General features: G+C 44.1%; 3 protein-coding genes and 1 pseudogene across 9 annotated transcripts in view; all 4 read left to right on the plus strand.

The window, feature by feature from the left end:
* Positions 1 to 15150: 15150 nt before the first annotated feature.
* Positions 15151 to 39865, plus strand: LOC147985372 (uncharacterized). The gene is made up of 3 exons (XM_087544055.1): positions 15151 to 15337; positions 25386 to 25774; positions 38644 to 39865. The coding sequence occupies exons 1-3, from the start codon at positions 15151 to 15153 to the stop codon at positions 39808 to 39810; spliced, it is 1743 nt and encodes a 580-aa protein (XP_087400181.1). The 3' UTR covers positions 39811 to 39865.
* Positions 32563 to 38044, plus strand: LOC125527492 (RNA-binding protein Y14B). Of its 7 annotated transcripts, none has more exons than XM_087544060.1 (10): positions 32564 to 33037; positions 33303 to 33426; positions 33545 to 33681; positions 34257 to 34399; positions 34656 to 34887; positions 34977 to 35072; positions 35378 to 35429; positions 35897 to 36067; positions 36155 to 36810; positions 36921 to 38044. In XM_087544060.1, the coding sequence occupies exons 2-5, from the start codon at positions 33402 to 33404 to the stop codon at positions 34660 to 34662; spliced, it is 312 nt and encodes a 103-aa protein (XP_087400186.1). In that variant the 5' UTR covers positions 32564 to 33037; positions 33303 to 33401; the 3' UTR covers positions 34663 to 34887; positions 34977 to 35072; positions 35378 to 35429; positions 35897 to 36067; positions 36155 to 36810; positions 36921 to 38044. The 7 variants fall into 7 exon arrangements, with proteins under 7 accessions (XP_087400182.1, XP_087400186.1, XP_087400183.1 ...); XM_087544057.1 differs by having other exon boundaries at positions 34676 to 34887; XM_087544059.1 differs by having other exon boundaries at positions 34697 to 34887.
* Positions 39866 to 67070: 27205 nt separating the features above from the next.
* On the plus strand, positions 67071 to 68969 carry LOC147985373 (uncharacterized; annotated as a pseudogene).
* An 18-nt stretch (positions 68970 to 68987) lies between these two features.
* LOC125537851 (S-adenosyl-L-methionine-dependent methyltransferases superfamily protein) overlaps positions 68988 to 72089 on the plus strand; it is a 3879-nt gene continuing 777 nt past the window's right edge. The window contains exons 1-2 of the mRNA XM_048701169.2: positions 68988 to 69576; positions 70746 to 70990. Of these exons, the coding sequence (XP_048557126.1) occupies positions 69092 to 69576; positions 70746 to 70990 (730 nt within the window). The 5' untranslated portion in view covers positions 68988 to 69091. The remainder of the gene's footprint in view (positions 69577 to 70745; positions 70991 to 72089) is intronic.

A 72089-nucleotide genomic window follows, 5' to 3' on the forward strand; every position in this document is an offset into this window, starting at 1 on the left:
GTGCTCTCCCTGAGTATGCACCGTTGCGAAAGTTCTTCGTGCTGAGACACCACGTGATGATCGGGTGTGATAGGCTCTACGTTCAAATACAACGGGTGCAAAACAGTTGCACACGCAGAATACTCAGGTTATACTTGACGAGCCAAGCATATACAGATATGGCCTCGGAACACAGAGACCGAAAGGTCGAGCGTGAATCATATAGTAGATATGATCAACATAGCGATGTTCACCAATGAAACTGCTCCATCTCATGTGATGATCGAACATGGTTTAGTTGATTTGGATCACGTAATCACTTAGAGGATTAGAGGGATGTCTTTCTAAGTGGGAGTTCTTTAGTAATATGATTAATTGAACCTAAATTTATCATGAACTTAGTATGTGATAGTATCTTGCTTGTTTCTGTTTGATTGTAGATAGATGGCCCGTGTTGTTGTTCCGTTGAATTTTAATGCGTTCCTTGAGAAAGCAAAGTTGAAAGATGATGGTAGCAATTACACGGACTGGGTCCGTAACTTGAGGATTATCCTCATTGCTGCACAGAAGAATTATGTCCTGGAAGCACCGTTGGGTGCCAGGCCTGCTGCTGGAGCAACACCAGATGTTATGAACGTCTGGCAGAGCAAAGCTGATGACTACTCGATAGTTCAATGTGCCATGCTTTACGGCTTAGAATCGGGACTTCAACGACGTTTTGAACGTCATGGAGCATATGAGATGTTCCAGGAGTTGAAGTTAATATTTCAAGCAAATGCCCGGATTGAGAGATATGAAGTCTCCAATAAGTTCTATAGCTGCAAGATGGAGGAGAACAGTTCTGTTAGTGAGCATATACTCAAAATGTCTGGGTATAATAATCACTTGATTCAATTGGGAGTTAATCTTCCAGATGATTGCGTCATTGACAGAATTCTCCAATCACTACCACCAAGCTACAAGAGCTTCGTGATGAACTATAATATGCAAGGGATGAATAAGACTATTCCCGAGCTCTTCGCAATGCTGAAAGCTGCGGAGGTAGAAATCAAGAAGGAGCATCAAGTGTTGATGGTCAACAAGACCACTAGTTTCAAGAAAAAGGGCAAAGGGAAGAAGAAGGGGAACTTCAAAAAGAACAGCAAGCAAGTTGCTACTCAAGAGAAGAAACCCAAACCTGGACCTAAGCCTGAAACAGAGTGCTTCTACTGCAAGCAGACTGGTCACTGGAAGCGGAACTGCCCCCAAGTATTTGGCGGATAAGAAGGATGGCAAGGTGAACAAAGGTATATGTGATATAAATGTTATTGATGCGTACCTTACTAATGCTCGCAGTAGCACCTGGGTATTTGATACTGGTTCTGTTGCTAATATTTGCAACTCGAAACAGGGACTATGGATTAAGCGAAGATTGGCTAAGGACAAGGTGACGATGCGCGTGGGAAATGGTTCCAAAGTCGATGTGATCGCAGTCGGCACGCTACCTCTACATCTACCTTCGGGATTAGTATTAGACCTAAATAATTGTTATTTGGTGCCAGCGTTAAGCATGAACATTATATCTGGATCTTGTTTGATGCGAGACGGTTATTCATTTAAATCAGAGAATAATGGTTGTTCTATTTATATGAGTAATATCTTTTATGGTCATGCACCCTTAAAGAGTGGTCTATTCTTATTAAATCTCGATAGTAGTGACACACATATTCATAGTGTTGAAGCCAAAAGATGCAGAGTTGATAATGATAGTGCAACTTATTTGTGGCACTGCCGTTTGGGTCATATCGGTGTAAAGCGCATGAAGAAACTCCATACTGATGGGATTTTGGAACCACTTGATTATGAATCACTTGGTACTTGCGAACCGTGCCTTATGGGTAAGATGATAAAAACACCGTTCTCCGGTACTATGGAGAGAGCAACAGATTTGTTGGAAATCATACATACAAATGTATGTGGTCCGATGAATGTTGAGGCTCGTGGCGGATATCGTTATTTTCTCACCTTAACAGATGACTTAAGCAGATATGGGTATATCTAATGTTTGAAAAGTTCAAAGAATTTCAGAGTGAAGTTGAAAATCATCGTAACAAGAAAATAAAATTCCTACGATCTGATCGTGGAGGAGAATATTTGAGTTACGAGTTTGGTGTACATTTGAAACAATGTGGAATAGTTTCGCAACTCACGCCACCCGGAACACCACAGCGTAATGGTGTGTCCAAACGTCGTAATCGTACTTTACTAGATATGCTGCGATCTATGACGTCTCTTACTGATTTACCGCTATCGTTTTGGGGATATGCTCTAGAGACGGCCGCATTCACGTTAAATAGGGCACCATCAAAATCCGTTGAGACGACGCCTTATGAACTGTGGTTTGGCAAGAAACCAAAGTTGTCGTTTCTGAAAGTTTGGGGCTGCGATGCTTATGTGAAAAAGCTTCAGCCTGATAAGCTCGAACCTAAATCGGAGAAATGTGTCTTCATAGGATATCCAAAGGAAACTATTGGATACACCTTCTATCACAGATCCGAAGGCAAGACTTTTGTTGCTAAATTCAGAAACTTTTTGGAGAAGGAGTTTCTCTCGAAAGAAGTGAGTGGGAGGAAAGTAGAACTTGACGAGGTAACTGTACCTGCTCCCTTATTGGAAAGTAGTACATCACAGAAACCTGTTTCTGTGACACCTACACCAATTAGTGAGGAAGCTAATGATAATGATCATGAAACTTCAGAACAAGATACTACTGAACCTCGTAGATCAACCAGAGTAAGATCCGCGCCAGAGTGGTACGGTAATCCTGTTCTGGAAGTCATGCTACTAGATCATGATGAACCTACGAACTTTAAAGAAGCGATGGTGAGCCGAGATTCCGCAAAATGGCTTGAAGCCATGAAATCTGAGATGGGATCCATGTATGAGAACAAAGTATGGACTTTGGTTGACTTGCCCACTGATCGGCAAGCAATTGAGAATAAATGGATCTTCAAGAACAAGACTGACGCTAACGGTAATATTACTGTCTACAAAGCTCGACTTGTCGCAAAAGGTTTTCGGCAAGTTCAAGGGATTGACTACGATGAGACCTTCTCACCCGTAGCGATGCTTAAGTCTGTCCGAATCATGTTAGCAATTGCCGCATTTTATGATTATGAAATTTGGCAAATGGATGTCAAAACTGCATTCCTGAATGGATTTCTGCAAGAAGAGTTGTATATGATGCAGCCGGAAGGTTTTGTCGATCCAAAAGGAGCTAACAAAGTGTGCAAGCTCCAGCGATCCATTTATGGACTGGTGCAAGCCTCTCGGAGTTGGAATAAACACTTTGATAGTGTGATCAAAGCATTTGGTTTTATACAGACTTTTGGAGAAGCCTGTATTTACAATAAAGTGAGTGGGAGCTCTGTAGCATTTCTGATATTATATGTAGATGACATTATTACTAATCGGAAATGATATAGAATTTCTGGATAGCATAAAAGGATACTTGAATAAAAGTTTTTCAATGAAAGACCTCGGTGAAGCTGCCTACATATTGGGCATCAAGATCTATAAAGACAGATCGAGACGCTTAATTGGACTTTCACAAAGCACATACCTTGACAAAGTTTTGAAAAAGTTCAAAATGGATCAAGCAAAGAAAGGATTCTTGCCTGTGTTACAAGGTGTGAAATTGAGTAAGACTCAAAGTCCGACCAATGCAGAAGATAGAGAGAAAATGAAAGATGTTCCCTATGCTTCAGCCATAGGCTCTATCATGTATGCAATGCTGTGTACCAGACCTGATGTGTGTCTTGCTATAAGTCTAGCAGGGAGGTACCAAAGTAATCCAGGAGTGGATCACTGGACAGCGGTCAAGAACATCCTGAAATACCTGAAAAGGACTAAGGATATGTTTCTCATATATGGAGGTGACAAAGAGCTCATCGTAAATGGTTACGTTGATGCAAGCTTTGACACTGATCCGGACGATTCTAAATCGCAAACCGGATACGTGTTTACATTAAACGGTGGAGCTGTTAGTTGGTGCAGTTCTAAACAAAGCGTTGTGGCGGGATCTACATGTGAAGCGGAGTACATAGCTGCTTCGGAAGCAGCAAACGAAGGAGTCTGGATGAAGGAGTTCATATCCGATCTAGATGTCATACCTAGTGCATCGGGTCCAATGAAAATCTTTTGTGACAATACTGGTGCAATTGCCTTGGCAAAGGAATCCAGATTTCACAAGAGAACCAAGCACATCAAGAGACGCTTCAATTCCATCCAGGATCTAGTCCAGATGGGAGACATAGAGATTTGCAAGATACATACGGATCTGAATGTAGCAGACCCGTTGACTAAGCCTCTACCACGAGCAAAACATGATCAGCACCAAAGCTCCATGGGTGTTAGAATCATTACTGTGTAATCTAGATTATTGACTCTAGTGCAAGTGGGAGACTGAAGGAAATATGCCCTAGAGGCAATAATAATGTTATTATTTTATTTCCTTATATCATGATAAATGTTTATTATTCATGCTAGAATTGTATTATCCGGAAACATAATACTTGTGTGAATACATAGACAAACCAAATGTCACTAGTATGCCTCTACTTGACTAGCTCGTTAATTGAAGATGGTTATGTTTCCTAACCATAGACATGTGTTGTCATTTGATTAATGGGATCACATCATTAGGAGAATGATGTGATTGACATGACCCATTCCATTAGCTTAGCACCCGATCGTATAGTATGTTGCTATTGCTTTCTTCATGACTTATACATGTTCCTATGACTATGAGATTATGCAACTCCCGTTTACCGGAGGAACACTCTGTGTGCTACCAAACGTCATAACGTAACTGGGTGATTATAAAGGAGCTCTACAGGTGTCTCCAAAGGTGAATGTTGGGTTGGCGTATTTTGAGATTAGGATTTGTCACTCCGATTGTCGGAGAGTTATCTCTGGGCCCTCTCGGTAATGCACATCACATAAGCCTTGCAAGCATTACAACTAATGAGTTAGTTGCAAGATGATGTATTACGAAACGAGTAAAGAGACTTGCCGGTAACGATATTGAACTAGGTATTGAGATACCGACGATCGAATCTCGGGCAAGTAACATACCGATGACAAAGGGAACAACGTATGTTGTTATGCGGTCTGACCGATAAAGATCTTTGTAGAATATGTAGGAGCCAATATGAGCATCCAGGTTCCGCTATTGGTTATTGATCAGAGACGTGTCTCGGTCATGTCTACATTGTTCTCGAACCCGTAGGGTCCGCACGCTTAAGGTTTCGATGACAGTTATATTATGAGTTTATGAGTTTTGATGTACCGAAGTTAGTTCGGAGTCCCGGATGTGATCACGGACATGACGAGGAGTCTCGAAATGGTCGAGACATAAAGATTGATATATTGGACGGCTATATTCGGACACCGGAAATGTTCCGGGTGATTTCGGAGAAAACCGAAGAGCCGGAGGGTTACCGGAACCCCCCCCCCCCCCACGGGAGAAGTAATGGGCCATATGGGCCTTAGTGGAGATCACAAGCACAAGATGATGATGGCCATATCATATCACTTATATTGATTGCATGTGATGTTTATCTTTTATGCATCTTATCTTGCTTTGATTGACGGTAGCATTTTAAGATGATCTCTCACTAATTATCAAGAAGTGTTCTCCCTGAGTATGAACCGTTGTGAAAGTTCTTCGTGCTGAGACACCACGTGATGATCGGGTGTGATAGGCTCTACGTTTAAATACAATGGGTGCAAAACAGTTGCACACGCAGAATACTCAGGTTATACTTGACGAGCCAAGCATATACAGATATGGCCTCGGAACACAAAGACCGAAAGGTCGAGCGTGAATCATATAGTAGATATGATCAACATAGCGATGTTCACCAATGAAACTGCTCCATCTCATGTGATGATCGGACATGGTTTAGTTGATTTGGATCACGTAATCACTTAGAGGATTAGAGGGATGTCTGTCTAAGTGGGAGTTCTTTAGTAATATGATTAATTGAACCTAAATTTATCATGAACTTAGTACGTGATAGTATCTTGCTTGTTTATGTTTGATTGTAGATAGATGGCCCGTGTTGTTGTTCCGTTAAATTTTAATGCGTTCCTTGAGAAAGCAAAGTTGAAAGATGATGGTAGCAATTACACGGACTGGGTCCGTAACTTGAGGATTATCCTCATTGCTGCACAGAAGAATTACGTCCTAGAAGCACCGCTGGGTGCCAGGCCTGCTGCTGGAGCAACACCAGATGTTATGAACGTCTGGCAGAGCAAAGCTGATGACTACTCGATAGTTCAATGTGCCATGCTTTACGGCTTAGAATCGGGACTTCAAGGACGTTTTGAACGTCATGGAGCATATGAGATGTTCCAGGAGTTGAAGTTAATATTTCAAGCAAATGCCCGGATTGAGAGATGTGAAGTCTCCAATAAGTTCTATAGCTGCAAGATGGAGGAGAACAGTTCTGTCAGTGAGCATATACTCAAAATGTCTGGGTATAATAATCACTTGATTCAATTGGGAGTTAATCTTCCAGATGATTGCGTCATTGACAGAATTCTCCAATCACTACCACCAAGCTACAAGAGCTTCGTGATGAACTATAATATGCAAGGGATGAATAAGACTATTCCCGAGCTCTTCGCAATGCTGAAAGCTGCGGAGGTAGAAATCAAGAAGGAGCATCAAGTGTTGATGGTCAACAAGACCACTAGTTTCAAGAAAAAGGGCAAAGGGAAGAAGAAGGGGAACTTCAAAAAGAACAGCAAGCAAGTTGCTACTCAAGAGAAGAAACCCAAACCTGGACCTAAGCCTAAAACAGAGTGCTTCTACTGCAAGCAGACTGGTCACTGGAAGCGGAACTGCCCCCAAGTATTTGGCGGATAAGAAGGATGGCAAGGTGAACAAAGGTATATGTGATATAAATGTTATTGATGCGTACCTTACTAATGCTCGCAGTAGCACCTGGGTATTTGATACTGGTTCTGTTGCTAATATTTGCAACTCGAAACAGGGACTATGGATTAAGCGAAGATTGGCTAAGGACAAGGTGACGATGCGCGTGGGAAATGGTTCCAAAGTCGATGTGATCGCAGTCGGCACGCTACCTCTACATCTACCTTCGGGATTAGTATTAGACCTAAATAATTGTTATTTGGTGCCAGCGTTAAGCATGAACATTATATCTGGATCTTGTTTGATGCGAGACGGTTATTCATTTAAATCAGAGAATAATGGTTGTTCTATTTATATGAGTAATATCTTTTATGGTCATGCACCCTTAAAGAGTGGTCTATTCTTATTAAATCTCGATAGTAGTGACACACATATTCATAGTGTTGAAGCCAAAAGATGCAGAGTTGATAATGATAGTGCAACTTATTTGTGGCACTGCCGTTTGGGTCATATCGGTGTAAAGCGCATGAAGAAACTCCATACTGATGGGATTTTGGAACCACTTGATTATGAATCACTTGGTACTTGCGAACCGTGCCTTATGGGTAAGATGATAAAAACACCGTTCTCCGGTACTATGGAGAGAGCAACAGATTTGTTGGAAATCATACATACAAATGTATGTGGTCCGATGAATGTTGAGGCTCGTGGCGGATATCGTTATTTTCTCACCTTAACAGATGACTTAAGCAGATATGGGTATATCTAATGTTTGAAAAGTTCAAAGAATTTCAGAGTGAAGTTGAAAATCATCGTAACAAGAAAATAAAATTCCTACGATCTGATCGTGGAGGAGAATATTTGAGTTACGAGTTTGGTGTACATTTGAAACAATGTGGAATAGTTTCGCAACTCACGCCACCCGGAACACCACAGCGTAATGGTGTGTCCGAACGTCGTAATCGTACTTTACTAGATATGCTGCGATCTATGACGTCTCTTACTGATTTACCGCTATCGTTTTGGGGATATGCTCTAGAGACGGCCGCATTCACGTTAAATAGGGCACCATCAAAATCCGTTGAGACGACGCCTTATGAACTGTGGTTTGGCAAGAAACCAAAGTTGTCATTTCTGAAAGTTTGGGGCTGCGATGCTTATGTGAAAAAGCTTCAGCCTGATAAGCTCGAACCTAAATCGGAGAAATGTGTCTTCATAGGATATCCAAAGGAAACTATTGGATACACCTTCTATCATAGATCCGAAGGCAAGACTTTTGTTGCTAAATTCGGAAACTTTTTGGAGAAGGAGTTTCTCTCGAAAGAAGTGAGTGGGAGGAAAGTAGAACTTGACGAGGTAACTGTACCTGCTCCCTTATTGGAAAGTAGTACATCACAGAAACCTGTTTCTGCTCCAGCGATCCATTTATGGACTGGTGCAAGCCTCTCGGAGTTGGAATAAACACTTTGATAGTGTGATCAAAGCATTTGGTTTTATACAGACTTTTGGAGAAGCCTGTATTTACATGAAAGTGAGTGGGAGCTCTGTAGCATTTCTGATATTATATGTAGATGACATTATTACTAATCGGAAATGATATAGAATTTCTGGATAGCATAAAAGGATACTTGAATAAAAGTTTTTCAATGAAAGACCTCGGTGAAGCTGCCTACATATTGGGCATCAAGATCTATAAAGACAGATCGAGACGCTTAATTGGACTTTCACAAAGCACATACCTTGACAAAGTTTTGAAAAAGTTCAAAATGGATCAAGCAAAGAAAGGATTCTTGCCTGTGTTACAAGGTGTGAAATTGAGTAAGACTCAAAGTCCGACCAATGAAGAAGATAGAGAGAAAATGAAAGATGTTCCCTATGCTTCAGCCATAGGCTCTATCATGTATGCAATGCTGTGTACCAGACCTGATGTGTGTCTTGCTATAAGTCTAGCAGGGAGGTACCAAAGTAATCCAGGAGTGGATCACTGGACAGCGGTCAAGAACATCCTGAAATACCTGAAAAGGACTAAGGATATGTTTCTCATATATGGAGGTGACAAAGAGCTCATCGTAAATGGTTACGTTGATGCAAGCTTTGACACTGATCCGGACGATTCTAAATCGCAAACCGGATACGTGTTTACATTAAACGGTGGAGCTGTTAGTTGGTGCAGTTCTAAACAAAGCGTTGTGGCGGGATCTACATGTGAAGCGGAGTACATAGCTGCTTCGGAAGCAGCAAACGAAGGAGTCTGGATGAAGGAGTTCATATCCGATCTAGATGTCATACCTAGTGCATCGGGTCCAATGAAAATCTTTTGTGACAATACTGGTGCAATTGCCTTGGCAAAGGAATCCAGATTTCACAAGAGAACCAAGCACATCAAGAGACGCTTCAATTCCATCCAGGATCTAGTCCAGATGGGAGACATAGAGATTTGCAAGATACATACGGATCTGAATGTAGCAGACCCGTTGACTAAGCCTCTTCCACGAGCAAAACATGATCAGCACCAAAGCTCCATGGGTGTTAGAATCATTACTGTGTAATCTAGATTATTGACTCTAGTGCAAGTGGGAGACTGAAGGAAATATGCCCTAGAGGCAATAATAATGTTATTATTTTATTTCCTTATATCATGATAAATGTTTATTATTCATGCTAGAATTGTATTATCCGGAAACATAATACTTGTGTGAATACATAGACAAACCAAATGTCACTAGTATGCCTCTACTTGACTAGCTCGTTAATTGAAGATGGTTATGTTTCCTAACCATAGACATGTGTTGTCATTTGATTAATGGGATCACATCATTAGGAGAATGATGTGATTGACATGACCCATTCCATTAGCTTAGCACCCAATCGTATAGTATGTTGCTATTGCTTTCTTCATGACTTATACATGTTCCTATGACTATGAGATTATGCAACTCCCGTTTACCAGAGGAACACTCTGTGTGCTACCAAACGTCATAACGTAACTGGGTGATTATAAAGGAGCTCTACAGGTGTCTCCAAAGGTGAATGTTGGGTTGGCGTATTTTGAGATTAGGATTTGTCACTCCGATTGTCGGAGAGTTATCTCTGGGCCCTCTCGGTAATGCACATCACATAAGCCTTGCAAGCATTACAACTAATGAGTTAGTTGCAAGATGATGTATTACGAAACGAGTAAAGAGACTTGCCGGTAACGATATTGAACTAGGTATTGAGATACCGACGATCGAATCTCGGGCAAGTAACATACCGATGACAAAGGGAACAACGTATGTTGTTATGCGGTCTGACCGATAAAGATCTTTGTAGAATATGTAGGAGCCAATATGAGCATCCAGGTTCCGCTATTGGTTATTGATCAGAGACGTGTCTCGGTCATGTCTACATTGTTCTCGAACCCGTAGGGTCCGCACGCTTAAGGTTTCGATGACAGTTATATTATGAGTTTATGAGTTTTGATGTACCGAAGTTAGTTCGGAGTCCCGGATGTGATCACGGACATGACGAGGAGTCTCGAAATGGTTGAGACATAAAGATTGATATATTGGACGGCTATATTCGGACACCGGAAGTGTTCCGGGTGATTTCGAAGAAAACCGGAGAGCCAGAGGGTTACCGGAACCCCCCCGGGAGAAGTAATGGGCCATATGGGCCTTAGTGGAGAGAGAGAGGGGCAGCCAAAGGTGGGCCGCACGCCTCCTCCCCCTGGTCCGAATTGGACTAGGAGAGAGGGGGCGGCGCCCCCTTTCCTTCTCCCTCCCCACTTCTTTCCCCCTCCTAGTAGGAGTCCTACTCCTACTAGGAGGAGGACTCCTCCTTGGCGCGCCATAGGGGCCGGCCGCCCTCCTCCCCTTGATCCTTTATATACGGGGGCAGGGGGCACCCCTAGATACACAAGTTGATCCACGTGATCATATTCTTAGCCGTGTGCGGTGCCCCCTTCCACCATAATCCTCGATAATATTGTAGCGGTGCTTAGGCGAAGCCCTGCGACGGTAGTACATCAAGATCGTCACCACCCCGTCGTGCTGACGAAACTCTTCCCCGACACTTTGCTGGATCGGAGTCCGGGGATCGTCATCGAGCTGAACGTGTGCTAGAACTCGGAGGTGCCGTAGTTTCGGTGCTTGATCGGTCGGGCCGTGAAGACGTACGACTACATCAACCGCGTTGTGCTAACGCTTCCGCTGTCGGTCTACAAGGGTACGTAGATCACACTCTTCCCTCGTTGCTATGCATCACCATGATCTTGCGTGTGCGTAGGAAATTTTTTGAAATTACTACGTTCCCCAACAAAGCCTACCAAGTACTTATCATAAACTCTCATCTCTTGCATTTACATTATTCGCCATTTGCTTCTCCTTTTCCTCTCCCCACCTTCTAAAAAGTTTCCAGAAAAACTCAAAAATATTTTCCTTTTTATTTGCCCTTTTTTGTTTGTCTTTTTGTTTGCTTCTTGTTTAATTGTGTGCTAGATTGCTTGCTTTGTCACGATGTCTCAAGAAAATATTAAGTTGTGTGACTTTTCCAACACTAATAATAATGATTTTATTAGTACTCCAATTGCTCCCGCCACTAGTGTGGAGTCTTGTGAATTAATGTTGCTTTGTTGAATATTGTTATGAAAGAACAATTTTCTGGTAGTCCTAATGAAGATGTTGCATCCCATCTAAATACTTTCGTTGAATTGTGTGATATGCAAAAGAAAAAAATGTGGATAATGATATTATTAAATTGAAGCTATTTTCGTTCTCACTATGAGATCATGCTAAAACTTGGTTTTCTTCCTTGCCTAAAAATAGTATTGATTAATGGAATGAAAATAGTATTGGTTAATGGAATAAGTGTAAGGGTCGCTCAATCACTCTTACGAGGGAGCAAGCATGTGGTTTGTTAGAGGAGGAGATCAACGTTTGTAGCAACATGACCGATGCGATGAAGGGGGTGGCATCTGGCATCAAGGAGAGCAAGCATGTAAATGTCATGGACCAGGGTGGCTTCAGCCAGGAGGCTTTGACGGTGGCTCTTAGCCTCCTGCTGGATACATGGTACATGGTGTTAGGTTCGTTGGGATGGATGTGTAGAATAGGGTCATTTGGGTGGACAAGCACTAGTTTTAGTGTTAAGGTCCGATGGTGGTGACGACGTGCATGGTGATCGATGATTGATGATTTACATTTTGTTGCAACTGGGACTTTAAAATACTTCATAGCCTATACATTTTGATAAGATGGTATATACTAACCCCTTCAACTGATGTTGAATTTACAGTGGTGTGATTACACCCTCTTTTGAATGTGGTGGTAGGATGACACCATAATAGCTAGAACAAACTTGTGTTGCCTTTTGGGTATATGCCCATGCATGCCTATGTTGCTTTTTGTTTCCTATGTGTGTGTTACTTTGCCTACTTACCGCTTTTCTATCTTGATGGGTGAAGTGGTATGTGGTTTATTTAGAGGGTTACATGAGTCTACGATCACGATATACATGCCAATGGTTTAGGTAGGCAGGAGACATAGGATGATTACTCTAAGTTTGTGCTCAATGAGAAGAGGCATCTTGAAGTGGCAAGGGTGCATATCAAATTGGATTGTGTGGGGGTGAAAACCTTGATCACAATCATCGAATTCGTCGTCATTGTGGTATTGCTTTCATTTTATGATCGTATGTAATGTACAATGAGCACTGGGTTAGGGCGGTGATAGCCACAACACAGATGTACAAGACTTTTTTTCTTCAAAAAATAGGATTACCCCGCCCCTGCATCGAGCGATGCACACAACAACCTTCATTAATAGAGTCTAACAAAATAGATACATGGATCAACCCAAAGCCACCTTCATGGCGACCTCAATCGCTATACCTACACGTCTCTGGAGTGCCCTGGCGCATCCACTCACACCATCTAATCCAGTGGCCACCCCAGGCTGCCACGAGCCAAGATCATCAACCGATGTAGCAGACCCTCAGCACACACCGCATGCGCACACTGAAGCATCCTCCACCGCCATCTTCCACCATCCCATATTCAAGAGAGATCAATGCATATGCCTTGCCAGGATCAACTGCCATCGATGCCAGGCAGCGCCACCATCCTACGCACGTCCATCAACACATGACCACTGCCGAGATCCCGTTGCCCATGCCGCTGAGACCCGTCGTTGTCGACGTGTCAAATGCCATGCCGCTCCACCGCTGTAGTCGTCTACTGGCCCTCTAGCCGATGAACCCCTCCAAGAATGATGCCCCCAATGGAGGAAAGACACGTGACCGCCGCCATCATCCGATCGACTGATCAAGGGTTTCCCTTGGAGGTAGCGGAAGGAGGTGGGAGCTTCACCTCGATGATGCCTTCAAGAAGAAAACGACGCCTGGGGCATCACTATCACTGGCTCCAGCCACCGGCCGAAGACAAAGTTTTCACCCGGATCTTGTCCCGCGAGAATCCATCCGACATCTTGTGCATCGGCCGAAGACAAGGAGTATAAGATTATTACATCGAACCGAACATGTGCAACTAAACGTCATGTAGCGCATGAGTCAAATAAAAAACACAAAACATGGAGAACCAAACGCTTGAAAAGTTGCTACCAGGCAGTTTGCAGGCAACATACTATAAAATATGGCCCGGCTTATGAGTGAGGAACAAAACGATGTAGGTGACCAAACGATACTTCTAAACAATTCCGAATTCAAAAATATCTCTGTTCCAGCTATGAATCCAAACATCTTTCTTAACCGATAAAATCCTACTCCCTTCGTAAACTAATATAAAGGCATTTAGATACAGATGGAGTAATTCGGAGGGCTCAACTCAGTCACAGAACCGGACTGGTTTAGAGTCCGTCCGTTCGTGACGGCTCGGTGCGTTTCTCATGACTTCTGTGGCGACTCCACAACGACCAGTGTCGGCAGCTCTTGTCATCAATCTTTAGACTCAAATCCACCAAATCTCTGAGATTCAAACGCATTGTGCTGGTCCGGCAAAGCATCAACGAGATCTAAGCAAGTTCTTCACGCCCCTGACTATCTCTCTCCATCCCAAGCCAACTCCCTCCCATCCCAAGCCCTTGATTCAAGGAACCGCAGGAGCCACTCTAGGTTCTTGCGGCAGTGGCAGCGACAGAGGGGCGATTAGCGGTGTTTGGTGTGGTGACACAAGCCCAAAATCTCCAGCTAGGCGGGGTTTCCATGGGCGACAGGAAGGCCCCTATTTTGGACGGGGTAGAGGAGAAACTGTAGAGTTTGAAGCTGTCGGATGCAGAAAAGAGAAGCATAAAGATTGGAAGGAAACACACTTGCTCATCGATGGTGGGCAAGCTCCAGGTTGTGGGTAAGCTCTTCTATGAAAGACTAACTAAAGCAGAATATTTAGGAAGAACGCTAGGCAGCATCTGGAGCCCTTTCACTGGAGTGGATTGTAAGGATTTGAATAGAAATCAATTCCTTTTCTCGTTCCATGAAGAAGATAGTAAAAGGAAGTCTCTAAATAACGGACCGTGGTCGTTTAATAAGGAGTTACTAGTGATGGAAGATTTTATGCCAAGCAAAAAAATTGATGAGTATGAATTTAAGACTATCCCCATATGGGTTAGAGCATATGGTATTCCTTTGGGAATGATGAACACAGAGGTAGGGAGTCTGGTGGGAGAACAAATTGGAGAGGTCTTGGATATAGACATGGATGATAATGGAAATGCAATGGGTGAATTCATGAGAATCAAACTATGGATGGATATAACAGTCCCTTGAAAACAGACAAGAAAACAAAATTGGGTCTGTTGAAGTAAGGAAGCTGGCGTTTGAGGATAAAGCACATGTACCAGGGACAAAGTGTAAACAGGTAGAATCTGGCACTGAGTCTAAAAATACAACTACCGCAGAAACGCATCTGATGCTACAAGCTAAAGAGACTGCTAATAATAAGTATTTGGTAGTGGATAATTTACATGAAGACAAGGGGGGCAACAGAAGGAAGATGAAGGCTCGAAGAAGGGAAGGAGTGCAAAACAAGGAACCTTCAAATGCATTGTGAGAACAAACAACAAGCAGCAACAAGGACAAATATTTGAATCTGAACCAAAGAAAAGGAATGCTTTAGTGATGGAGGTGGACACAGAAGGAGAGCCTATGAAGAGAGCCAGAATGGAGATTGATGGTGAGGTCCTAGAAGGTGAAAATACAGAAAACAACAATTCTGATATTGTGAAAGCTGGGCTACAAGGACAGCCCGACGAATCAAAATGAAAACTATGGTTTGGAACTATTGGGGTTTGGGGAATGGCCCGACAGTTCGGGGGCTTCTAGACCTCCAGAAGTGTGAGGATCCTGACATCCTCTTCTTATCTGAAACAAGGATGGATGAGAGAAGGATGATGTGGTTTAAGTACTTGTTAGGGATGACAAGCATAGTGGTGAGGGATTGTGAAGGTGAAAGTGCAACTATCCCTAGGTGGTTTTGGTAATTCATAACAACATATAGCTCATTGAGCTAATGCTATTCCAAGATGATTATTTCAGGAAAGCTCAATGATTGGCATGGCATGGATGTGAAAGTGGAACCCTCAAAATGCTAAGGACAAAGGATTGGCTCAAGCTCAAAAGCTCAAGACTCTTCATTTTATATTTTAGTGATCCAAGATCACATTGAGTCTTTAGGAAAAGCCAATACTATTAAGGAGGGATGAGGTGTTGCTTAATGAGCCTCTTGCTTCATGTGCTTAGTGATATGCTCCAAAACCCTCAACTACTTTCCCATATCCACATATGACCTAAACCCTAAGCCAAACTCGGTCCTACCGATTCTTCCTATCCGGCGCCACCGAGTTTCACTTGTCATTAGCCACTGCCAAACCCTAGCAATTCGGTTCTACCGATAAGGATCTCGGCCTCACCGAGATGGGGTTGCAAACTCTCTGTTTCCCTTTCGTAACTTTTCGGAAGCACCGAAAGAGCGAATCAGTCCCACCGAGATTGCAATGTAAACTCAGTGTTTCCCTTTTGTAACTTTTCGGTCTCACCGAGTTCCACTCGGTCTCACCGAAAGAGCAAATCGGTCCCACCGAGTTTGCCTGACCAACTCTCTAGTTAGCTAATTACCAAATTCGGTCTCACCGAGTTTGTGTAATCGTTCTCAACGAGATTACGTTATGCCCAAACCCTAACCATATCGGTCCTACCGAGTTGCATGTCAGTCCCACCGAAGATCACTAACGGTCACTAGGTTTACATTTTCGGTCCGACCGAGCTTATTGATTCGGTCCCACCGAGATTGGAAAACTGTGTAACGGTTGGATTTTGTGTGGAGGCTATATATACCCCTCCACCTCCTCCTCATTCGATGAGAGAGCCATCAGAACACACACACCATTCCAACTCATATGTTCTGAGAGAGAACCACCTACTCATGTGTTGAGACCAAGATATTCCATTCCTACCATATGAATCTTGATCTCTAGCCTTCCCAAGTTGCTTTCCACTCAAACCTTCTTTCCACCAAATCCAAATCCTATGAGAGAGAGTTGAGTGTTGGGGAGACTATCATTTGAAGCACAAGAGCAAGGAGTTCATTACCTACACACCATTTGTTACTTCTTGGAGAGTGGTGTCTCCTAGATTGGCTAGGTGTCACTTGGGAGCCTCCGACAAGATTGTGGAGTTGAACCAAGGAGTTTGTAAGGGCAAGGAGATCGCCTACTTCGTGAAGATCTACCGCTAGTGAGGCAAGTCCTGTGTGGGCAATGGCCATGGTGGGATAGACAAGGTTGCTTCTTCGTGGACCCTTTGTGGGTGGTTGCTTCTTCGTGGACCCTTCGTGGGTGGAGCCCTGTGTGGACTCGCGCAACCGTTACCCTTCGTGGGTTGAAGTCTCCATCAACGTGGATGTAGGATAGCACCACCTATCCGAACCACGGGAAAAACATCCGTGTCTCCAATAGCGTTTGAATTCTCCAAACCCTTCCCTTTACATTCTTGCAAGTTGCATGCTTTACTTTCCGCTGCCAATATACTCTTTGCATACTTGCTTGAATTGTGTGATGATTGCTTGACTTGTCCCAAAATAGCTAAAATCTGCCAAGAACTAAAATTGGGAAAAGGTTAAGTTTTTATTTGGTCAAGTAGTCTAATCACCCCCCTCTAGACATACTTTCGATCCTACAAGTGGTATCAGAGCTTTGGTCTCCATTTGCTTGATCTCCATAGCTTTTGGTGGTCATAGCCTTGGTTTCACAACCTAAGAGAGTATGGCGTCTAGCGAGGGAAATTATCACCGTAGAGGTCCTTACTTTGATGGTACTAACTTTGCTAGTTGGAAGCATAAAATGAAAATGCATATTCTTGGACATAACCCCATCGTTTGGGCTATTGTATGTGTTGGCTTGCAAGGTGACTTCTTTGATGGGAGAGAACCAAACCGTGAAGCTACCGCGGATGAGTTGAAGATGTTGCAATACAATGCTCAAGCTTGTGATATTCTCTTCAACGGATTGTGCCCCGAAGAATTCAACAAAATCAGCCGTCTTGAGAATGCAAAGGAAATTTGGGACACTTTGATTGATATGCACGAAGGTACCGACTCCGTCAAGGAATCCAAGTTGGATGTGCTTCAAAGCCAACTTGACAAGTTCAAGATGAAGGATGGTGAAGGTGTCGCTGAAATGTACTCTAGGCTTGCTCTCATCACAAATGAGATTGCCGGCTTAGGAAGTGAAGAGATGACCGATAGATTCATCATCAAGAAGATTCTAAGAGCCTTGGATGGAAAATATGATACCGTGTGCACATTGATCCAAATGATGCCAAATTACAAAGATCTCAAGCCAACGGAGGTGATTGGAAGAATTGTTGCTCATGAGATGTCACTTAAGGATAAAGAGGAACTTCACAACAAATCAAGTGGCGCCTATAAAGCCTCATGTGAAGCCCCTACATCATCAAGTGAGAAACAAGACTTCAATGAAGAATTGAGCTTAATGGTGAAGAACTTCAACAAGTTCTACAAGAGTAGAAGCAAAGATAGAAGCTTCAAGTCAAGGTCCTACAATGACAAAAGATCTTCTAGTCGAGAGCGAAACTGCTACAATTGTGGAAGACCCGGACACTATTCCAATGAGTGTACGGCTCCCTACAAGAGAAGAGAAGATTCTCCAAGAAGAAGAAGCAAAGAATCACCACCAAGAGAGAGAAGGAGTAGAGATGATCGTTATGAACGAAGATACTCACGGAGAAGCAAGGATTCGGAAAGGAAGGAAAAATCATCAAGGAGCTACACAAGACGAAGACATCAAGCTCATGTTGGTGAATGGGTATCCGGCTCCGACTCCGACAGCCACTCCGAGAGAAGTTATCACTCCGACTCCGAAGATACTCAAGATGAAGGTGTTGCCGGTCTAGCACTTGTGTCAACCAACTCCTACGACATATTTGACTCACCAAATGAAGGAATTGGAAGATGCTTCATGGCCAAAGGTCCTAAGGTAACACACCCCGAGTATGTTGATTTCAATAGTGATGAAGATGAATTGTTAGGTGATGATTTGCTTGTTGACAACTCTAGTGAAGAATACTATGATGAAAGACCAATTAATCATGCTAATCAAGATAAAACGAATGGCAATGATAAGGAGAAGATTGAGGCTCTAACTAAAGAACTAAAAACTCTTAAGTTAGCTCATGACACTATCTTCGAAGATCATCGAGAACTTTTAAGAGCTCATGAGAAATTACGCTTTGAAAAGCTCAATCTTAAGCAAGAGCATGAGTTCCTAAAAGCAATCAATGATGATCTCCGCAAGAAAAGTTCTTCTTACATTGCCAAGCGTTTACTCTTATCTACTTACATGCCTCAAGTCAAGTCTAGTAGCAAGAAAGATTCTTCCTCTAGCAGTAACAATGATCATGTTAAATCCAATATTGTTGCTTCTAGTAGTTCTCTTGATTCCACTAATGATTCTCTTAGCCAAGTTACACTTGAGAAAGAAAATAGTTTATTGAAGGGAATTATAGAGAAAGGAGTGTACAAAAGCCTTGCCGGGAGTAAGCAATTCGAGGAAATTGTGCGCAAGCAAGGAATGCGCCGGAAGAATCAAGGTGTTAGTTTTGAACGAAAGTTCAATGCCAATGGAGTTGAGTGGGAAGAATATCAATACCCCAAGACAAAGTTTGTCCCTCAACAAGAGAAGTATGATGCTTCTTTCAAGGGGACACAAGCTCAAGATGATCTTCCACCACAAGACTACGAGCAAAAAGGCAAGGACAAGCTTCAAGAGGAAATTGATGCATTTGAAGAAGCTCCTAAGACCTTAGTCAAGTGGATTCCCAAGACTACTTCAAGTTCCACTTCATCAAGTACGACTACAACTCCAAGGATTCCCATCAAGATGATGTGGATCCAAAAGAAGAAGAACTAGAGAGTTCTTGAGGGTGACTCCGCCAACATACTTCACTCTTATCATTTTGGCAAGAACAAGTGCAATCAACTTCCACATCTTGCACTAGTTCAAGGAGTCACAAACCCTCTTGTTGGTAAGACAAGGGACAAGGTAACCTAAAAGTTTTCATGGACATCATCTTTTGTGTGCATCACTCTATGTCTATGGATATCTTTGTTTGTTCCTTGTGGGACTAACCCATGTAGGTATTGAAAGTGCAATTCACTCAAATGGATAGCTCCAAGAGATCAACATCAACACTGAGCATCCACATCTTCAATATCTACATGAAGTCATCATCGACAAAACCCAAGGTTAGTTCATCCCTCTTAGGGGGGATATCACATCTAGGGGGAGCTTTACTCTAAGACTTGAGCTAAAGCAACTCTAAAGATGTGAACACAACAATGCTTTATGTAAAAGTGGTAACCCCACTTGAGCTTAAACGATGAGTATGACCTATGATCAAGTGTTCTCACTTGGCTCCTAAGTCAATATACTCATATATAGATGACCTAGTCATCGCAAATTGCTTGATAGATGCTAGAATTGGTTGTGCATGCCTTGTCACATATTTCATTTGCCATCTTATTGTGTGAGCATGCTGGTTGCATATTTTACTCATTCGAGGACATCCACTTGTTGTTTTGAGTGTTTGGTTTTATCTTCTTTTGCCAAGTGGATGGACAAGAATGCCTAAGAACCTCCTCTAGCTATCTATGCTTTTCTCGTCTCAAACTCTATTCATGCTGCATCACAAAATTTGATCAAGTCAGATTCGAACCACTCTGTGTGAGGAGCGCTCGGAGTCCCCGATTCGTCATAGACTTAAACTTCCAAAACCTCTTTATGATTCTCGGTCTGACCGATACTCCACTTTCGGTCCTACCGAGCTCATTAAGTTGATCTAGGTTTTCGATCTCGGTGCAACCGATTTGAACCTTTCGGTCACACTGAGTTTCAGTAACTGCACGCAGTTATGAATCTCGGTGCCACCGAGTCGTTCCACTCAGTCACACCGACAGGGTCGGGCTATATATAGTCACGGGCAAAATTTGGAAATTTCTCCGAACCCCTTCGCCCGCACGATAGCCTGCTCTGCCCTCGTGGTCTCCGGATCGTCTTCTCACCGCCAGCCGCCTCCAGTCGCTGGTCTCCGTCGTCGTCAACAGGAATTCTGCCCCGCCGTTGCCGTCGTAGCAAGTCCCCGCCAAACTAGGGTATGGACTTGATCTTTGTGCTATTCTCCAATCTGATTCCTAGCACATTGTGTTCTTCATGATTCTTGCCATGATTGAAACACTCCTATCCAGTCAAAACGCTCATAGATTAGGTTTGATTCGAAAATTCTAGGTTTAGGTTTCCGCCGAAACCATCTCGGACCCACCGAGTTGAAAAACTCGGTCCCACCGATTTGGCTTATGCCATTGCACAAGTGAGACTTGGTCTGAGCGAGAATTACTTATCGGTGTGACCGATTTTGGAACTCTGTGAAACCCTAGCAGTCTCGGTGCCACCGAACTGTGACTCGGTCCTACCGAGTTCACTAGTTTAGGTTCCAAAACTGCTTCGGTATCACCGAGTTTGAAAATCGGTAGATCCGAGATGATTTCAGTAGGAAACTAAAACTAAGTTTTTGGATCATTCTTTTTGCAAAAATCTCTACATTTTGTGATGCTCATCCTTTCTACCTCATCTATAATCTGTTCACAGGGTCAGCAGTCAGTTTGCAGCATGTCTGATCAAAGTGATAGCCAAAACATGTCAAAGCAGCAGGTGCACATGAGTGAGGGCACTAGTCCCTCAAGTTCTTCAGATGAGGGCAGCAGGAGCACCCCTAGCAACTTGCCAAAGGCTGCCATGAGACAGAGTAAGAAGAGGACTTCCGATTCCGAAGATGAAGACTATGTGGCAGAGGAAGAGGCCACTTCCAAGAGAGTTGAGCCAGCTCAAGGCACTAAGCCAGGCCTGAAAATCAAAAGGCCAGCAGGCAGGCAGCCCATGTCAAAAGCAAGAGCCTCAACTGAGAAGCCCACTCCTCAAGAGCCAGTTGCTGCAGAAGGCAAGAAAAGAAAGTAAAGGGTGAAGAAGACTGTGGCTAGAGTGCTTGGCAAAGCTTCCATCATGGAAGAGGAAGAAGAAGAAGAGGTAGCTGCACCAGCACCCAAGGCACCCAAACTAATGGGAGATGCCATAAAATCAGGGGGAGCTGCTTCCAAGGCCAAGCCAGCTCCAAAGCCAAAGCCCAAGAGGAACACACGGAGCATTCCTGCAGCTGAGAAGAACAAGGCCCCAGTGCCTGAGACTGTTGCTGAAGAAGAGGAAGAGAATGTCCTAAGGAAGCTAAAGCCCAAGATCCCAGACCACAACGATGCTCATCCTGTGGCTGAGGACATGAAGCTCAGGAGAGATTCAGGGCTGAGGAAGTGGAGAGAAGCAGACCCATATGCTTCAAGGAGAAGGACTGCCGTGGACTACAGGTTTCATACCAAGGAGCAGCAGGATTTTTATGAGACAGTGCTGCTAGATAAGAAGCCCATTGTCTGTGATATGCGATGGGTTGATTGGACATACATCAAGGACAATGAGGAGCACTATCCTGGAGTGCAAGACAGCTTCATAGCTTGTGGAGTAGCTGACTTTGTTGGGCAGAAGCTCACAAAGTGGAACGAGGAACTTATCATGCAATTCTACTCCACAGCTCACTTTTATCCAGATGGGAGGATCACATGGATGTCTGAGGGTACAAGGTACCAATCCACAGTTGCTGAGTGGGCACAGGTCATTAATGCCCCAGAGGAGCAAGATGATGACTTGGATATCTATGCCAAGAAGAAAATGGACCACAACTCAATGTCAAATATGTACAAGGAGATCCCAAATGAAGCACTTGATACCTTCAAGTTTGGCTCAGTACATTACCTTCTGTCAGGGCTCCCGACGATCAATTGGATACTAAGGCACACCTTACTGCCCAAGTCTGGAGATCACAAGATGATCAGAGGCCATGCTATCAACTTGCTACATGTGTTTGATGTGCCCCAGAAGTTCAAGGTGATGAGCCTCATAGTGGAAACAATCAAGAGGACTGCAGCAGACCAGAAGAGGAGCTGCGGATATGCCCCTCAGATTCAGGAGCTCATCAACTCCAAGATGGGCACGGGCATATATTTATTGGACAAGGAACATTTGCCCATCCGTCCAGATTTTGAGAACAATGAAGTTGTGATGACTGAGAACGAGCCATCGTCTGCACAAGCTTACGCAAAGAAGGAGAAGGCAAGGAAGAAGAAAGCTGCCAAGATGCCAACTCAAGAGGAGGCATCTGAATACTTCTTGAAGACCAAACAGGAGTAGCTTGGTTACTTGATTGCATCCACGCTGAGGATTAAGCAAACTCTGGCCACCCTCACTCAAAATCAGCAGAGCCTAGAGAGAATCATGGAACAGAAGTTCTATGACTTGGATGTCAAAGTAATGGAAGTTCAGTCTGCAGTGGAGCAGCTCCAGGAGGACATGCAGGAGAGGAGAGGCAGGACTACTACTCATGCCTTTGCCAGAGTGCCAAGAGGTCTGAGGTCGTCTGCCGTGCCAGTTGCTGACACAAGAGACACCACCTCAGCACCAGCCACAGCCTCAGTTCCACCAGCTCCAGCATCTACTTCAGCTCCAACTCCAGCGTCTACTTCAGCATCTACCGAAGCCTTCGTCCTTGGAGTGATCCGGACTCCACCACCACCTGAAGATCAAGCCTGAGCGTCGATCTAGTGCTATGCATTTTCTAGGAACTTTTTGGTAACTTGTTGCCAAAGGGGGAGAAGATGTATAGATCATAGGCTTCGAGAGAGAGAGTGTTGCTTTTCTCTCTTGCTTTATTTGGTGGTTTTTCGAACTTGTTTGCTTTTGAGTGCTTAAGATACTATGCTTGTGAGACATTGATGATCATGTGTTTGATCATAAGCTACACTTAATGCTTGCTTAATGCTATTATCTTATCTATCTTATGTGATCATTCATTATTCTTGGTGATGAGTGCATGTATTTCATTCTTATCATTTTAAGCGCTCCACCAAGATGTATGTGACATGGAAGAGTAACCCATAACTCTAACTCCTTGTGCATTTGCAGTCCAAAGCAAATTTTTAAATATGCACAAATTTAGGGGGAGCTCTTACTTATCACATACTTTTCAAAGCGACGATATATTTCATGCTTACTATCATTTGTCGAAGCTTTGATCTATATGTTGTCATCAATTACCAAAAAGGGGGAGATTGAAAGTGCAACTATCCCTAGGTGGTTTTGGTAATTCATAACAACATATAGCTCATTGAGCTAATGCTATTCCAAGATGATTATTTCAGGAAAGCTCAATGATTGGCATGGCATGGATGTGAAAGTGGAACCCTCAAAATGCTAAGGACAAAGGATTGGCTCAAGCTCAAAAGCTCAAGACTCTTCATTTTATATTTTAGTGATCCAAGATCACATTGAGTCTTTAGGAAAAGCCAATACTATTAAGGAGGGATGAGGTGTTGCTTAATGAGCCTCTTGCTTCATGTGCTTAGTGATATGCTCCAAAACCCTCAACTACTTTCCCATATCCACATATGACCTAAACCCTAAGCCAAACTTGGTCCTACCGATTCTTCCTATCCGGCGCCACCGAGTTTCACTTGTCATTAGCCACTGCCAAACCCTAGCAATTCGGTTCTACCGATAAGGATCTCGGCCTCACCGAGATGGGGTTGCAAACTCTCTGTTTCCCTTTCGTAACTTTTCGGTCGCACCGAAAGAGCGAATCGGTCCCACCGAGATTGCAATGTAAACTCAGTGTTTCCCTTTTGTAACTTTTCGGTCTCACCGAGTTCCACTCGGTCTCACCGAAAGAGCAAATCGGTCCCACCGAGTTTGCCTGACCAACTCTCTGGTTAGCTAATTACCAAATTCGGTCTCACCGAGTTTGTGTAATCGGTCTCAACGAGATTACGTTATGCCCAAACCCTAACCATATCGGTCCTACCGAGTTGCATGTCAGTCCCACCGAAGATCACTAACGGTCACTAGGTTTACATTTTCGGTCCGACCGAGCTTATTGATTCGGTCCCACCGAGATTGGAAAACTGTGTAACGGTTGGATTTTGTGTGGAGGCTATATATACCCCTCCACCTCCTCCTCATTCGATGAGAGAGCCATCAGAACACACACACCATTCCAACTCATATGTTCTGAGAGAGAACCACCTACTCATGTGTTGAGACCAAGATATTCCATTCCTACCATATGAATCTTGATCTCTAGCCTTCCCAAGTTGCTTTCCACTCAAACCTTCTTTCCACCAAATCCAAATCCTATGAGAGAGAGTTGAGTGTTGGGGAGACTATCATTTGAAGCACAAGAGCAAGGAGTTCATTACCTACACACCATTTGTTACTTCTTGGAGAGTGGTGTCTCCTAGATTGGCTAGGTGTCACTTGGGAGCCTCCGACAAGATTGTGGAGTTGAACCAAGGAGTTTGTAAGGGCAAGGAGATCGCCTACTTCGTGAAGATCTACCGCTAGTGAGGCAAGTCCTGTGTGGGCGATGGCCATGGTGGGATAGACAAGGTTGCTTCTTCGTGGACCCTTTGTGGGTGGTTGCTTCTTCGTGGACCCTTCGTGGGTGGAGCCCTGTGTGGACTCGCGCAACCGTTACCCTTGGGTGGAGCCCTGTGTGGACTCGCGCAACCGTTACCCTTCGTGGGTTGAAGTCTCCATCAACGTGGATGTAGGATAGCACCACCTATCCGAACCACGGGAAAAACATCCGTGTCTCCAATAGCGTTTGAATTCTCCAAACCCTTCCCTTTACATTCTTGCAAGTTGCATGCTTTACTTTCCGCTGCCAATATACTCTTTGCATGCTTGCTTGAATTGTGTGATGATTGCTTGACTTGTCCCAAAATAGCTAAAATCTGCCAAGAACTAAAATTGGGAAAAGGTTAAGTTTTTATTTGGTCAAGTAGTCTAATCACCCCCCTCTAGACATACTTTCGATCCTACAGAAGGAAGACGTGGAGGGCTTGCTATGCTATGGAAGAATCATGTAAAAGTTGATCTGCACAACTACTCAAGAAATCACATTGATGTGGTGGTAGTTGAGCAGAATGGCTTTAGATGGAGATTTACTGGCATATATGGCGAGCCAGCAACAAATAAAAAGGAGAAAACATGGAAGCTCTTGAGAATTCTTGATCAGCAGCTCACGCTCCCATGGATTTATGCTGGTGATTTCAACGAGGTCCTGTATAGTCATGAAAAGATGGGAGGGCCAACTCAGGCCCCTCGACATATGGAGGAATTTAGAATGGCACTCTCAGATTGTGGTCTAAGAGATCTGGGTTCTCTTGGAGACAAGTATACCTGGAGAAACCAGAGCCATGAAGCGAGCAGATATGTGCTACCTCTTGAGCACTGCATTGGTTTTCCCTTGAAGAGGAAAGGGTGATGCAGCAAAGTAGCGTAAGTATTTCCCTCAGTTTTTGAGAACCAAGGTATCAATCCAGTAGGAGGCCACGCACGAGTCCCTCGCACCTACACAAACAAATAAAATCCTCGCAACCAACGCAATAAAGGGGTTGTCAATCCCTTCACGATCACTTACGAAAGTGAGATCTCATAGATATGATAAGATAATATTTTTGGTATTTTTATGATAAAGATGAAAAGTGAAGAAACAAAAATAAACGGAAAAGGAAATGGCTTGTTGACGGAAGATTAATATGATGGAAAATAGACCCGGGGGCCATAGGTTTCACTAGTGGCTTCTCTCGAGAGCATAAGTATTACGGTGGGTAAACAAATTACTGTTGAGAAATTGACAGAATTGAGCATAGTTATGAGAATATCTAGGTATGATCATGTATATAGGCATCACGTCTGAGACAAGTAGACCGACTCCTGCCTGCATCTACTACTATCACTCCACACATCAATCGCTATCCAGCTTGCATCTAGAGTATTAAGTTCAAGAGAACAGAGTAACGCTTTAAGCAAGATGACATGACGTAGAGGGATAAACTCATGCAATATGAAATAAACCCCATCTTGTTATCCTCGATGGAAACAATACAATACGTGCCTTGCTGCCCCTACTGTCACTGGGAAAGGACACCGCAAGATTGAACCCAAAGCTAAACACTTCTCCCATTGCAAGAAAGATCAATCTAGTAGGCCAAACCAAACTGATAATTCGAAGAGACTTGCAAAGATAACCAATCATACATAAAAGAATTCAGTGAAGATTCAAATATTGTTCATAGATAAACTTGATCATAAACCCACAATTCATCGGTCTCAACAAATACACTGCAAAAGAAGATTACATCGAATAGATCTCCACAAGAGAGGAGGAGAACTTTGTATTGAGATCCAAAAAGAGAGAAGAAGCCATCTAGCTAATAACTATGGACCCGAAGGTCTGAAGTAAACTACTCACACTTCATCGGAGAGGCTATGGTGTTGACGTAGAAGCCCTCCAGGATCGATGCCCCCTCCGGCGGAGCTCCGGAAAAGTCCCCAAGATGGGATCTCACGGATACAGAAAGTTACGGCGGTGGAATTAGGGTTTTGGCTCCGTATCTGGTAGTTTGGGGGTACGTAGGTATATATATGAGGAAGAAGTACGTCGGTGGAGCAACGTGGGCCCCATGAGGGTGGAGGACACGCTTGGGGGTAGGCGCCCCCCCCCTACCTCATGCCCTCCTGGTTGCTTTCTTGACGTAGGGTCCAAGTCCTCTGGATCATGTTCATTCCGAAAATCACGTTCCCGAAGGTTTCATTCCGTTTGGACTCCGTTTGATATTCTTTTTCTGCGAAACTCTGGAATAGGAAAAAAGCAACAATTCTGGGCTGGGCTTCCGGTTAATAGGTTAGTCCCAAAAATAATATAAAAGTGTACAATAAAGCCCAATAATGTCCAAAACAGGATATAATATAGCATGGAACAATAAAAAATTATAGATACGTTGGAGACGTATCAAGCATCCCCAAGCTTAATTCCTGTTCGTCCTCGAGTAGTAAATGATAAAAACAGAATTTTTGATGTGGAATGCTACTTGGCATAATTTCAATGTAATTCTCTTAATTGTGGTATGAATATTTAGATCCGAAAGATTCAAGACAAAAGTTCAATATTGAGATAGAAATAATAATACTTCAAGCATACTAACTAAGCAATTATGTCTTCTCAAAATAACATGGCCAAAGAAAGTTATCCCTACAAAATCATATAATCTGGCTATGCTCCATCTTCACCACACAAAGTATTTAAATCATGCACAACCCCGATGACAAGCCAAGCAATTGTTTCATACTTTTGATGTTCTCAAACTTTTTCAATCTTCATGCAATACATGAGTGTGAGCCATGGACATAGCACTATATGTGGAATATAATGGTGGTTGTGGAGAAGACAAAAAGGGAGAAGATAGTCTCACATCAACTAGGCGTATCAACGGGCTATGGATATGCCCATTAATAGATATCAATGTGAGTGAGTAGGGATTGCCATGCAACGGATGCACTAGAACTATAAGTATATGAAAGCTCAACAAAAAGAACTAAGTGGGTGTGCATCCAACTTGCTTGCTCACGAAGACCTAGGGCATTTTGAGGAAGTCCATCATTGGAATAAACAAGCTAAGTTCTATAATGAAAAATTCCCACTAGTATATGAAAGTGATAACATAGGAGACTCTCTATCATGAAGATCATGGTGCTACTTTGAAGCACAAGTGTGGAAAAACGATAGTAGCATTGTCCCTTCTCTATCTTTCTCTCATTTTTTTATTTGGGTCTTTTCTCTCTTTTTTATGGCCTCTTTTTATTTATTTATTTAGTCCAGAGTATCATCCCGACTTGTGGGGGAATCATAGTCTCCATCATCCTTTCCTCACTTGGGATAATGCTCTAAAAATGATGATCATCACACTTTTATTTACTTACAACTCAACAATTACAACTCAATACTTAGAACAAAATAGGACTCTATGTGAATGCCTCCGGCGGTGTACCAGGATATGCAATGATGCATGAGTGACATGTATGAAAGAATTATGAGCGGTGGCTTTGCCACAAATACGATATCAACTACATGATCATGCAAGCGATATGACAATGATGAAGCGTGTCATAATAAACGGAACGGTGGAAAGTTGCATGGCAATATATCTCAGAATGGCTATGGAAATGCCATGATAGGTAGGTATGGTGGCTGTTTTGAGGAATGTATATGGTGGGTGTATGATACCGGCGAAAGGTGCGCGGTATTAGAGAGGCTAGCAATGGTGGAAGAGTGAGAGTGTGTATAATCCATGGACTCAACATTAGTCATAAAGAACTCACATACTTATTGCAAAAATCTATTAGTCATCGAAACAAAGTATTACGCGCATGCTCCTAGGGGGATAGATTGGTAGGAAAAGACCATCGCTCGTCCCCGACCGCCACTCATAAGGAAGACAATCAACAAATAAATCATGCTCCGACTTCATCACATAACGGTTCACCATACGTGCATGCTACGGGAATCACAAACTTCAACACAAGCATTTCTCAAATTCAAAACTACTCAACTAGCATGACTCTAATATCACCATCTCCATATCTCAAAACAATTATCAAGTATCAAACTTCTCGTAGTATTCAACACACTCATAAGATTTTTTTTATTAATCTTGAATGCCTAACATAATTAAAGCAAATTACCATGCTGTTTTGTAGGACTCTCAAAATAATCTAAGTGAAGCATGAGAGAAAAATAGTTTCTATAAAACAAATCCACCACCGTGCCCTAAAAGATATAAGTGAAGCACTAGAGCAAAAACTATATAGCTCAAAAGATATAAGTGAAGCACATAGAGTATTCTAACAATTTCCGAATCATGTGTGTCTCTCTCAAAGGGTGTGTACAATAAGGATGATTGTGGAAAACTAACAAATAAAGACTCAAATAATACAAGACCCTCCAAGCAAAACAGATATCATGTGGTGAATAAAAATATAGCTCTAAGTAAAGTTACCGATGGAAGTAGACGAAAGAGGGGATGCCTGATGACCCACAAGTATAGGGGATCTATCGTAGTCCTTTCGATAAGTAAGAGTGTCGAACCCAGCGAGGAGCAGAAGGAAATGATAAGCGGTTTTCAGCAAGGTATTCTCTGCAAGTACTGAAATAAATGGTAACAGATAGTTTTGTGATAGGATAATTTGTAATGAGCAACAAGTAACAAAAGTAAATAAAGTGCAGCAAGGTGGCCCAATCCTTTTTGTAGCAAAGTACAAGCCTGGACAAACTCTTATATAGAGAAAAGCGCTCCCGAGGACACATGGGAATATCGTCAAGCTAGTTTTCATCACGTTCATATGATTCGCGTTCGGTACTTTGATAATTTGGTATGTGGGTGGACCAGTGCTTGGGTACTGCCCTTACTTGGACAAGCATCCCACTTATGATTAACCACTATTGCAAGCATCCTCAACTACAACAAAAGTATTAAGGTAAACCTAACCATAGCATGAAACATATGGATTCAAATCAGCCCCTTACGAAGCAATGCATAAACTAGGGTTTAAGCTTCTGTCACTCTAGCAACCCATCATCTACTTATTACTCCCCAATGCCTTTCTCTAGGCCCAAACAATGGTGAAGTGTCATGTAGTCGACGTTCACATAACACCACTAGAGGAGAGACAACATACATCTCATCAAAATATCGAACGAATACCAAATTCACATGACTACTAATAGCAAGACTTCTCCCATGTCCTCAGGAACAAAAGTAACTACTCACAAAGCATAAACATGTTCATAATCAGAGGGGTATTAATATGCATATAGGATTTGAACATATGATCTTCCACCAATTAAACCAACTAGCATCAACTACAAGGAGTAATTAACACTAGCAGCAACCTACTAGCACCAATCCCGGACTTGGAGACAAGAATTGGATAGAAGAGATGAACTAGGGTTTTGAGAGGAGATGGTGCTGATGAAGATGTTGATGGAGATTGCCCTCTCCCGATGAGAGGAGTGTTGGTGATGACGATGGCGATGATTTCCCCCTCCGGGAGGGAAGTTTCCCCGGCAGAACAGCTCTGCCAGAGCCCTAGATTGGTTCCACCAAGGTTCCGCCTCGTGGCGGCGGAGTTTCGTCCGAGAAGATGGCTTCTGATTTTTTTCCCATCGAGAGACTTCATATAGCAGAAGATGGCCACCGGAGGGCCCACGAGGTAGGGGGGCGCGCCCAGGGGGTAGGGCGTGCCCCCCACCCTCGTGGGCAGGGTGTGCCCCCCCTGGTGAAGTTCTTGCTCTTAGTATTTTTTATATATTTGGAAAACATCTACCGTGGAGTTTCAGGACTTTTGGAGCTGTGCAGAATAGGTCTCTAATATTTGCTCCTTTTCCAGCCAGAGTCCCAGCTGCCGGCATTCTCCCTCTTTATGTAAACCTTGTAAAATAAGAAAGAATAGGCATAAGTGTTGTGACATAATGTGTATTAACAACCCATAATGCAATAAATATCGATATAAAAGCATGATGCAAAATGGACGTATCAATGCCTTCTGGGGCATCCCCAAGCTTGGGCTTTTAGGTGTCCTTAGATTATCTTGGGGTGCCATGAGAATCCCCAAGCTTAGGCTCTTGCCACTCCTTGTTCCATAATCCATCAAATCTTTCACCCAAAATTTGAAAACTTCACAACACAAAACTTAAAGTAGAAAATCTCGTGAGCTCCGTTAGAGAAATAAAACAAAACACCACTTCAAGATACTGTAATGAACTCATTCTTTATTTATATTGGTGTTAAATCTACTGTATTCCAACTTCTCTATGGTTTATAAACTATTTTACTAGCCATAGATTCATCAGAATAAGCAAACAATACACGAAAAACATAATCTGTCAAAAACAGAACAGTCTGTAGTAATCTGTAGCTAACGCAAGTTCTGGAACCCCAAAAATTCTAAAATAAATAGCTGGACGTGTGTAATTTATCTATTAATCATCTGCAAAAATAATTAACTAAATATCACTTTGAAAATAAAAATGACAGCAATTCTCGTGAGCGCTAAAGTTTTTTTTTACAACAAGATTAAAAAGACTTTCCCCAAGTCTTTCCAACGGTTCTACTTGGCACAAACACTAATTAAACACAAAAAACACAACCAAAACAGAGGCTAGATAAATTATTTATTACTAAACAGGAGCAAAAAGCAAGGAATGAAAATAGAATTGGGTTTCCTCCCAACAAGCGCTATCGTTTAACGCCCCTAGCTAGGCATAAAAGTAAGGATAGATCTAGGTATTGCCATCTTTGGTTTTAGGGAAGAAAAGATCAAACTTGTTATCTATAGAATTAATCTTTCTATTTTGGCAAAGCACGTGGCTATTTATGGTATAAAAAAGTAAGTTCCGGAAATTGGCATCTAGGCTAGCTTTTATTTCTTTGATAGATTCGTTCTGGTAAGAGAGCAAAAGAGATGTGGTTTCAACTTTCTCGTTAATGGGGTGCCCAAATATAGTTTTCATCTTTTCATAGGTGTCCATGGGGCCCCCTTCAAGAAAACCCTCTTCAAAAGTAGAATTTAAAACTTGTTTGAACGGAGCGGGCAACCCAACATAAAAGCTTTTTAGGTAAATCTCAATTTGATATTGGGGTACATAGCTAGCCCGGATCCTTAATAGCCTATCCCAAGCATCTTTCAAAGATTCATCAAGTAAATGACGAAAAATTCCAGAATCATCTTCATCAAAGTTATTAAGACTCTCATTGACCACTCCAGAAGGTTTTTCCATAGCTTTATTTATGAGTTTAGATATAATAGAAGGATCGTCCAAGCTCAGGAGAGAACCCCCAACTTTTTTTGGTTCTGACATGGCGAGGGAAAACGAGGGAAAAGAGGCAAAGAGAAAAGAGAGAGAGCGAATAAAACGGTAAGGATGAAGTGAGGGAGAGGAAAACGAGAAGCAAATTAGAAACAATAAGGTGTGCATCAAGCTAGTTCGCTCGCGACTGCCACATCATCCCAGGCGTACTGTTCGTTGCGACCAATCGGGAGATAGCTTTGGGCTGGCCAATCGCGTGTGGGGCATCGGAGGTCCCTGGTTGGCGTGAACGTGTGCGCGACCGAGTTCAGTGGCTGTAGGTGGTCCCTTCTTTGTCGCCGGGTGCGTCGAGCCATCGGTCCCGTGCTCGTTTCCTCATTCTCTCTCTCCGCCGCCCTCAGCACACAACCTCTCCTTTCCTCTTTCTCCTCCGCGGCTCCGCCTGGTGGTGTCTCTCATCCCACGCAATCTCCCCTCTCCCTCACTCTTCCATGGCGTCTAGGGTTGCGGCCGTCAGAAGCGCCGCTGGGAAAAAGGGCATCTCCAACTCAACGACGTTTCATCGCGTGCTCCGCGACGGTGACGGCTACGGCAAGGGGAGGAGATGAATCCGAAGCAGCTCCGGGGCCTCCTGGGGGCCTGACCAAGTTCTCCTCCGTCGCCCCCTCTCCATCCTTCTCCTCTCTCATTCTCTCCCCATGCTTGTGGCAGTTGCAAGGAGGTAGACGATGGGGTTCGGCGACCGGACGAGGGCAAGGGCATCGAGCTCCCTCCTTCTGCTCCCAATCATCGGCGCGGCCACCATCTGCTAGATCTTCACCACCTTAGGTACGTTCACTCTTTCCCTCTCTGCATCCCATGGATTCCTACACTCATGCCCACTATATGTTTGTTGAAATGTTCATGCATCTGGTCCTGTGCAATATGGAGATGTAAGCCTTGCCTTGAAGATGTTGATGTTGTATTTAGTCGTACAGATGTAATTTGATCTGTATTCTTTTCATGATTGCTGTTGAATTACATAGTATCCCTGGAAATATTATGTTTAAAGGCACCGTTTGATGTATTGTACTTCCCTTTTTTTACTATGTAGCCCCGTGGTCCAGCTGATATGGTGCCACGGTTCTGCTCGGGCGCCATCGCCTGAAACCATCTACAGATTTGTCTTCTCACTAGCTGTGGGTTCTGTTTCATGCCAATCTATGTGGTTATCCCAGGTTTCTACTCTCATACTTTTCTAATAGATCATTTGCTGTTATAGTCAACTTCTTCTGCATATATTCCCATTTTGATCATTTTCTGACATTAGTAATGGAAAACTCTATTACCTTGTAGCAATTGAAGGATGGATAATAATTGTCTCAGGAGTCAAAGAAGATGCAGAAGAAAGTGATCTCTATGATGCTTTTGCTGAGTTTGGTGAGGTCAAGGACTTGCATTTGAACCTGGAGCTCCGCACTGGATATGTCAAGGTAAATTTGATAGTCTTATTAAAATAAAGGAGGTCCCTTCTTTGCTGGTGGTGCAATTCCGGATGAGCCACACGAAAGCAAATGTACTGATAATTTGGTACTTGAAGCTATGCTTACCGCTTACCAGTCTATACTGAATTATGTCTTGAAGTGGTCATGTTTAGGAATTTGGATCAATGTTAGTGGTTGGATTCCTGCAAAACCGTGATCAGAAAACTCTAAAGGACATGAAATTGCTTGATATATGCTGTGTGCAATGCTGCAAGTTCTTGAATACAAAGTCAGCTTCTAAGCTTTACTATCTTTACTTTCATTTTAGCCATGCCTTTTTCTTCTCACCAATTTGTGCAAGTATCATGGGGTGTGACAGGCAGTTCTGTCGAAATAAGCACCAAGAGTTTGCCCAAAATTGCATTCATCTTACTGTAGTGGCACAAATGGTCGAGATTATTGTTTACAGTTGCGAAGAAAGTTTCTTGCCTACATATACAACTGAAGATTATGCCAAATATGTTTTTTTTGTTTGTGAAGAAGCTCTCTAATTTCTCACACCTGTGTTTATCTGCTCAACACAGGGATATGCATTGGTTGAATATGGAATTTTTGAGGAAGCACAAACTGCAAACAGAATAATGAATGGGACAGAGCTGTTAACAAAGACTATCCATGTTGATTGGGCATTCAACAGAGGTCCTATACAGAACGTCACGAGTGCAGGGTGCGAACTAAACGTGTTTTCTCCTGCATTTCCTATGGTTGATAAATCTTTGTGCCAATTTGATATGATACTTAATTTGGACCACATGCTTGTTACTGATAGTGTCTTCTTTGTGTGATCTGTGTTTACATTCTATAATTGTATACTTGTCCTTGCCATTGCCCTGTCCTGAAATTCTTGCAAGCTAGATCTATTGTTTTTCATTTGCTCGCTACTACACAACAATATTACTTCTGTAAACCTAATAACCTCAAAGATTATAACGTGATTAAATAGTATTTCCTGGAGAAGGTTCAGCATTGGTGCTCTTCCATGTCAGCTAGAGGAGAAAGATGAAGAGGAGCCGCTTCTCTGGCCAGACCCGGGGTCGGGGCCGGCACGCCACTGACATATCTACGCCTGCGACCATGGCCACACGCATGGGCTGACGCCGCTAATGAAGATGCGTACCCTTAGCCACGAATTTGTCCCTGATCCCATCCATGCAGGTGTTGATCATTGCAACTTCTAAACACTCCTTGTCTGTTTCGATTAATTGGCTTCCTGCTTTGTTCACTGATGCAAAGCATTTGTGCAGGTGGGCTTCGCTGCCATGGAATGACACCTCTGATCTCCCATGTAGATGAGCTCGGGTTCATGGAAGCCATGTCCAAGCAAACTGAGTGCTTTGAAGGTACTGACTAATTAACTCACTCATGTGATCAACAAGCAAGATTTCTTTAACGACATGAATCAGCATATCTGATTTTTTGTTGATTGATTTCTTGTCCTTGACCATGTACCTGAGCTTTAGCTGAAGTAAGATGTTTCGGATTTTGCAGCATCAGTTGTGTGATACCGCTATTTGATTCTTCAAAAACTCTATCTCTTATTCCCCTGTTTCGTATTCTAAAATCCTGATTGTGATGTTTAATCTGTACAATTACTTCTAAGTTTGGCAAGTTATATATGGATCTTGACCCATCTCTTGTGGAAAAGGTTTTATAGAAAAGGAATCGGAAGCTCGGAGAGACCTCACGTGAATCAGCAGGTTTGACTCCTTTTAGTCTTTGGTTATATTCAAAGTGGAAACCCATGAAATGTCGGGATCAAAATCCCAGGTCGGATGGGACTGTGGGCATTCATGATTACTGTACAAGTAACTGATTTCATGGAACATGCTTCTTACTTTCTTGTCTGAATGCTTAATAGTATATTACCCTTGCAATGTGATGGAACCAGTAGACATTATACCATTGAGTGTATGAAACACTGCACATATTTTTCTATTTTTTACTCAACAACAACCAATGAGTGGCAATGAAGGGTCTCTTACATTTATTAGCAGTTCCAACCATTTCCGGAGAACATACAAACCAGAAAAGTGGAAGCAAAACAAAATGTGGATCACATTTTAGATCTGTTGTTGAAAACAAAGTTTCTATCAGGCTTTCGATATGTTATTTCCTTGTTCTGATCGGCATAAACTGAATTCTCTTATTTGATTGTGCGGTGCAGGCAATTCCCTATGGGCAAGCCTTAAATCATTATCTTGAACAGATAGTTTCACTTTTTCGCGACAGAATATATGCTGTGAATGAAATCGGCCTTGATGACCGCTATTTAGAATTTAGGCAAGTGGAAGGAGATGGGGAGTGTTTCTACAGGAGCTTCATATTTTCCTACCTTGTAATTGTCCTTCTCCTTGTCCCTTAGTATACTACAGGATTCATGTTCCCTGATCTAACTCTCTTTGTTTATGCCAATGTACGACAGGAGCAAGTTCTTGATAGGAAAGACACAAATGAGGAACGCCGCCTCCTTGCAGCTATCCAAGAGTTGGCTGAGGAACCTGCACGTTTTGGATGGGCCTCTGAATTTTCTAGGAGCCATGATGTAAGTTCCCGCCTTTTTCCACATTTTTGTTTTTTCCTTGGATAAACATATTTGTAAGGGACGAATACAATTCTCTTCAAGTTATTCTACATGTCAAAATGAATTCAGGTTAATGTCAAGGGCTTGAAAGGTGTGAGGGAAGTAAACATGGATCTGATGGTGATGGGAATCTTTCTTATAAAGAAAGATACATAGGGTGTATGATCTGGTGCATATTAGATAATCAAAGTTGATGCATTGTGCACCAATCTGGTTGATGTTTACATAATCCAAGCAGATTTACCAATTTGAAGAGCCATGTATTATTGTAGCTTCCTCTCTACATCAAGTACACATAAATATAATGCCGAAGAATGTAGTTTATTTTATTGTTCTGCAGATCTTCCCCGCGAGGCGCTACAGATCAGATGGGCGCTGTTGTGAAGGCCGCGAAGGCGTGGCAGGTGGCATGGGTTAGCATGTGGGTGGTACCACCATGCTGCTCTGGACGTGCATTTTGGTGCTGCTCGTGGCGGCTTTCGGAGGGAGACAGAGTGGTATGTGCTTTTCTAAACATATATATTCCTGAAGAACCTTTTTGTGGTCCTGATGAATTGAGCGATCTGTTCTCTCGTGTCTCTTCTTCATTTCTACCCTGATGCGGCAGAACATAGAGAATTTGGGAGCTACTTGGGTTTGGATCAGCAAGCCATGTCCGTTTGGTTTGGCAAAGGAAGGCCTTTTATCCTTTTTCTATAATGCCATGAACATCTCTGAATTTTTACACTGGTTCCAGCCGATGCTTAATATTTTTTCCAACATTTTTGTGACTGGAGCCCACACATACATAGTCATGGATCTGATTTTGATTTTTGGACCTTGCTATTTCACTGATTTGGAACATTTATATGCAGTTCTAGGCTTCTAGCTAGATGGATTAATAGATATGTTGGACCTATGCATTTTATATTACCCGCATGGATCTATGTTTATTATTTGATGCTCCTCTTTATCCTGGAGAAGAATTTTTGCAAAGAGTTGTCATTTTTGGAGATATGGATTTGTTGTCACTTCAGCAGTATGCTTTCAGTGCTACAAAGTATGCAGTGAATTAGATTAGATTGATGATAGAACTGTTGGCAGCACCAGTTTAACATATGTTGATTTCTGGCCCATCTTTATTTGCTTCCGAGTTAAACTATGAATTTGAAAACAAAAAAAATTATACATTTGTTGATGCTAAATTTATCAGTCCTTTTGTTTTGATAATCACCTCCTGCATATGTGTTCCTGGGTAGTTTTCTTACTGCCACAGCTTGGTTGTTCTAGCAGGATAATGTATTTTTTTATGGAAAACACGGATGAGTAATTACATGATATATTATTAATATTAAACTATGTTGTTTCTCTGAAACTAACTTTGTATTTCAGCTTTGGAAACTGTGTTCTAACCTTAGTTCCGACAAGAGGGCCACTATAATCACCAACTGGTTTGAGTTTTGTCACCACGCCAAAATTCGTGAGGGAGACATCTATGCATTTGTTTCAGGATCACTTCAAAGCGCAGCCTGGTTTTCACACTGCACCATATAATCTAGCACTAAGTACTCTTAATTATGCTCTATCCTGTGACATCCTATGGTTTGCTTTTGGTCCTCTTATCACATGCTTTTCAAGACGCTAAATTTATTTGTTGCTTATGTAAAGTGCACTATTCTTAGTCAGATGTTTCATGTCCAGATCCATAATGCCCTTTCTCTGTATGTATATATATATATATATTTCTATTTCTGCTGCTAAGTTTGTTAATTAAAGCAATCAACCCAAACGCTAATTATAATAGGAAAGAGCGTTAAAGGGTTGACTACAACCAGGCACCGCCCAGCTCTCCCTCAAGAGGCGCGCCACGGGCGCGCCCCAACACCTAGTGACAAATAATGTAATGCGGGAGATAAGGGTTTGTGATGGGTACTTGGTATGTTGACTTTTGCGTAGACTCCCCGACAACGGCGCCAGAAATCCTTTTTGCTACCTCTTGAGCACTGTGGAGCAACATGGGCCCATGAGGGTGGAGGGCGCGCCTGGGGGGGGAGGGTAGGCGCGCCCCTACCTCGTGCCCTCCTGGTTGCTTTCTTGACGTAGGGTTCAAGTCCTCTGGATCATTTTCGTTCCGAAAATCATGTTCCCGAAGGTTTCATTTCGTTTGGACTTCGTTTGATATTCTTTTTCTGTGAAACTTTGAAATAGGTAAAAAACAGCAATTCTGGGATGGGCCTCCGGTTAATAGGTTAGTCCCAAAAATAATATAAAAGTGTATAATAAAGCCCAATAATGTCCAAAACAGGATATAATATAGTATAGAACAATAAAAAATTATAGATATGTTGGAGATGTATCAATATATCAAGGAAAGACTTGATAGAGCCGTCGGGTCCCGGAGCTGGTGCATAAGATTTCCATCATACAAAGTGATAACAGGAGATCCTAGACACTCGGACTATCGACCTGCGACTATACATATGCAAGGCGCAGATAGAACCATGAGACCTCAAAGAGGGAACCATGGCTTCAGATTTAAAGCAAAGTGGTTGCAGGAGGAGGGATGTGAAGAAATAGTCAGGAATGCATGGTCCGACGCGTCTTTTCGAGGCAAAAATGATTTATCTCAGATACTAAGAAGAATCGCGGGAGATCTAAAAAATTGGGACACTAATGTGTTAGGGGATCTAGAGAAAAGAATTAAAACAATAAAACTTTTTTTTCATGCTTATGTGTCAGAAAGGAAGAATAAGAATACTATCAAGAGACTAAGGAGAGAGGATGGGACATGGGTGGAGTGTGAGGAACAATTGAAGGAGCATGTTGCTAGCTATTTTTTTAATCTGTTTACTTCCTCGACAGGACCAAATAAGGAAGAAATCTTGCATGCAGTCTCTCCAAAAGTGACTACTCAAATGAATCATAGTCTATGTGCGGAATATACAAAAGAGGAAGTGAAAGAAGCTTTGTTCAATATTGGTGACCTGAAGGCGCCAGGACCAGATGGAATGCCTACAATATTCTACAAGCAGTTCTGGCAACTGGTGGGCAATAAGTTAACAGGGGAAGTGCTGAAGTTCCTTCGAGGTGGAGAAATGCCGGAAGGATGGAACGGTACCACAGTGGTGTTAATTCCAAAAATTTCAAACCCAGAGACCTTGAAGGACCTAAGAACAATTAGCCTCTGCAATGTCATTTACAAGGTGATCTCTAAAGTAATTGCTAATAGATTGAAAAATATTCTACCTTATATTATATCTCCGAACCAAAGTGCATTTGTTTCAGGTAGAATAATTTCAGATAATATCTTATTAGCCTACAAACTTACCCATTTTTTGCAGAGAAGGAGAAGGGGTAAGGTAGGATATGCTGTTGTAAAGCTCGACATGAGTAAGGCTTACGACCGAGTAGAATGGACATTCTTGAAGGAAATGATGTTAAAATTGGGGTTTGACAGTGAATGGGTAAACCTGGTGATGAAGTGTGTTGCAACTGGGAGGTACCAGATCAAAGGTTAATAGAGATACAACATAGGTAATTGAAAGTGCTAGTGATCGACTAGAGGGGGGGGGGGTGAATAGGCGATTTTTATGAAAGTCTTCAAAACATGGAAGTTTTGAAGACAAACGATAGAAATAAACCTATTACCATGCAGCGAAAGGTAGACTACACTAGGCAAACCATAGTCAAGTATTCAATGAAGTGAAAGCGCAATGACTAATAGCAGCTAGGCAGTAAGGATCAGGTAGGAAGATATTGTGAAGCCAATCAGAACAAGTAATCACCCAGTGAAGCCAAATGGTGATGCAATCGTACAATGACTTCACAAGGACCAACAGTAAGTAAAGGGAAGGAAAGGATGAAACCAGTGACTCGTTGAAGACAATGATTTGTTGGACCAGTTCCAGTTGCTGTGACAACTGTACGTCTGGTTAGGGAGGCTGAGATTCAACTCAGAAGACCTCGTCTTCACCTTATTCCCCTTGAGCTAAGGACACCCAGTCCTCGCCCAATCACTCTGGTAAGTCTTCAAGGTGGACTTCCAAACCTTCACAGACTTCGTTCACCGGCGATCCACAATAACTTTGGATGCTCAGAACGCGACGCCTAACCGGCTGGAGGATTCACAGTCCTCAAGTGTAATAAGTCTTCAGATCACACAGACAGGAAGACTTAAGTGATGCCTAACACTCTTTGGCTTTGGGTGGTTAGGGCTTTATCCTCGCAAGGAATTCTCTCTCAAAGGCTTCGAGGTGGGTTGCTCTCAAATGACAAAAGCCGTACTCTAACTCTGAGCAGCCAACCGTTTATGGTTGTAGGGGGTGGGCTATTTATAGCCACTAGGCAACCCGACCTGATTTGTCCGAAATGACCCTCGGTCACTAAGGAACTGACACGTGTTCCAACGGTCAGATTTCAAACACACATGGCAACTTTACTTGGGCTACAAGCGAAGCTGACTTATCCAACTCTAGACAAGATTTGCTCTCATAGTCTTCACTCGAAGACATAGGATTTTGGTTAAGCATCACTTCAGTCATTCTGACTGGTTCTCTTGGACCCCACTTAACAGTACGGTGGTTCCTATGACTTAACAAAAAAGAAAAAGAACGATGAAAGAACTAAGTCTTCACGCTCCATAGTCTTCATGCGATGTCTTCTCTTGTCATAGTCTTCAATGTGAATGTCTTCACATACCACCTTTGACTTCAATGTCTTCATTCATTTTTAGGGGCCATCTCTGGTAGGAAAACCGAATCAATGAGGGACTTCTACCTGTGTTATCCTGCAATTCTCACAAACACATTAGTCCCTCAACTAGGTTTGTCGTCAATTCTTCAAACCAACTATGGGTGGCACTAGATGCACTTACAATCTCCCCCTTTTTGGTGATTGATGACAAACTAGTTGAAGCTTTCAACGGGGAATATAATATGTGAAATTGTAAAGGATAGGGAATTGTCTTCATAGTTTGCAAGGGCTCCCCCTAAAGATGTGCATATAAGTAATTTGCTTTTGGAATGCAAATGCACATGGCAGGTTGTACTTATGGAGATCCTCTTCAACTTATGATGACAATTCATCATGCATGAAAAGTATGTGAAGATAATGACATGCATAATGAAAAATGGACGTCTACAAAATGATCTAAGTGCGGAATTTATCGTCGCACATGCAGAATTTATCATCGCATCACAGAATGGCAAATAAGTAGCAGACGACCATCGAGTTTAAGTGTTACAACTCAAAAAACCAAATGTATCAAAATGAGAGTTGTAAACACTAGGCAAAATATAAAGCAACCGCCCATATGGACCCGCTTGAAGACTATCGAACTCATATGCTTCTCCCCCTTTTGTCGGTAAGGACCAAAAAGGTTTGAAGACATAGAGCATCTACTCGTTCCCATGAGGAGTAGGTGAAGCAGCAAGGTCGTCGGTGTTGTTAGGCGGTGCAGACGAACTCGGGGCAGTGTCGATGCGTGCAGAAGTAGGGGCGGTGAAGTAGCATCGTCTTCGTCATCGATCACTCTAGCATTCACAGTTGCCGCGGAGGAAGAGAACTCAGAGTCTTCAAGAGACGGAGTTCGTCGCAGCATAGTCCTTCTTGGAGGTGTTGAGTCAAACTTGAAGCGTTCAGAGAAGCCATCCTCTTGAAGATCATCTTCAGAACACATAAGCGTCAGCCCTTTCCATGTACGCCGACAGGTTTCATGGGCAACAAAGGCATTCTTGGTGGCAAGATTGCGAATCCTATTTACGTCCACCAAGAGGCTTTGCATTTGGCGCTTCAGCCAGTCATGATGCCTATCCTGTTTCTGATGAAGGGCAACCAGAAGCTCTCGGTCATTAAGAACACGGGATCGCTTCTTGGGCTGTTGGGCAATGGTGCTGTCAGTGGCTTCAGTGAGGGCACGGTGAGGTGCATGTGTAGTGCCAACCAAAGGATAAACACGAGAGACTGCTTGAACTCCTTCAATGTTTTGAGAGAAGCTTTGATTCTCAGCATTCTGAAGACTAAGAGGCTCCTTGGCAGGCTCTGGATAGATGGCTTCAACTGACATATCAACGTCGGGCAGAAAGATCCGATGATTGCGAGCAGAGGGCTGATAGGTGACACCTGAGTGTAGTTTGATCAGCCGCATAATCCATGGAGCGTAAAACTTCAAGCCAAAGAGATCAGATTCTGATGCAGCAAGTTGGGGAATAAAGAAGTCTTGTGCATTGAAGTTTTTGCCATGAAGAATATGAAAGACCAACGTCTTCATTGCATCTTCTAGCTTGGCATGTGGAGAATGTCCTTTGATGGGTCAGAGAGTTCGCCTTATGATGTGATAGATAGTATGTGGCAGACACTCAAGGTCTTCAACATAGAACTCCTTAGGATATTCAGCATCTGGAGGCAAAGACTTCATCATGCTAAGCATCTGACTCATATTGGGCTCAGGCTTGTGGAAGATGCTTTCCATAGCAGCACTGTGAAGCTGACAACCAGGTTCATAGAGATCGCCTGGAGTGGGCAGGCCAGTAAGCTCAATGATATCAAAGCCTTTGGCTTCATGATGAACATTGCCTGTCATCCACTCAAGGACCCAAGTCTTCGGATCCCTGTTGTAGCCACGGATATGAAGAGTGGCATAGAATTGGAGCAGCAATTCTTCATTCCAGTGCTCTTTGTCGGCGACGAACGGCAACAATCCAGACTCTTTGAAGCAATCCAGAGCTTCTTCCAAGCAAGGCAGACCAGTTATGGCTTCAGTGTCAAGACGCATATGTGGGAAAATGCGACCTTGATTGTACAGAATGCATGAGTAATAACTGCGCTGCTGATAGCTCCAGAACCAAACAGAAGATATTCTTGCCCTTGAGTAGGGGTTCTTGGCGCTATTGAACAAGGTGTTGTGTGCCTTGAAGCCATTGATATTGAACGATCCGGATGCAGATGCAGTGCCTGGAAACCTGGGCAACCTTGGTATTGGCTTCTGAACCTGAGGCATGTGCTCAACGTGATAGTCAAACTGAGGACCAGCAGCAGGCGGAGGAGTCAGAAAAGGCCATTTGACAGTGACAAGTTGGCCATAGTTGAATGCTTGCTCGATAGTGTGTGGCCTTGGTGGCGGAACAGGAGCAGTGGCATCAACAGAGGCGTTAGCCTGCACATCTGTTGCAGTTGCATCATTGGCTTCATTGGCCTCTGGCACATTGGTTGGTGCAGTCTCCACATTTGCTTCAGCCATGACTACGTCATTGGCTTCATTTGTGTTGGTGGTGGCAGCCTCAAGATTCTCAACCTCCACTTGATGAGCTGGAGGGTCGGGCACAGACACATCCACTTCAGGAACAACTTCTTCAGAGTTTGGGGGTGTAGGGACACGGTCTTCTTCTTGTTTGTCATCGGCTGATGCAGCCGGATTATCTTCAGCACCTTTGGCTTCAGACTCAGAGACAGTCACAGTAGGAGTGGCATCTGGAAACACTTGACGTGCAACAGATTGGTGGTGCACTTCTCCTTCTGGAACGCTCGAAAGAGGGACTTGAGACCTTGGTCCTTTGCGAAGCCGCGTAGCGCTGGTGACGCCTGTGGAGATGGAGTTGGCTGGGCCTCAACATCATCCTCTTCTTGCACTGATGGGGTTGCTTGGGGAGAGTTTGGAGTGTCTTGTCTCTGTGGGTGATCAGCCCACGATGCATCCTGAGCAGTTGGCGTCAGAGGACGACCAATGCTGATGAGTTCACTGTGCGTAAGCACAAGCGATGATACCAGTTGGTGCTCGATCTGAGGAAGGCCTTCATCATCTTCAACATTGTCATGGTGACCAATGTCTTCAGCAGCGGTAGGGTCAACTGCTGGAATGCCTTCAGCATCAGGAGCCTCTGTGGAAGTAGGCTCATGAACAATCAGTTGGTGCTCGTGGTGTTCAGATGCAGGGCGAACCATTGAGATAGGTTCAACAACTAAGGGTTCTGTGGGAGCAGCCCAATCCTTCTTGGTTTTGCGCTTCTTCTTAGAGGGAGCGACATCAGAAGCTTCAGGATTTTTCCTTTTTCTGGCTTCAGCCTCGGCAGTCCTCGTCTTCTTCAGTTCTGAAGCGGTTGACCTGACCTTTGGCTTCGAGCCAGTCATGCTACTTGGGAAGACTATGCGAGGTTCTTCCTGCCTTGAAGGTGCAGATTGGTCAGTTGAGGGCTTCTTCTTCTTTGCAGCCATTCTTGGGTCGATGCCAGGACGACCAAGAGCCTTGCGCCTCTCAGCCTCATTGTAGGCTTGCACACACTTGTCAGCCAGGCTCTTCATGCATTCACGAGAACCTTGAGCTTCTTCACGCTTTTTGAGAAAGGCTTCCTTGAGCTCGTGCAGCATAATCTTGAAGTTTTTCACATCTTGCACGCTGAGCTTGGCCATGTGCTTCTTGAACTGAACTTTCTCATAGTTGATCTTTTGCTTCAGTTCAACGATGCGCTGAGCTAGAGATAGCTCAGAAGCAATGGCGCCATGGAAGGCGACACTGAGGCCAATTGGAAGTTGTAGATCTTCAAAGCTGAGGTTGGGCGTGTCAAACCACTCATCAATGAAGTTATGGAGGATTGCCGCATCAAAGAGAGGCAAATCATTGAATATCTCTGCTTCTTCCTTGCTCTTGATCAGTTGCTCAAGAGCGTCATCTGCAAGCTCTTCATCGCTGGACAGATCAATGGCGTCATTGCGCAGAATAGCAGCAGCAGTCAGTGCCTGATCAGTATTCTTTCTCATCTTAGTCTTCTTGGAGATACGTGAGAGATCTTCAGACTGCACACTGTCTTCAGGAGGTGCAGTAGCCAGTGGCTTCGCCCGTAAGATTTTTGGTGCTGAGGCAGACTTTGAAGCTTTAGCCTTCTTCTGCTTCTGCGGCTTCGGTGGTGCAGGTGCTTCGTCAGATTCAGCATCATCTGCAGGTTGAGCCACGACTGCCCCTTGAACCATGATATGAGTGATGAGACCTTCTAGGTTGTAGAAGGGCCCAACCAGATTGGGTTCAGCTTCTCGTGTGCCATCAACACGTGGTGCAGAGGGGCCTGGGTTGAAGTCTAATCCCAATGACTTCTTGTTTTCCTTGGCAGAGTTCTGTGCAAACTGATAGTTGCGCTTGAAGATATTGTCTTCGCGACACCATAACAGAGAGGATGGGTCGGCATTAGCAGGCTGAGGTCCACGAAGCATGCATGGGTAAAAGCCTTGAGCAATAGCTTCGAACTATGATTTGGGCTGAAGACCTTTGTATGTGATATCTCCCCATGGTCCCTTGATGGCACTCTTCTCAGCATATTCGTCGATGACGAATCTGTACTTGAACCATTCCTCTGCCCAATGTCTTCTAATCCATTGGATTCGGTTCTTGCGTTCTCCATAGGTTTCTTCTGGATCTGACTTGTATTGCTCATATAGATCTGGTGGCAGGTCCTTAGCAGTGTTTCCACGGCGCTGTCTGCCTCCCTTCCTTGTAGATTTCTCTGTAGCCATGAACTCTAAACTGAATGGCTTCAACACGTTCAAAGGTTTCAAAGGCTTCCGGCTGCGGGTTAAACAGGAACTGGCTTCGGGAGAATTTATATGATGCTGTAAGAATTCTGCAAATGAATGAAGACTATGAGAACCAAGGGATTCTCCCACGGACATGTACCTGTGGCAGCATTAAGGTGCGAGGGAAGGGGAAGAGGTCATATGCATTCTCAAAAGATTTTGAAGATAAATCAGTTTAGAAGACATTGACCTCATCGTGCGAAGACATTCACTCATAGATAAAGAGTTGGTTCCAGATTTGTACGAATCCACGGATCATTACAAGTGAGGAATCTAACTACTTTGTGAAGCATAAGTGAACATACTAGGCATATTATGAGATGCAGTATGAAATAGATCCAACTTGTGAGAATAGAAACTTCTTGTGGCAGAAAGTGATGAATCTATAGGATCAAAGGGGCCGTAAAAAGGAAGTTTTATTTACCACACGAAGAACTGCTAGACGGAGTGGAAGAGGAGGCCGAGCAGTTCGATCGTCCGTGCCCTAACTTGGCGACGGAGGACACCTACGGCGATGGCGGAGAAGACGATGTCCGCGGCCGGCGTGAAGACGGCGTCGGAGAGGTCGCGGCAGCTAAGCGCTTCGTCGCCGACGTCGTCGAGGGCTAGCAGTGACGCTAGGGTTTGTGCAAGAGTGGAAGAAAGGATAATGACTATGGTGAGGCGTGTATTTATAGAGACAGGGACAACATAGTGTTATTACACAGGTGCCCTGGCGATTCACATCTGAAGGACACGTGGCCATCATGCAACATATCGGAGGTTGTTCCACGTTCCCACGCACGCCTGGATTGTCGGGTGGTCGTTCCCACTTCTCCGGGTTTCAGGTGAAGGAATTAGCATTGAAAACGGACTTAATGTTTGTCTTTGTATCTTCTGCTGACAAGAACGCAGAGAGGACATTCGACAGTTTCAAGAGAATGCATATGATTTGGACAGATAGAGTTTGAGATAGAAAGCATAGAGAGGTTAGGGTCCGATCACATTCACTTAGTTCAAAAGATTCAACAAGAAGACATAGCTATAAGTGAATGCTGTAGAGGACAGAACACTAGTGTATATATATATATATATATATATATATATATATATATATATATATGAGAAAGACAATCAAATCAACATAGTGACGATAATCATGAAGACAAGTTGAAAATGAAGACAAACAAAATGTGAAGACATAGCAAATGTAACGCCTTAGGTAACACACTTCAAACAGAAGAATTTGGTGGTGGCATTACCCACCGTATAGGAAGTATTAGACCCAGACACGACGCACAATTATCGTGGCGCTCCGAAGTCAAATTCCACATTAATGTATTCACACTTAGAATGTAAGTCTTCATTGATTGAAGATATACTTTACTTCGTGTGTTGCACATCTAAGTCATCAATATGCATAAGTGTTAGGATGTGTGCCTGATCACAAGACATTTGAGGATTTCAAGATATTTAGCTCACATCGTAACTTGCAAAATCTCTTCTCATCCAAGGGCTTGGTGAAGATATCTGCCAATTGCTCTTCAGTGTTGACATGTATGATATCAATATCTTCCTTCACAACATGATCTCTGAGAAAGTGATGACGAATTTCAATGTGCTTTGTCTTCGAGTGCTGAACTGGGTTGTTGGCAATCTTGATGGCGCTTTCGTTATCGCAGTAGAGTGGCACTTGCTTCAGATGAATGTCATAGTCTTTGAGTGTTTGCTTCATCCACAGAAGCTGAGCGCAGCAAGATCCAGCAGCAATGTATTCAGATTCAGCAGTGGAGAAAGATACACAGTTCTGCTTCTTTGAAGACCAAATACAAGTGATCGTCCCAGAAAATGACATGTGCCTGATGTAGACTTGCGATCCACCTTGTCACCAGCATAATCAGCATCCGAGAATCCAACCAGATCAAACTCTGAGCCCTTTGGATACCATAATCCTAGTGTTGGGGTGTAAGCCAAATATCGAAGAATTCGCTTCAGAGCTAAGTGATGTGATTCCTTTGATACCGCTTGGAATCGAGCACACATGCAAACACTAAGCATAATATCTGGCCTAGATGCACATAGATAAAGTAAAGAACCAATCATGGAGCGGTATACCTTTTGATCGAACTCTTTACCATTGTCGTCGGGACCCAGATGATGTTTGGCTGGCATTGGCGTCGTGAAGCCTTTGCAGTCTTGCATCCCAAATTTCTTCAGGCAATCTTTGAGGTACTTCTATTGAGATATGAAGATGCTGTTGCGTTGCTGACGTATTTGAAGACCGAGGAAGAACTTCAGCTCACCCATCATGGACATCTGATATTCCTCTTGCATCATATATCCAAACTCTTCACTGTATTTCTAATTGGTGCAGCCGAAGATAATGTCATCCACATATATTTGGCACACAAACAGTTCACCATCATATGTCTTCGTGAAGAGAGTGGGGTCGAGGGAACCAGGTTTGAAGCCTTTGCTCTTCAGGAAGTCTTTGAGTGTGTCATACCAAGTCCGAGGGGCTTGTTTGAGGCCATACAGTGCCTTGTTGAGCTTGTACACCATGTCAGGATGTTTTGGATCTTCAAAGCCAGGCGGTTGTGCAACATACACTTCTTCTTCAATCTTGCCATTGAGAAAAGCGCTCTTCACATCCATTTGATATAGAAGAATGTTATGATGATTTGCATAGGCCAGCAGTATGCATATGGCTTCAAGTCTAGCCACAGGAGCACATGTTTCATCGAAGTCAATCCCTTCAACTTGAGTGTATCCTTGAGCAACGAGACGAGCTTTGTTTCTGACAACTTGACCATGCTCATCTTGCTTGTTGCGATATATCCATTTGGTGCCTATTATATTGTGCTTGCGAGGATCAGGACGCTTAACCAGTTCCCATACATTATTCAGCTCAAACTGTTGAAGCTCTTCTTGCATTGCTTGAATCCATTCAGGTTCCATGAAGGCTTCTTCAACTTTCTTGGGTTCAGATATTGAGACGAATGCGAAGTGCCCACGGAAATTTGCTCGCTATGTTGCCCTTGAATGAGTGAGTGGACCTAGTGCATTGATGCTATCAATTATTCTCTCAATCTGTACTTCATTTGCAACACGAGGATGTACAGGACGAAGATTTTGCTCTTGCTGATCATTGTCATCATTAGAAGGAATGTCTTCAGGCTGAGCATTGTCTTCAGGTTGATCATTGTCTTCAGGTTGATCAGGTGCGAAGATGATAAGTTCCTCTTCAGGCTGAGCTTTAGAAGGTATGATTTCTCCAGTTCCCATAAGTTTGATTGATTCACTGGATGGAACTTCATCTAGCACATTTGGCAGGTGCTCTCTTTGCGAGCCATTAGTCTCATCGAACCGCACATCCATTGTTTCAACCACTTTATAGTGAAAAAGGTTGAAGACTCTATAGGAGTGCGAATCCTTTCCATATCCAAGCATAAAGCCTACGTCTTTTGGGGCTAAAAAAACTTTTGCCTATCCGCATGAAACGGGAAATACTATGTTATTTCCTCTTCTTATATTACTACTTTTCACTTTGTTCATTGGATTCATAGGAATCATATCCAAGCATAAAGCCTTCATGTGCTTTTGGTGCACATTTTGAAGTGTGATGTGGATCCTTGATCCAGCACCTGGCACCAAAGACTCTGAAGTAACTGACATTTGGCTTCTTGCCAGTGAGGAGCTCATAGGATGTCTTGTTCAGAAGCTTGTGAAGATAAACACGGTTGATGATATGGCATGCAGTATCAATGGCTTCAGGCCAGAATTTTCTTGGAGTCTTGTATTCATCAAGCATCGTCTGAGCCATCTCAATAAGTGTTATGTTCTTGCGTTCGACGACGCCATTCTGCTGTGGCGTGTACGGAGCTGAGAATTCATGTGTGATGCCTAAAGTATCAAGATATGTATCCAGGCCAGTGTTCTTGAATTCAGTGCCATTGTCACTTCTGATGTGCTTTATCTTGATGCCATAGTTGTTCATTGCTCGATTGACGAAGCGTCTGAAGACATCCTGCACTTCAGTCTTGTAGAGGATTATATGCACACAAGTATATCTTGAATAATCATCAACAATGACAAAGCCATAGAGACAAGCAGTAGTAGTAAGAGTTGAGTAATGAGTGGGACCAAAAAGGTCCATGTGGAGCAGTTCGAAGGGTTGAGTCCTTGTCATGATTGTCTTCGAGGGATGCTTGGCCCTCGTCATCTTTCCTGCTTCACAGGCACCGCATAAGTGATCCTTCTTGAACTTGACGCCCTCGATGCCTATGACATGCTTCTTCCCTGCAAGGGTGTGGAGGTTACTCATGCCAGCATGCCCTAGCCTCCGATGCCAAAGCCAGCATTCAGAAGCTTTTGCTAGAAGACATACTGCAAGCCGTGGTCCTGTTGAGAAATCTACCACGTACAAATCATCTTTCCGATACCCTTCAAACACTAGAGACTTGTCAGATTCCATTAGAACAAGGCAACGATATTTTCCAAACATCACAATCATGTTTAAATCGCAAAGCATTGAGACAGACATTAAGTTGAAACCAAGGGATTCAACAAGCATGACTTTATCCATGAGTTGATCCTTTGAGATTGCAACTCTACCTAGACCCAATACCTTGCTTTTACCAGTGTCAGCAAATGTGATGTGACTTTTGTCAAATGGACGTAAGGTTGAGTCCATGAGAAGGCTTCGCTTGCCAGTCATGTGATTGGTACACCCACTATCAATAATCCATTCTGAAGTAGCTGGTGTCGTACCCTACAGTGCAGTTAGGGGGATAGGCTTCACGAAGAGAATTGTGAAGCAAAAACATTTGACGAGCCAGTGGATTATGAAAGCTTAGATCGAGATTAGGACTGATAGGGCAAGTAGCAAGCGACTCAGGAACAAAGTACATAATAAGACCATTTGGGCATTTGATCTTGCGCCCTACAAGATGTTTAAGGTCCCCAACAATAGCGTCAAACGATTTTGGTTTTCGGCTGGAGACCTTTCCCTGCAAAAGAGAGTTAAGCTTTCTTAGCCACCCACATCTTCAAGGGTGGCTTCGAAGCAATGAGTCTAAGTGCAGCATCTGAGAACTTTGGCTTTGGAGCCCTAGCAAAAAGTCTTGCAGGTGGACAATAGTACTCATAAGAATAAGTAGAATAGTTCTTGGTCTTATGAACATGGCGGTTTGATGAACCGCGCTCATATTCATAGGCCTGAGTATGGCTTCCCTGCAAAACATTTGCATTAGTGCGACTCAAGTGAGTCCTCTGTCTATATGAAGCCTTTGGGCCGTATGAAGCCTGTGGTCTGGGTTTTGTCTTCTTCACTTGTGTTGTCATGACGAAATTCATAGGAAGATTCTCCAAACACCTTTTCGGCACCCAGACCTTCTTCATAGGCAGCCCATTCCTGCAGTTAGTACCAATATACCTAGCAAACACTTCACCATTCTGATTCTTAAACAGTTTATAGTTTGCATCAAAGGATTCATCAAGAACAATGGGATTAGCACAAGTGAAGCCAGATAGAGTGGATGGATCCACTAAAGGTCCCATTTGCAGCAACCCATGTGGTTTTGGGGTACTGCGCAGGTTTCCAGTAAGAGCCATCAGCATTCATTTTCCTTTCGAACCCAACACCGTCTTTCCTAGGGTTTCGGTTCAGGATCTGCCTTTTGAGGACATCACATAGTGTCTGATGCCCTTTGAGACTTTTGTACATCCCTATTTCAAGCAGTGTCTTCAACCTAGCATTCTCATCAGCAATAGCAGTGGTATCCTCGGCAGAGGGGTTAGTTACCACATCAACAGCTGAAGATATTGCAATAGTAGCAGCAGTAGAACATTCAGCAACAGAAGTAGAGTTATCACGCTCAATGCATTTAAGACATGGTGGTTCAAATCCTTCCTGAGCTGAACCGATCTGTTCGGTGCGAAGTGACTCGTTTTCCTTTTGAAGATCTTCATGAGCCGCTCTCAATTTCTCAAGATCTTGCTTCCTTTGAAGATAATCATAGGAAAGCTTTTCATGAGTTGTTGAGAGCGTTTCATGACGACTTTCAAGTTCCTCATACTTAACGTGAAGATTTTTTATGTCTTCAATTAAGGACTGAGATCGAGTCATTTCAGCTTCTAACAGATCATCGCTTTTGTCTAACAGTTTTTGAATATGTTCCATAGCTTTCTGTTGTTCAGTTGCAATTTTAGCAAGTGTTTTGTAGCTGGGTTTGGAACCACAATCAGAGTCATCGTCACTAGATGTTTGATAGTGAGTAGTGCGTGTGTTTACCTTGGCACCGCGTGCCATGAAACAGTAGGAAGGAGCGGAGTAGTCCTTGTCATTTGCATCGGTGTCGGTGATGAAGTCATTGTCTTCAGTGTTGAAGATGGACTTGGCAACGTATGCTGTAGCCAGACTCGCAACGCCAGAATCGGACTCCTCCTCAGACTCCACCTCCGCCTCCTCAGAAGCGGACTCCTCCTCTGAATCCATTTCCTTGCCAACAAACGCACGAGCCTTGCCAGATGAGCTCTTCTTGTGTGATGAAGACTTTGAGGAAGACTTGGAAGAAGACTTTGAGTATTTCTTCTTCTTCTTGTCGTCAGAGTCATACTCCTTGCTCTTCTTCTTCTTCTTCTTGTTCTCATTGTCCCACTGCGGACACTGAGAGATGTAGTGGCCAGGTTTCTTGCACTTGTGGCATGTTCTCTTCTTGTAGTCATGAGCAGAAGCTTCATCATTCCTTGAGCTTGATCATGAAGACTTTCTGAAGCCTTTCTTCTTGGTGAATTTTTGGAACTTCTTCACAAGCATAGCAAGCTCCTTTCCAATGTCTTCAGGATCATCAGAACTGCTGTCAGATTCTTCTTCAGATGAGGAGACAGCTTTTGCCTTCAAGGCACGAGTTCGCCCATAGTTGGGACCGTAGATGTCTCTTTTCTCAGAAAGCTGAAACTCATGTGTGTTGAGCCTCTCAAGTATGTCAGACGGATCGAGTGTCTTGAAATCAGGACGTTCTTGAATCATCAGGGCTAGGGTGTCAAACGAGCTGTCAAGTGATCTCAGGAGTGTCTTGACGACTTCATGCTTGGTGATCTCAGTAGCGCCGAGGGCTTGGAGCTCATTTGTGATGTAAGCGAGTCGATCAAACATGAGCTGGACATTCTCATTGTCATTTCTCTTGAAGCGGTTGAAGAGGTTGCGAAGGACACTGATTCTCTGATCTCTCTGGGTTGAGACGCCTTCATTGACCTTGGAGTGCCAGTCCCAGACTAGTTTAGATGTTTCCAAAGCACTCAGGCGGCCATACTGTCCTTTGGTCAGATGACCACAGATGATGTTCTTGGCAGTAGAGTCCAATTGAACAAACTTCTTGACATCAGCAGCGGTGACACCTTCTCCAGCCTTGGGAACGCCATTCTTGACGACATACCATAGGTCGACATCAATGGCTTCAAGATGCATGCGCATCTTATTCTTCTAGTAGGGATATTCAGTTCCATCAAAGACGGGGCATGCAACGGAGACTTTAATTATCCCTGCAGTCGACATAGCTAAAACTCCAGGTGGTTAAACCGAATCACACAGAACAAGGGAGTACCTTGCTCTGATACCAATTGAAAGTGCTAGTGATCGACAAGAGGGGGGTGAATAGGCGATTTTTATGAAAGTCTTCAAAACATGGAAGTTTCGAAGACAAACGATAGAAATAAACCTATTACCATGCAGCGAAAGGTAGACTACACTAGTGTGACGCCCCGAGACCGATGTGCCAGGTGTCCTCCAGTTATTCGCTGTCCTTGCCATGTCATTCGCTTGCGTGTTGCATCTTTGTCATGTCATCATGTGCATTGCATCATCATGTTTTCAAAACTTGTATTCGTTCGGGTTCCCCCAGTCCGTCTGTTGTCCGTTCTGAGCCCAGACACACTTGCATGCGCCCGCGACATGTCCGAAATAGTATTTTATAAGTGGTCGGAAAATGTTCTCAGAATGGGATGAGAGTTGGCGTGCGGTCTTGTTATAGTGTAGGTAGACCGCCTGCCAAGTTTCATCGCAATCGGAGTTTGTTTTGACGCCCCAATGATTAACTACAGCGGCAGTATAGCCGGTCTAACGTCGGACGTTTTCGGTCTCTCGAAACAGTCACTGGGCCTCTCCTCTTCTCTCTTCTCAGCCCTTTGCCTTCTGCACTACCTCTCACCGCTAGGCCCTACCTAACCTCTCTCGTCAGCCTGCGACCCTCCTCGCGCGCGTGTCAGAAAAGTTGTCCCGAACCCGACCCGGACAGTCGTTACCGTTGTGTTCGGATCATCCCCAAACATCTACAAAATGTCTCCGTTTTCTTATTTGGGCGCCCTAGCCTATTTTTCCTGACCGTCCGATTACGATCGGACGGACGGTTTAGCCCCTATCCAAAATTCCCCTGCTATATATATAGTCCATCCTATACCTAATTTGGAAAACCCTAGAAATACTCCTCCTGTCCCGTCACTGCGCCGCCACCCACTTCTCCCACCGGGATCCGCTCCAAACCAACCACTGCACCCCTCGCTCCCCTCTCGATTCACCAACTCCTCCCAATCCAGATCCGCACCAAACCGCCGTTGCCACCAGCCACTGGACCGATCCCCTCGGCCTCCTCTCCTTCCCTGGCGCCTCCTACTCCTTACCTTGCTCTTCCAGCAAGTCAGCGCCTCGTCCCATCGCCGGCGACCACTTCACCAGGACCCTGCACCTGCAGCCTCGCGCACAAGCTCCTCTGCTTCCTCACGCGCCACAGCAAGAAGCAGCACCACCGGGGCCCTTGCATCATTGAGCACCACCAGGACCAGCCCCGGTGCCACTCCGGCCGCCCGAGCACCTCGTGCTTCTCCTCGTCGCCCTCAACCCCGCCTCGACTCGCCTGAGACCCTGTCCGCCCGAGCAAGGCTCGATCCATCGCTTCAGCGCACCCGTCGACCACCGCTGCTACTAGGCCGAAGCTCTGTCGCCCTTCTCGTCCTCCTTCCCCGCGTTTTCTTCTCTCTCGCTCGCTCTCATATCACTCCCTCTGTCTTGGGTCGTCAACAGGAGGAGTCCCGCCGCCAGCGACCTCCCTGCTGCCGGAGCCCCACGACCCCGCCTCAAGACGTGTCCTCGCCGGACCCTGCAAGCGCCGCCGCACCTTGACGCCAGCTCGTCTCTACGGTTGGATCCCGCGCCGTCCCGGCCCTGCACCGCCCTTGCCTGTTCCCGCGGCGCCCTGAACCCGTCGCTGCCTTTTCTCTTCCAAAACGACGACCAGCGCCAGCGACCGCTCGACCACGTTGACTCGATCGAGTCAACCGCCAGATCCACCGCGCCTGGACCCGGCCTCGTCGCGATTCCAGGCCCAGCGGCCCGCCTCTCCTCGGCCTCGTTCTGCCTCGCATCTTCAGTGCCCTGGCCCAACTCCGCCCGAGCGAGCCGGCCTACCCCCTCCCCCTCAAACAGGCTGAAGCCCATGGGTGAGGCCACCCACAGCGCCCCTCCTTTTGTCTTATTTCTACTATTGGGCCAGCCTGCAGTTTCGGCCCGATAGCATTTTTTTCCCTGACCTGCGAATTTCCTAATTACCAGTGCACTGCATATTTACAGATTGAACTCTATACTTCATGGATGTTATAACTCTCAAACCATGCATCATATGTAAAAACTTAATATATGAAAGTTGCTTAGAATTTTGTGTAGGATAATAATATCCAACTTTCTTGCATGTTCGAAATGATTAAAATGATGTTTGTTTAAATTTGCTCCTATGTCATGCTAAAATGCTTTAATTCATAACTAAATAACCGTAGCTCGGTTTTAAATAAACTTTATATGTAAATCGGGTAGAAAAATGCCTAATTTAACATGGGGGCGTCACTTTACATGTTTAACAACTCTAAAATTGTGTTTAGGGCAGATCAGTACCAAACCTAAAATATGCACATGAGGATTTTCCGGACTTGTTGTTTTGTTGTTCCGGCCTCATTTAAACTTGCCTAGATAGGTAGTTTCATTATGCTTCACCTCTTGCCATGTTAACAACATTTAATCTTGTTGGGTACATAAGCGAGATCGAATTAAATAACTTGAATGTGGTGTTTCGTCAATATGCAACTCGTTGCATATTGAGCTCCACTTAATTTGTAGGATTGCTTGTGCACTTTGCCATGCCATGCCTCATTAAACCGGACATGCATCATACTTGATTGTGCATCATGCCATGATTATGTGTTGGCTGTTTACTATGTTGTTTGCTTCTTTCCGGTGTTGCTCCTTCGGGTTAGTTCCGTTAACGTCGCGTTTGTGAGGACCCGTTCGACTACGTCCGTTTGTCTTCTTCATGGACTCGTTCTTCTTCCTTGCGGGATTTCAGGCAAGATGACCATACCCTCGAAATCACTTCTATCTTTGCTTGCCAGTTTCTCGCTCTTTTGCTATGCCTATGCTGCGATACCTACCACTTGCTTATCATGCCTCCTATATTGTTGAACCAAGCCTCTAACCCACCTTGTCCTAGCAAACCGTTGTTTGGCTATGTTACCGCTTTGCTCAGCCCCTCTTATAGCGTTGTTAGTTGCAGGGGAAGATTGAAGTTTGTTCCTTGTTGGAACATGGAGATGTTGTTCCTTGTTGGAACATGTTTACTTGTTGGGATATCACAATATATCTTATTTAATTAATGCATCTATATACTTGGTAAAGGGTGGAAGGCTCGGCCTTATGCCTGGTGTTTTGTTCCACTCTTGCCGCCCTAGTTTCCGTCATATCGGTGTTATGTTCCCGGATTTTGCGTTCCTTACGCGGTTGGGCTATAATGGGAACCCCTTGACAGTTCGCCTTGAATAAAACTCTTCCAGCAATGCCCAACATTGGTTTTACCATTCGCCACCTAGCCTTTTCTTTCCCTTGGGTTCTGCAGACTCAAGGGTCATCATTATTTTACCCCCCCGGGCCAGTGCTCCTCTGAGTGTTGGTCCAAACTGTCAGCTGCCAGTGGCCACCAGGGGCAACTCTGGGCTGGCCTACCCGTACCTAGGACAATCTGAGTGTGCCCTGAGAAAGAGATATGTGCAGCTCCTATCGGGATTTGTCGGCACATTCAGGCGGTGTTGCTGGTTTAGTTTTACCTTGTCGAAATGTCTTGTAACCGGGATTCCGAGTCTGATCGGGTCTTCCCGCTAGAAGGAATATCCTTCGTTGACCGTGAGAGCTTGTGATGGGCTAAGTTGGGACACCCCTGCAGGGATTTGAACTTTCGAAAGCCGTGCCCGCGGTTATGGGCAGATGGGAATTTGTTAACGTCCGGTTGTAGAAAACCTGAAGTTGACCTTAATTTAAAATACGTCAACCGCGTGTGTAACCGTGATGGTCTCTTTCCGGCGGAGTCCGGGAAGTGAACACGGTGTTGGAGTAATGCTTGCCGCAGGTTGTTCTCTAGTTATTCGTTCGCGCTTTGCCTTCTCTTCTCGCTCTCTTTTGCGAACAGGTTAGCCACCATATAAGCTAGTCGCTTGCTGCAGCTCCACATATTACCTTGCCTTACCTATAAGCTTAAATAGTCTTGATCGCGAGGGTGTGAGATTGCTGAGTCCCCGTGACTCACAGATACTTTCAAAACCAGCTTGCAGGTGCCGATGAGTCCATGCAGATGACGCAACCAAGCTCAGGAGGAGCTCAATGAAGATCTTGTCCTTTGTGTTGTTTCGTTCTAGTTGATCAGTAGTGGAGCCCAGTTGGGGTAGATCGGGGATCTGTGTAGCATTTGGGGTAGTCTTCTTTTATTTTGGCTCCGTAGTCAGGCCTTGATTGTATTTGGATGATGTAATGCTTTATTCTTGTATTTGTGTGAAGTGGCGATTGTAAGCCAACTATGTATCTCTTTCCCTTATGTATTACATGGGTTGTGTGAAGATTACCTCACTTGCGACATTGCTTTCAATGCGATTATGCCTCTAAGTCGTGCTTCGACACGTGGGAGATATAGCCGCATCGAGGGCGTTACAAGTTGGTAATCAGAGCCTTCCCCGACCTTAGGAGCCCCCTGCTTGATCGAATTAGCGGACGAGTTGAGTCTAGAAAAAAAATGTTTTTAGTCATTTAGGAATTATATATCGGAGAGTTTAGGAATTCTTTTTACTCCCCAGTCCCTTCATCGCTCTGGTAAGGCATCCTGACGTAGAGTTTTGACTCTTCTCTTCTCAAATTTCACTAAATTTTTTTAGGATCACGCGGGTATCTTGGAATCGTTCCGATCGATTTGTGACGAGAACATTGTTCTTGGTGCCTCCTGTCATTTAGTGGTTGTGGCAGTGTCCCGGGGAGTTGAGCTCCGAGGTGTTGTCGTCACAATTTTATCGTTGCAGTTCTGGAATACCTGAGATTAGTTTCGCCGACATCGAAAATCTCTTTTATGCAGTTTGTTGGTGAGATAACCTCGACGCCACCCAGTACTGGGGCGGGAGTTCGGGAGTATTGCCATAACTCGTATAACAGATGCTTTTCGAAGGTTGAGGTAGATGATTTCCGAAGGTTTCTTGGTTATGTGTTGAAGGATGGATACAGCTGGATGTAGGATTTGCTAGTTTTGGGTGAGATATTATGCTTCCCTTGTATCCCCAACACCTGATTGCATAACCGGAAAGTTTCGGGAGTTTATAAGTGGGAAGTCAAGTAGCTCTTAGGACATCTTTCCGTCAGATGTATGATATGAAATTGGGGTTCGACGTCTAGTGGTCCGCCTATTCACGGTTGGTTTTACAGTGGTCTCGTTGTGTCTTAAAGAGTCCTTGGCTATGCCGACTCGGGGACGCTTCGTATGTCATGTGCACTGCCTTGTACATGATGGTGCTGTATGATCGAGCCCGTGTAGGCCCCACCACGAAAACTTCGGACGAAATCTCTATCATATGTTTGTTCCGGCTTATTCTGCAAGCCAATCCTTTTGTTTTGTCTTGAGTTGTGGTATTCGAGTTGCTTCAATGTCAAATGTTGATTCCATACCTTTCCTAAATGGTGTTCTCATATTCCTATGGGAATACTAATCCTTCATGATAATCGAGATTGTCATGCCAATTTCTTTTCACCGGCGTGTTTCTCTTCAAGTGGATCCGATCATTTCAACAACCGCAAGATCAAGTATCAGTTCTTCTCAATGGTGTTTGTTCCATCCGTCTGCAAGTTGCCTTTGTTTTCCCGCCCACCCACCCTTTTTCTTCAAGGAATCCGATGTTTTAATCAAGTATCCTTTATATTCTTGTGAAGTCTCTCTTCTTTCTTTTCTTTCAATATTCTTATCCGGTGATTATCAGGAAGATTCTAACGGAGCTTCAAATTCGTCACTCATTCTCTTCTTCGGTGGATTCAAGTCAAGCTTTGTTGATCATACCCCTTTTTACTCGTTTCAAATGTTTTTCTTGCTGGTGCACCTCTCTATCATCCATTTCTAGCTAATCATTTGTTCCGGAGTGCTCAGATATCTCGAAGATTCATGTTTCCACTCTGCTTTCGTTCAAGATCTTTCGAGGATGTTATCTCATTCAAGCCTTTTATATCAACCGGTGCAATCCCTTTTCAAAATCGTTCTACGGTGTATCTTTTCAGTGGGCCCTAACCCACAGGTCTTTTCCCAGGATCTTACCTGACTCTTCTTATTTGTCCAGAGCTTCTCAAATTCTTTTCTAAAGTTTGACGTAAGAATGAAGTATCATCAGTCAAATGTCTTTCTCCAAAATCTTTCAATTTTTTTCACCATTGGTTCAACCTTTCTAATTTTTTATTTCGGTGTGCCTCAACAGTCCATGGTGGTCTTTATCATCGTCATTCTCTGCAGTTGAAGACCGAAGAAGAGTTTCTTTTAAATCATGCTCCATTCTCTGCCATCCTCTCATAATTGTTTTTGATTGTGGGAATTCTTTTCACCTATCCGGAGCAATTCAAGATTCTGTTCAGTTTGTTCATACGGAGTCCATCATCTCAGATTTATTCATTCTCAGCTTTCAGCTCTCTTTCTCAAAATCTTACCGGTGCATCATTCAAGTTTTCTCTAATCAGCTCGTGATCTCTTCGTTCTCATGGATCTAAATTCCCTCAAGCACCTTCGTGCGTTTGATAATTCTTCCCAGTGTTTCTTTATATTTTTCATTGTTCATTTTCAATCCTTACGGTGGTTCGTGCAAGATTCCTCTTCTTTCGTTATCATATCAATTCATTCATTGTTTCCATTCCACCGGTGGTTCCATCAATACCTTCTCAAGTTGGCGCTATATCTCTCTTAATCTTTTCTAAGAGAATAAGTAGTATGCCAAATCCATTTGCTCGTCATCAATTTAATTTGTGAAGGTTAAGCATAATGTAATTTTTATTCTTGTTTTCATCGAGTAAATTTAATTCCTTATTCCGGAGGTTCATCTTATCTCACTCTCAGTTCAAGATGCTTCATCTTTCTTTTCCGGAGTTCCTAGATTTTCCGCATTATCTCGTCGCGAAGCTCCTTCTAAATCTTTACAAGGTTTCACCTTGAGTTTTCAACTTCTCCTTCCTTTCGTTATCCTTTTGTTTACCGAAGTTCTTCTTGAAGGTTCTACATGATGGTCCATCAAGGATCTAATTCCTTCTCGAAGTGTTCATCAAAATTCTTTTCAGAGGAACTCAAGTATTTCTTCATCTTGCAATCCGGAGTGCATTTCTGTCTACCGTATCATTGGAGGTGGTTTTACGTCATTCTTGATAATTTGAGTTCATGCTTCATGATTCACACATTGTTTAGAATGAGGTATTTTAAATCCATCAATCTCTTCATTGGAGTTATCTTGGGTTATATTTCACCTAAAACCTTCCCTAAGGATTGTTGCTATTTATGGTGCTTATAAAGGACCCAAGTTCTTCTTTATCCTCCCGGTGAAATATGTTCTCGTCTCCTTGGTCATACCAATCCAATTATTTTTCCCGTGAGTGGTAGGTTGTCACCTCATAATTTGAGATGTATCCCATAAGACCATATCAAGCTTATTCTTTTTGTTATTGGTTTTCCAACAACTCCGTTCGACCCTTCTCCTAAAGATGCCTCTTCAAGCTCTTTTGTGGCAGAAGTTGGCATTTTCTTCTCAATCCTCCTATGGCAATTATCTATCTTCTATTCTTCCGTTCCGGAGGCATTGTGATGTTGCTCTTTTTCTGTCATCATCTCGAATCATGAAGATCATGATCTTTTCAGGCTTATCCTATTTAACCGGAGTGTTTTCAACTTTGTTCATCTCCGTTGTATTCTTTTCTCGAAATGGCTTAACCTTTTTCAAGGTCCTTTGGTTTCACTCGTTTGTCAAAGAAGCAACTTAGTTTTACCTCCTCTCTTCCTCTTCCTCCTCCGTTTTCCCTCCGGTGCCATTCTAGATCTCGGGACGAGATCCTCTCGTAGTGGTGGAGTGTTGTGACGCCCCGAGACCGATGTGCCAGGTGTCCTCCAGTTATTCGATGTCCTTGCCATGTCATTCGCTTGCGTGTTGCATCTTTGTCATGTCATCATGTGCATTGCATCATCATGTTTTCAAAACTTGTATTCGTTCGGGTTCCCCCAGTCCGTCTGTTGTCCGTTCTGAGCCCAGACACACTTGCATGCGCCCGCGACATGTCCGAAATAGTATTTTATAAGTGGTCGGAAAATGTTCTCAGAATGGGATGAGAGTTGGCGTGCGGTCTTGTTATAGTGTAGGTAGACCGCCTGCCAAGTTTCATCGCAATCGGAGTTCGTTTTGACGCCCCAATGATTAACTACAGCGGCAGTATAGCCGGTCTAACGTCGGACGTTTTCGGTCTCCGGAAACAGTCACTGGGCCTCTCCTCTTCTCTCTTCTCAGCCCTTTGCCTTCTGCACTACCTCTCACCGCTAGGCCCTACCTAACCTCTCTCGTCAGCCTGCGACCCTCCTCGCGCGCGTGTCCGAAAAGTTGTCCCGAACCCGACCCGGACAGTCGTTACCGTTGTGTCCGGATCATCCCCAAACATCTACAAAATGTCTCCTTTTTCTTATTTGGGCGCCCTAGCCTATTTTTCCTGACCGTCCGATTACGATCGGAGGGACGGTTTAGCCCCTATCCAAAATTCCCCTGCTATATATATAGTCCATCCCATACCTAATTTGGAAAACCCTAGAAATCCTCCTCCTGTCCCGTCGCTGCGCCGCCACCCAGTTCTCCCATCGGGATCCACTCCAAACCAACCACTGCACCCCTCGCTCCCCTCTCTATTCACCAACTCCTCCCAATCCAGATCCGCACCAAATCGCCGTTGCCACCAGCCACTGGACCGATCCCCTCGGCCTCCTCTCCTTCCCTGGCGCCTCCTACTCCTTACCTTGCTCTTCCAGCAAGTCAGCGCCTGCTCCCGTCGCCGGCGACCGCTTCACCAGGACCCTGCACCTGCAGCCTTGCGCACAAGCTCCTCTGCTTCCTCACGCGCCACAGCAAGAAGCAGCACCATCGGGGCCCTTGCATCGTCGAGCACCACCAGGACCAGCCCCGGTGCCACTCCGGCCGCCCGAGCACCTCGTGCTTCTCCTCGTCGCCCTCAACCCCGCCTCGACTCGCCTGAGACCCTGTCCGCCCGAGCAAGGCTCGATCCATCGCTTCAGCGCGCCCGTCGACCACCGCTGCTACTAGGCCGGAGCTCTGTCGCCCTTCTCGTCCTCCTTCCCCGCGTTTTCTTCTCTCTCGCTCGCTCTCATATCACTCCCTCTGTCTTGGGTCGTCAACAGGAGGAGTCCCGCCGCCAGCGACCTCCCTGCTACCGGAGCCCCACGACCCCGCCTCAAGACGTGTCCTCGCTAGACCCCGCGAGTGCCGCCGCACCTTGACGCCAGCTCGTCTCTACGGCTGGATCCTGCGCCGTCCCGGCCCTGCACCGCCCTTGCCTGTTCCCGCGGCGCCCTGAACCCGTCGCTGCCTTTTCTCTTTCAGAACGACGACCAGCGCCAGCGACCGCTCAACCACGTTGACTCGATCGAGTCAACCGCCAGATCCACTGCGCCTGGACCCGGCCTCGTCGCGATTCCAGGCCCAGTGGCCCGCCTCTCCCCGGCCTCGTTCTGCCCCGCATCTTCAGTGCCCTGGCCCAACTCCGCCCGAGCGAGCCGGCCTACCCCCTCCCCCTCAAACGGGCTGAAGCCCATGGGTGAGGCCACCCACAGCGCCCCTCCTTTTGTCTTATTTCTACTATTGGGCCAGCCTGCAGTTTCGGCCCGATAGCATTTTTTTCCCTGACCTGCGAATTTCCTAATTACCAGTGCACTGCATATTTACAAATTGAACTCTATACTTCATGCATATTATAACTCTCAAACCATGCATCATATGTAAAAACTTAATATATGAAAGTTGCTTAGAATTTTGTGTAGGATAATAATATCCAACTTTCTTGCATGTTCGAAATGATTAAAATGATGTTTGTTTAAATTTGCTCCTATGTCATGCTAAAATGCTTTAATTCATAACTAAATAACCGTAGCTCGGTTTTAAATAAACTTTATATGTAAATCGGGTAGAAAAATGCCTAATTTAACATGGGGGCGTCACTTTACATGTTTAACAACTCTAAAATTGTGTTTAGGGCAGATCAGTACCAAACCTAAAATATGCACATGAGGATTTTCCGGACTTGTTGTTTTGTTGTTCCGGCCTCATTTAAACTTGCCTAGATAGGTAGTTTCATTATGCTTCACCTCTTGCCATGTTAACAACATTTAATCTTGTTGGGTACATAAGCGAGATCGAATTAAATAACTTGAATGTGGTGTTTCGTCAATATGCAACTCGTTGCATATTGAGCTCCACTTAATTTGTAGGATTGCTTGTGCACTTTGCCATGCCATGCCTCATTAAACCGGACATGCATCATACTTGATTGTGCATCATGCCATGATTATGTGTTGGCTGTTTACTATGTTGTTTGCTTCTTTCCGGTGTTGCTCCTTCGGGTTAGTTCCGTTAACGTCGCGTTTGTGAGGACCCGTTCGACTACGTCCGTTTGTCTTCTTCATGGACTCGTTCTTCTTCCTTGCGGGATTTCAGGCAAGATGACCATACCCTCGAAATCACTTCTATCTTTGCTTGCCAGTTTCTCGCTCTTTTGCTATGCCTATGCTGCGATACCTACCACTTGCTTATCATGCCTCCTATATTGTTGAACCAAGCCTCTAACCCACCTTGTCCTAGCAAACCGTTGTTTGGCTATGTTACCGCTTTGCTCAGCCCCTCTTATAGCGTTGTTAGTTGCAGGGGAAGATTGAAGTTTGTTCCTTGTTGGAACATGGAGATGTTGTTCCTTGTTGGAACATGTTTACTTGTTGGGATATCACAATATATCTTATTTAATTAATGCATCTATATACTTGGTAAAGGGTGGAAGGCTCGGCCTTATGCCTGGTGTTTTGTTCCACTCTTGCCGCCCTAGTTTCCGTCATATCGGTGTTATGTTCCCGGATTTTGCGTTCCTTACGCGGTTGGGCTATAATGGGAACCCCTTGACAGTTCGCCTTGAATAAAACTCTTCCAGCAATGCCCAACATTGGTTTTACCATTCGCCACCTAGCCTTTTCTTTCCCTTGGGTTCTGCAGACTCAAGGGTCATCATTATTTTACCCCCCCGGGCCAGTGCTCCTCTGAGTGTTGGTCCAAACTGTCAGCTGCCAGTGGCCACCAGGGGCAACTCTGGGCTGGCCTACCCGTACCTAGGACAATCTGAGTGTGCCCTGAGAAAGAGATATGTGCAGCTCCTATCGGGATTTGTCGGCACATTCAGGCGGTGTTGCTGGTTTAGTTTTACCTTGTCGAAATGTCTTGTAACCGGGATTCCGAGTCTGATCGGGTCTTCCCGCTAGAAGGAATATCCTTCGTTGACCGTGAGAGCTTGTGATGGGCTAAGTTGGGACACCCCTGCAGGGATTTGAACTTTCGAAAGCCGTGCCCGCGGTTATGGGCAGATGGGAATTTGTTAACGTCCGGTTGTAGAAAACCTGAAGTTGACCTTAATTTAAAATACGTCAACCGCGTGTGTAACCGTGATGGTCTCTTTCCGGCGGAGTCCGGGAAGTGAACACGATGTTGGAGTAATGCTTGCCGCAGGTTGTTCTTTAGTTATTCGTTCGCGCTTTGCCTTCTCTTCTCGCTCTCTTTTGCGAACAGGTTAGCCACCATATAAGCTAGTCGCTTGCTGTAGCTCCACATATTACCTTGCCTTACCTATAAACTTAAATAGTCTTGATCGCGAGGGTGTGAGATTGCTGAGTCCCCGTGACTCACAGATACTTTCAAAACCAGCTTGCAGGTGCCGATGAGTCCATGCAGATGACGCAACCAAGCTCAGGAGGAGCTCAATGAAGATCTTGTCCTTTGTGTTGTTTCGTTCTAGTTGATCAGTAGTGGAGCCCAGTTGGGGTCGATCGGGGATCTGTGTAGCATTTGGGATAGTCTTCTTTTATTTTGGCTCCGTAGTCGGGCCTTGATTGTATCTGGATGATGTAATGCTTTATTCTTGTATTTGTGTGAAGTGGTGATTGTAAGCCAACTATGTATCTCTTTCCCTTATGTATTACATGGGTTGTGTGAAGATTACCTCACTTGCGACATTGCTTTCAATGCGGTTATGCCTCTAAGTCGTGCTTCGACACGTGGGAGATATAGCCGCATCGAGGGCGTTACAACTAGGCAAACCATAGTCAAGTATTCAATGAAGTGAAAGCGCAATGACTAATAGCAGCTAGGCAGTAAGGATCAGGTAGGAAGATATTGTGAATCCAATCAGAACAAGTAATCACTTAGTGAAGCCAAATGGTGATGCAATCGTACAATGACTTCACAAGGACCAACAATAAGTAAAGGGAAGGGAAGGATGAAACTAGCGACTCGTTGAAGACAATGATTTGTTGGACCAGTTCCAGTTGCTGTGACAACTGTACGTCTGGTTAGGGAGGCTGAGATTCAACTCAGAAGACCTCGTCTTCACCTTATTCCCCTTGAGCTAAGGACACCCAGTCCTCGCCCAATCACTCTGGTAAGTCTTCAAGGTAGACTTCCAAACCTTCACAGACTTTGTTCACCGGCGATCCACAATGACTCTTGGATGCTCAGAACACGACGCCTAACCGGATGGAGGATTCACAGTCCTCAAGTGTAATAAGTCTTCAGATCACACAGACAGGAAGACTTAAGTGATGCCTAACACTCTTTGGCTCTGGGTGGTTAGGGCTTTATCCTCGCAAGGAATTCTCTCTCAAAGGCTTCGAGGTGGGTTGCTCTCAAATGACAAAAGCCGTACTCTAACTCTGAGCAGCCAACCGTTTATGGTTGTAGGGGGTGGGCTATTTATAGCCACTAGGCAACCCGACCTGATTTATCCAAAATGACCCTCGGTCACTAAGGAACTGACACGTGTTCCAACGGTCAGATTTCAAACACACACGACAACTTTACTAGGGCTACAAGCAAAGCTGACTTATCCAACTCTAGACAAGATTTGCTCTCATAGTCTTCACTCGAAGACATAGGATTTTGGTTAAGCATCACTTCAGTCATTCTGACTGGTTCTCTTGGACCCCACTTAACAGTACGGTGGTTCCTTTGACTCAACAAAAAGGAAAAAGAACGATGAAAGAACTAAGTCTTCACGCTCCATAGTCTTCATGCGATGTCTTCCCTTGTCATAGTCTTCAATGTGAATGTCTTCACATACCACCTTTGACTTCAATGTCTTCATTCATTTTTAGGGGTCATCTCTGGTAGGAAAACCGAATCAATGAGGGACTTCTACCTGTGTTATCCTGCAATTCTCACAAACACATTAGTCCCTCAACTAGGTTTGTCGTTAATTCTCCAAAACCAACTAGGGGTGGCACTAGATGCACTTTCAGTAATTATTCCTCATAGAGGATTGCGCCAGGGAGACCCCCTCTCACCTTACTTATTTTTGTTGTGTGCGGAGGGTTTCTCAGCAGTGCTAAATGAAGCTGAAAGAAATGGGAGTATGAGAGGGATTAAATTATGCAGGGAGGCACCAAGTGTGGGTCATTTACTCTTTGCAGATGACTCATTATTGCTCATTGAAGTAAATGTAGAGAATGCTCAGGTTCTCAATGACATATTGCACAAATATGAAGCTTTCTCAGGACAGGTGGTAAACAAAGATAAATCAGCCATCCTATTTAGTAAGAATACAAGTAGAGAGGAGAAAAGAGAAATAATGGAAATCATGAACATATCAACAGAAGGGATAAAAGGAAGATATCTTGGATTGGCACCTTACATTGGAAAGGCAAAATCAAGTGCTTTCCAGTATATAAAGGAAAAAGTGTGAAAGAGAATCCAAGGTTGGAAAGAGAAGTTATTATCAAAAGCGGGAAAAGAGATCTTAATCAAGGCAGTAGCACAGGCAATCCCAGTATATACAATGGCTTGTTTCGACCTAACCAAGCCCTTATGTGATGACCTTAGTCCCATAATATGCAGATTTCGGTGGAGCCATATGGATAAGGTCAATAAAATCCACTGGACAAGTTGGGAGAAACTATCTAAACCAAAGAGAGTGGGAGGTTTGGGATTCAGAGACCTGCACTCTTTTAATATGGCCATGCTTGCAAGACAGGGATGGCGGCTACTGCAAAACCCTTCCTCTCTTTGTGCACGAGCACTTGAAGCGAAATATCATCTCGGCCGCAGCATAATTGAAACAACACCAAAGAATGGGATGTCTTATGCATGACGCAGTATTTTGAAAGGTGTACAACTCCTAAATAAAGGCATAATTTGGCGAGTTGGAGATGGAAGAAATATTAATATTTGGAAAGACCCCTGGCTTCCAAGAGGCATCACCAGAAGAGTTATCACACTGCAAGGACGAAATTTAGTCACAAGGGTGGCGGAACTTATTGATCCAATAACTAATGGTTGGGACAAAGACCTAGTGTGCCAAACTTTCAATGCAGAAGATGCTAAGATAATCCTACAAATCCCCTGAGCATACAAAGGACTGTGTGGCTTGGCACTTTGACAAGAAAGGGATTTTTCTGTGAAGTTGGCATACAAAGTAGCAGTAGATTGGGAAGAAAGGGAATCAAGATATGGCCAACCACATCTAGCTCTGCAAGCAGAGGAGAAACAACTAATTTTGAATGGAAGAAAATATGGGCCTTACCTCTACCGAATAAAATTTTGCACTTCCTATGACGTATGGCAAAATACAGCTTACCTTTAAGAATGAAATTGAGGAATAGAGGTATGAAAGTGGATATTAGATGTCTAGTTTGTAACAGATATGATGAGGATGGGGGCCACTGCTTTCTGAAATGCAAGAAAGTGAGGAAGCTTTTCTAGCTAGCCAAAATGAAAGAAACTAGACAGAAACTTTTAAAAAGCAGTGACCCAATAAGTATGTTTGATGAGATATTTCGCCTGACCGTGGAAGATCGCATGAAGGTGTGTATTCTGTTCTCGGTGTGGTGGCATGAGAGAAATAATGCCAATGCCGGAGATCAGATGAAATCTCTAAATGATATAAATGCTTCTATTAACTACCATGTTCTTGAATACAGGAACTTTAAGAAGCAGAGCAGCAGCCAGAAACAAGATTCTATCATCTGTTGGTCTCCTCCCGCAAGTGGGATCCTAAAAAAAAATACTGATGGTGCCTTTCATGAATCATCTTTGTCTGGTGGATGGGGTTTTACTGTCAGAAATGATAGTGGTGTGCTTATGGCAGCAGGAGCAGGAAATCTGGAACATGTATCCAATGCTCTCCATGTCGAAGCCCTGGCCATGTTATATGCAATCAGCACTACTACACAAATGGAATGTAATCGTGTGATATTTGAAACAGACTCCATGATGTTGAAGCATGCGATCTTAAACGAGGAGTATGGCTTGTCGACTTTAGGTGCTGTGTTTCAGAAAATAAAAGTTGAATGTGGCTTTTGATGATGTAAATGTTAATGTTTGTTCAGGATCTTGTAATGTAGCAGCTCACGGCCCTAGCAGCACATGATGTAAGATTAGAAGATGGTGAATATGAAACTTGGCTAGGCTATTTCCCTTGAGTTCTGTTGTAAACTCTGTAGCCGGCGATTCGGCCAGTCTAAATTTGTAATGGAATACAAGGTTGTTCCTTAAAAAAAAACTCAGTCACAGAAAACCTCCCCAAATTCAAGGGTTTACACATAAACCGCACACCGCCGCCGCCGCCGCCCAGACTCTCGTCTCCCGGTCGCGATGATGGTTCCACTCGATCCATGCAACAAGCCCACCTCGCAGCGCCGCATCACGGAGGGCGACACCGTCGTGGTGTACGAACGGCACGACTCGATGCGCGCAGTCACCGTCAGCGCCGCCGGCGTACTGCAGAACCGATTCGGCGTCTTCCGCCACGCCGACTGGCTCGGCCGCCACTTCGGATCCAAGGTATTCAGCAGCGGCGGTGTCGGGGGCAAGGGCGGTCGCAAGGCCGGCGGCGGGTTCGTCCACCTCCTCGCGCCCACCCCGGAGCTCTGGACCCTCGTGCTCAGCCACCGGACACAGATCCTCTACATTGCCGATATCAGCCTCGTGGTGGCATACCTCGAGCTCGTCCCTGGGTGCGTCGTGCTGGAGTCCGGGACGGGCAGCGGTTCGCTCACCACCTCGCTAGCCCGCGCCGTCGCGCCGCACGGGCGCGTGTACACGTTTGATTTCCACGACCAGAGGGCAGACTCGGCAAGGTAAGCAAACACCTGAGGGCTAATTAACATCTCAGAGGTGATTGTCTGCTTGCTTCACAAATCAAAGCTCAGGAGTCTCTACGAGATTCGATTTAGACTACTATGTGGAAACTAACAACCTTACCTGTGCAGCATAGTTTTTGGATCTGCTTTTACATTACAGAGCATGGGAACAATGCACAAGAAGGATGATTTTGATATTATTTCCTGCATGGGTTTTCTGAACTTGTTTTGCAGTATATAGAACTATTAGTTTGTAAATGAACAAGCTTAGATATGAGAACAGATACAGTCAGAAACAATCTATCAAACATCTGTGACATGGTATTGGATACAAACATACAATAGATTGGCCTGCAATTACAAATAAGATATACAAGATTTAAGAAAACCCATGCTTTGTTGCCTAAAAACTGTCCATGTCTTTGCAACATCTAGGGTTTTATCAAACTTTCAAGGGTGACCACTTAAACGGCACAAAGATATGACTTCAGTATCACTTCTTTTTCAAGCAGCACTTGCAACTCAGAGTACAGTGACATCAATTGAAGTACAATTGTATGATTTCATAGGGGGCAGCCCGGTGCACATAGCTCCCGCTTGTGCACGGTCCGGGGAAGGGTCCGACCACTTTGGGTCTATAGTACGCAGCCTTTCCCTACATTTCTGCAAGAGGCTGTTTCCAGGACTCGAACCCATTACCTCATGATTTCATAAATAATGCAAAATATATTTTACAAGAGCACAGAAGCCTCTGGCTAGCTACTACCTATCTTTGCGGTAATAGATAGTATTTGTGATCATTTAACATGTGAGCGCAGTAGCCTCATGGAGCATCTGGAAGGAGAGGAACCGGGGAGTATTCATGGCCCAAAAGATGTTCCACTGTGAGGTGGCGCATCTTGCTTTGGGAGATTTCTGTATGCATAGACCTAGCAGGTTCCTCTTGCGTGAGTAGTCCGCATGTGGTTTCTTGGTATCTTAGCTTTACCTTCAAAAAGCCCGGTGTAAATACCCCTAACAATTTCTTTTCTTCTATTTGAAAGGCAGTGCTCCTGCCGGTTACTCGGAAAAAAAATGTTGCTACAAGACTGAATGTTTTTGTCAGTCATGTGGTTTAATTGATATATGCTTTGTGCTATTGTGACTTGAGCTCCTTTGGTAAATAGGGAAGATTTTGAGAAGAATGGCCTAAGCAGCCTTATTACAGTTGCTGTTCGGGACATACAAGGACAAGGATTCCCAGATGAGTACTCTGGAGCTGCTGATGCTGTGTTCCTGGACTTACCCCAGCCTTGGCTGGCAATACCGTCAGCTGGTACAATGCTACGACAAGATGGTGTTCTATGCTCCTTTTCACCTTGCATTGAACAAGTACAGCGTGCTTGCGAAACTATGAGGTCTTGTTTCACAGGTTGGTATGTTGCCCTGAATTTGTTACTTACGCGAGAAACTTTATAATGTTCTGGTACGAGTTCACATGATTCACAGACTCGTATAGTTACTTCAGTTAGAAACTTTATAATGTTGATATGAGTTCACATGACTCACGGACTCGTATAACTTCTGTTGTTGCGGAAGTTGACACTGAATGGAGTTAGGCTGTACTTTTCCCAGCTGGTTCTTTTCCAATGATCTGCCTGAGACTGTCATTTCTCACAAGGGCGGGTCTGGCGCAGTGGTAGAGTCTCTCCACTTGTGTGTGGCCTGGAGATCCTGGGTTTGAACCAACCTCCTTGCAGAATTATTGTGCAAGGGGTAAGGCTGTCTAGAAATTCCCTTCCCCAGACCCACCTTGTGTGAGAGCGCCCTTGTGATGAACGCGCTTGATTGATTTGTAATATAGCTCAATTTTTGTATGCTTATTTCAGACGTACGATAACATACATAATTGTAAGTTCTTGTGCATTTGCAGTCCAAGCATACGGCTGTCTAGAAATTCCCTTTCCCAGACCCCACCTTGTGTGGTAGCTTTCAGCACTGGGCATGCCCCTGTGATGAACTCATGTCATTGATTATTTTCGTATGCTTATTTCAGAGATACAATAACATACATAAAATTGTAAGTTCTTGTGCATTTGCAGTCCAAGCATAAGCCTTAAGAGTGTTCAAAAATCTTGATGTGATCATCTAAAGTTGTGTGGTTTCTGAAGTCTATTGGAGACCTGCATACATAAAAATGCTCTGAATTAGTTATCAAAGCAGATTCATTGACTCGAGCATCATTTTAATCTCATTTCTACTGCTTTCATATAGTCTCTTTTGGAGGCACAGATTGCCACATCTCTATCATCTCCCATGTCACGCATATAGTTCTAATTTGTGTATGTGTTTTAATGGTTTCTTTAATGGACTCACCATGATTTTGTGCTCAAGAACATTAGATCTCTTGGAGTTCTTCATTTTGTTTCGAGATAAATGATCTAGAGTTGATTGAACCGTGAATGATAAAATGATCATAGTTTGCCCTGTTTAGGGGAAAATAAATAACTACAGAACTTACCTAAAAGTAT

This window comes from Triticum urartu, chromosome 2A (genome assembly GCF_056163025.1).
Source record: "Triticum urartu cultivar PI428250 chromosome 2A, HENAU_Tu73, whole genome shotgun sequence".
Taxonomy (NCBI): Eukaryota; Viridiplantae; Streptophyta; class Magnoliopsida; order Poales; family Poaceae; genus Triticum; species Triticum urartu.

Excerpts from the sequence above, each read along its gene's own strand:
- LOC125527492 (XM_048692003.2), top strand. The coding sequence starts at position 36,027 with ATGGGGAGTGTTTCTACAGGAGCTTCATATTTTCCTACCTT. Across the intron at positions 36,068-36,154 it reads GCTTCATATTTTCCTACCTT|GAGCAAGTTCTTGATAGGAA; the intron begins GTAATTGTCCTT and ends AATGTACGACAG. Across the intron at positions 36,811-37,684 it reads TTTCGGAGGGAGACAGAGTG|CTTTGGAAACTGTGTTCTAA; the intron begins GTATGTGCTTTT and ends TTTGTATTTCAG.
- LOC147985372 (XM_087544055.1), top strand. The coding sequence starts at position 15,151 with ATGAAAACTATGGTTTGGAACTATTGGGGTTTGGGGAATGGCCCGACA. Across the intron at positions 15,338-25,385 it reads AGTGGTGAGGGATTGTGAAG|GAAGACGTGGAGGGCTTGCT; the intron begins GTGAAAGTGCAA and ends ATCCTACAGAAG. Across the intron at positions 25,775-38,643 it reads GCCATGAAGCGAGCAGATAT|ATGTATCAATATATCAAGGA; the intron begins GTGCTACCTCTT and ends GATATGTTGGAG.